Genomic DNA, 72,089 nt, shown 5'->3' with positions numbered 1-72,089 from the left:
AGATATCATTAAAATTTAGAGCAGCTCAGTGAACATTCATGGTGCCAGCAGGAGCTTGATCAGCCTCCTGTGATTGCTTCCAACTTGTCTTCCTATGGCTGCAAAAAGAGATGGGTAGTCAAGCATCTCAAAAGTCATAGTTCATAACCAATGAGACTGGTGGGCAATGTTTGGCTTGATGGGTAAAGTGCATTTCTTTTGTTATTAATTGCAATCATTACAAAAACAGGGTGTTTCATAATTATGGTAATCAATATGAAAATGAAACAAATTCCTTACCTAAACGGCCTGTAATGAAAGAAAATGACCTGTTTTGTTCAGGTCCTTTCATTTCTATCTTTGCTGTGTTTTCCTAAGTGTGTCTCCCCTTCTCTAAGGGAAGGGGAGCGAGAGCCTATGAATCTTCTGGATCGATTGCTGACTGTAGGCACTAAGATTGCATGTATGTGTGAGGCAGGCCAGTTCTGAAGCATATGTGATTCTGAATCAGATAAGAGTTGGTTTCCCATACTGCAGCTTGCCTGTTCGTAGGAAAGAGGGAAGAAACTCAAAGGGAGAGGAATGAGGGGTTTTGTTGTTGTTGTTGTTGTTGTTGTTGTTGTTGATTTCTTTGTTTCCACTTAGGGCTTACTCCTCCCCCTCTTCCTTGAATTATTCTTCAATTTATGGCTTACTTTCTGGCTTCCTTCTTGCAGTTCTGGCTCTTCGGGGCCCAATTTTTTATTTTATACTGCCTGAGTCTTATAACAACAACAACAACTGCACTTATATACTGTTCTTCTAGACAGATCAGTGCCTCACCCAGAGTGTTGAACAAGTTAGTGTTGTTATTATTCCCACATACAGCTGAGGAGCTGGGGTTGAGAGGAGTGGCTTACCCAAAGCCACCTGCTTCGCTCATGGCAGTAGTGGGATTTGAACCAGTAGAATGCTGATTTGCAGCCAAACCACTTAACCACTGTGCTACAGCATCTTCATTAGTTCTTTGTTTCAGTGTGTGACTTGCTGTGACTACTGGAAGCTCTCACTCTGAAATGCTTGTTGGTCTCTAAGATACCACTGGACTAAAATCTTGCTGAAACTGCAGCAATACTCTTGAAATTTCATGTTAACAGTAATCATGCCCTTTCTGAAATTCCAAAATGAAAGTTCACACCGCTAGCAGCAATTATCTTTAATGATAAACTTTGGGTGATTGGGTGATTTTAAACTTGGAAGTTAATGGTCTGATGGACACCTTTCTCCCGAAAGTACTGTATACTCCAAATGCAAAGCTATCTCCTCTTTGTGAGGGCCCTTGCTCAGACTATGAGCTGAGACCCTGGACTTCTGTCCCAAAGGCTGGCCCCCAAATCATCAAGGGATGGTCAGAATTCAGAAACTGAATTCCCTCCTCCTTCCTTTCATGTAATGTCTTATACCGATTGTGCTGGCTCTAAAGAAGAACTGCAGGAGCCAAATAGAGACTCTCCATGGAGAACGATGCTTCAGTTTATGTGGAATAGATTGTTTGGCCCAAATTCTTAGAAGCTGAAATGAATTTCAGCTCATCAGGGAGGAGAAGGATATTCCTCCAGAACTGTCTGTCTTTTGAAGTCAAGCCAGGTCTCATTACTAAAATTTCCACAATGCACAAAGTCATTTCAAGCAATTTCTTCCACATTCCTTCCTGGCATTTGGGGATAACTGTAACAACCCATCTTGTTATTAATTTCTTTTCTTTATTCCATTGGAGATGTACAGGGAAGATATCATAAGATTCAGAAAACTAGAGTCAGAGAAAGGTATCCCTTAAGTCATTTATGATAATTTTATTCTGTATTAAGAATGGACTTAAGTCTGATTTGGGATGGCACAGTTGTCCTTGATGCAAACTGAAATCTGATAAGATTTGTACATAAGTGATTTTTAAACCACATACTATATGAAGCAGAGATAAGCAAACATTTGATCTCCCCAGGGAGCGTATTTCACAAACTGGGAACTTGAATGGAGAAAACACAGGCTGTGATTGATGCCAGGTGGGCTACCTTAAGTGGGAGAATGGCCAGTAGGTGGCAGCCGGAGGATTGCAGTTAGCACACTTGAATATATGGGAATAGACAGTCTTTTAGCTATGTGCCTCTTAGACTGTGAAGGGCTTTAAAGGTCAAACAGCACTTTGAACTGGACTCAGAAAGAAGTTGCCAGACAATGCAACTGTTTAACAGTAGGCAAGATCTGTTTCCATTGGTTATCCCCTAACAATAATTGGGCTGCCACATTCTTAACCAGTTGAAGACCCCAGATTGTCTTCAAGGGCAGCCTAACATTATACTTGTCGGTCTGTGAAGTTACACAAGCATGGATTAGTGCAGACAGATCAGCTGAGTCTACAAAGGGAGAGAGATGGTGAACCAGATGCAGAGGCACTTCTAGCTACTACACCAGCTTGTTTTTCAAACAGTGATGTTGAGTCTGTGAGCACACACACACACACACCAAGCTCCTAACCTGATCTGCAAATGTCAACTCCACTCCATCTACTACAAGTGGATTCAGTCCATCTAAAACATCGGCCTTACTGACTAGCATCTCCCCTGTCTTGTCTAGATTCAGCTGTATCTAGCTTTGCTTTAGCTATTTATTTATTTATTTATTTATTTATTTATTTATTTATTTATTTATTTACTTTCTTCATTTATACCCCACCTTTTCCCCCAATGGGGGCTCAAGGTGGCTAACATTCTCCTCTCCTCCATTTTATGCTCACAACTCTGGGACAAAAGATAGGCTGAGTGTGTGTGACTGGCCCAAGGTAACCAGTGAGCTTCCATGGCAGAGCAGGGATTTGTACCTGGGTCTCCCAGATCCTAGTCTAGCACTCTAACCACTACACCACACTGGATTCAGCTGTCACTTGACCATGGTCTCAAAGCCTTCATTGGTCCTCATGTCAATTCAGCTATGTTTTTTTTCCTACTCGCTCTCCAGGGAGCTCATGGCAGCCTATGTAATTCCCCCCAAGAGTGGAGAGCCAAAGCTCAAGGAGGCACACAAAAAGGTTACAATCAAACAACTGTTAACAATAACCAGTTTTATGTTTCAGTGTATTAACCAGAATAGTCCAGTCCAATAACCAAGTCCCATACACCAAACTGTCATATATTTTCTTATTCCTTTGGTATCCAAGGTGCCTGTAGCGGAGCACACACAAATCTTTCAATCTGTAGTTAATGGAAGCCGCTTGTTCTCCTGCAGGGGAAGAGCAGAGGTGGCATTTCCACCCTGATGGCTATGAGCTTCGCCAGTCCCATCTCCTTAAACTTGTTTCGAGAACAGTCTTCTTCTGGCCAATAATTAGTTCTTTCCAATAAACAGTATTCCATCTTCAGTGTAGTCAATAACAAGATTGTTCTCCCAACTGTTAAAAGATTTTGCTTCTAGATTACCCAGCCGCTCACTCCTCACTGCCACCATCCTGAAGTCTCTGCTGGGTACACTGCGGCTACTGGAGGCAAGATCAATTTTAAGAACTTTCTCCTTTTCCCTTGGGACAAATTTGGGTAGCCTGCTACCACCAGAAGTTCCTTTTGAGTCATGAGAAATGCCCTTCCCCACCTATTTTTGCTCAATTGATTAATCTGGACTGAATATATGTGTACATGCATAAGGGAGTATTGAGGTCATACTTTGCCCATCCCCCTTTCTCTATGCTGGAGCTGTCCAATTCAGCACCTCTCCACTAATAATTGTAACATTTAAGCAGTCTGCCTCGGGCTGGTCTCTAATCAAAGAGGTTCATTCTCAGCAACACTGAGATCAGTTTTCTTTAAAGCTGTATTGACTAACCATATAATCTAGAAAGCACAGGTAGTAGTTGCTGCCTCACAATACTTGTAAGAGAGTTCCCTTCCATGGCCAATCAAAATTTGGGGTACAACTTCAAAATTTCCTTTCAAGACAACTTTGGACCAGTCTCTTCAAAAGCAGAGATTAAACGAGAGTTGTGCTCTGCACAGTTGTTGTTACGGGGAGGATATTTTCTTTTTCTGAAATTTACTTTTTTATATATAGCCATTGATTCCTTTTACTGCCCCCCCCCCTTTTTAAGGGCAGGATTTCTCTAGGATTTCTCTTAAAACAGAAATCAGGGTGCCCTTTTGTAACTTCATCCCTTGCAGTTGTTTTATATTATACACTTCAGGGTGGTGTTTTAACAGGAAGATAGTCTTTGCCTGCCACTGAACATCCACACAGTGAAATTGTGAAATTTATTAGAACTTCCTTTCCTGTCCCTTCTCTCTTCAAATTTCTCTTTTGCTCAAAACAGAATCAATTAGAAACTGACTCCAAATTCCTAAAAAGAAATGGATTGTTGAATTTCAGAGAGAAATGGGATAAATAAGAATTAAGAGGATTTCTCTTAGCAACCTTACTCTGCACCAAAATTACTCCCATGAGTAACTGGAGTACTGGGTGGAAAGAGGTGAAGGCTCGGAATAATTTGTCACAATTGACAGATCACTCTTCGGCCCATCCATCAGAATAAAAGTGCTTGCTTTCCTTCCAGGAATGTAGCTTGGGATGTTATTCACCACTTCAAATAGATAAGCCCGAGTTATTCTAAAATCATATTTGTCCATCCATAATAGCCCTGTGAGGTAGGTTATGATAAGAGAGAGTGAATTTCCCGAATTCATATCATGATTTTTATGTCTGAGTCAGGATTTGAAACCAGATCTTGCAGATCCAATCTATCACTCCAACCCTACATCCCATTGATATTTATGATGTCAAAGCACGATAGTATTTGCTCAAGATATAGAAAAAATATTCTTCTTAAATCCTGGATTTTCTATCCCCCCCCCCACACACACATTGGTTTTCATTTTAAATCAAATGTACACTTTTGAATGTCGACATTAATATTTAACATTGCAAACTGATTAGGAAATGAATGAACGAAGTGAAGTGCAAAAAAGATATTCCATTGCAAATGCTCACTTAGAACTGCTACTACATGTCTGTTGTCTAAGCTGATCAAACATTGACAGCTATTATCAAACTCATCAGATGCCAAATACTGATTCTGAATGGAAAATGTAGGCATCAAATTTACTATTTCCTTAAGAAGAGAAAATGTTATTGGCTGGTTGTTCAGGTTAGAAGGGGTTAGAGTGGGAGGTGGGTGTCTTGGCACCCTTTTCTTAAGGTCATGATAAGTTCCAGGTGCTGCTGTCACTTTTGTAACACATGAAGCTGTCTCCTACTGAGTCAGACGTTTGGTTTATCAAAGTCAGTATCATCTACTCTGAATGGCAGCGCCTCTCCAGATTTCCAGCCATGTTACCTGATCCTTTTAACTGGAGATTTCAAGGATGGAATCTGGCACTTTCTCAATATAATGCAGATGCTCTGCTATTGAGCCATGGCCCCATTCCAAGCTCCCTGCAACTCCTCTTTTCTCTTCCATCAATCAACCCCCCCTACTGGTTCAGTCCACCAGCATCTAATCCTTGTTCTTGGTACATTCCTAGTCTCTTCTTCCAAGAAACAAACTCATTTCAGCTCCAGTTGGAGTCCAAATTTCAAAAGCCAAGCTCTCCCAATAGTTAGCTCCCAAATTTGGTGAGCAAAGTCAGACTTCGGCCCTTATCAGCCCATTTCAGCAGGGCCAACTGTGAAAATGGTAATTTGAAACCTGCAGCCACGGCCAATTGCACCAAATTCACATTCACTTTGTTTTTAATGATGGGCATAATTCTTCATTTAATTTACAGCTCTTTTCATAGCTTTGAAAACATACAGGGAATTTATAAAGCTCCCTTTATGCCATCTGAGTGGGATGAAAAGCAGTTAATGTCAATACTAAGCAGGGGCTAAAAGTCTCTTCCATATGCTTAAATGTATCCTGGTGGGGGAAACTTTGTCCAGGAGGCTAGTTTGGAAGTGGAGGTGCTGGGAAAATCCATATGCTTCTTTAATTAAAAAAGTTAGAAGTAAACAATCCAGCACGTCTAATTATTTTACTGATTTATATGCTGTTCACATATTGGAGGTTATATCAAGGATACAAAATACATGGTAAATTGATGTGCATATTCTTATCATATAAATAGTGGCTACATCAACATTTTTGCATACATGCTGTTAGTGAGTCCTAATTGCACCCCCCCCCCATCAAAATAAAAGGCAGAGACCAGGCTTTGGGTATAAATTAGGGCCACTTTATTAATTAACGTATAACACAACCTGTCATTGCGGCAAGGGATTTAACTGCGGTACAGGTCAAGCTCTGGGGTCCCCTTGGACCTTCACCTTGACCTGTCTGGGTGAGCCCCCACTGCCCCGGGGGTGTTCCATCCAATGGATGGCTGGGACCCAGCAGCCAGGCAAGTGGTTCCCCTTTAAAGTTCCATCCCCCACAGCCATGGAGCCTGGGGGTGGCCTTGTCCAGGTTCCCCACCAGGCAGTCTGCCCTCACAGCTGGCAGCCATACAGCCTCACCAGCCGCTCCTGACAGACCCCAATTCCGCTAAAGGGAATCCACCAAGGGGGTCACCGGCCCGCACATTCTGATCCTATCCTACCAGTGGCCAAACTATTAACAACAACACCACACCTTAATTAACAAACAACCCCACAGTGTGAGGTAGGCAAAAAACAACTCCCCTTTAAAGCCAATTAAGGGAGAAGAAAAAAAATCCTACCTGGCCCTGATAAACAGCGACTGGCTAATCCTGCACTCCATAAAGGGAGAGGTGGGTGGACTGAGCTCAAGGTAACAACTGAATGGCCGGGAGAGCGGAGCCAGCAAATGCTCTAAGGCTCCGTCCCCTGGCAAGTTCCTGGATGCCCAGGAAGAGGCAGACTGCTTTCCCCCCATACGCAGTGGCAAATGCAGCCCCTGGCCCAAGCAGCCTGGTCTGCTGGCCGGGAGGGCCGTATTCTCTCCACAGTAGATGAAACAGTGAAACTGTTTTTGGACTGTACCAATTTAGACTGAGCTTTGCTGAACCATATACAAAGGAGGTGGTATAGCCAGCATTTCCTCTGTGATCTTTCATGGCTCTGTTTTTAAAATTTGTGGCCTACAAAGCCATAAAAATGGGGCAATTAAACCCATCCTGGTTCTCTGAGAGATATTTTAAAGTCTGGCGGAAATAATTTTGATACACACTTTTTTCATTTCTGAGACATTTGTTTAAGGGCAGGGACTGTGGCTTAAAACTATCTTCACTGCGCTTGGAATATTTTCACCCTAAGAAAAATAGAATGTGAGTCCTCAGCATTACAGGCGTCAGGTACACAGTGAGAACTTCCTTGTGCCACTGTTAAAAGTCTTGGGCTAGGAGACTAGATTCAAATCCCCCACAGCTTAATGGATGACCTTGGGCCAGGCACTCTCAGCCTAAGATATCTCACAGGGTTTTTATGAGGAGAAAATGGGGAAGAGAGAACTCTGTACACTGCTCTGAGCTCCTTGCAGGGTGGGTAGGATGAAAATGTAATAAACAGATGAGAGTATAATTGTTAAACTTGAAAAGTGTGTGACATGTAGATGCCTGGTTCACATCGAGCAGTTCTCTTTTAATCCCTATAGAAGTATGGAATCGGCCAGAGAAGGAGCTCTTTTTCAGTTTAAGATTTATGTCTTTGCTGAAATTATAAGAAGTATCCCAGGGACAAGCCATTGGTGGCCCTTGTCTCAAATGCAACTCTTGATGAAAATAGCTAATAACCTAAGATAGCTCAGGTGAGCCTGATCTCATCAGATCTCAGCAGCTAAGCAGGGTCCACTTTGGTTAGTAATCGGATGGGAGACCTCCAATGAAGGCCAGTGTTGCAGAGACAGGCAATGGCAAATCACCTCTGTTTCTTGCCATGAAAACCCTGCTAGGGGGTCTCCATAAATCAGCTATAACTTGAGGGTGCCACACACACACACACTCTCTCTCTCACTCACAAAAGAATTAAAAAAGGGACAGAGAGAGCCAGCATAGTATAGAGGTTACAGGTTGCACTACGATCCGGGGGAGTCTGGTTCAAATACTCCAGCCCCTTCCCTGCCATGCAATTTACTGAATGACCTTGGAGTACTCAATTTCTTGGCCAAATGAATCACACAGAGTTGTTGGGGATGAAATGGAGTTAAAATTCTCTATGCCCTTAAAATCCCCTGCACGTTCGAGAGAAGGCACATGAGGTAAAGAATCTCCCACTCTGTTTATTTAGGACATTTTAATCCACTCCCCCCCCTTCCTCCGAAGGACTTCAGGATGGCAGACATAGTTTTGTGCTTCTCCATTTTATCTTTGCAACACCCCTGTGTGGTAAGTTGGGCAGTGAAGAAAAAGTGACTGGCCTAAAGTTACCCAGCAAGCTTCATGGCTGAGCAGGAATTGAAATCTTTTCTTGACTGACTATACTGCAAAAACAGATGCTCTCTGCTCACACTGATAACACCTTTCTTTCTTCCCTTGATTCTCCACAGCTAGAAAGAGAAGCAAGTAATCAATATGGTTGAGAGAGCGTCTGTTAGCGCAGTCAGTCAGAAAACATGGAATTCTGGACTTCCAGGATCTAAAGAAGACATAATAAAAAGCTTGGGCATCCTCTGTCCTTCTGAATTTTCGACAGTGAAATGGCAGGACGCTTTCCATTTTGCTTCTGCCTGCTCAGGACTGATTAAATATGATTGAAAAAGGAATTACAGGAAATGTCTCGCTGATATCATTACAGCTCCGGCTCATCACATTCTGAAGGTTTCACCCTCCAAACTAGTAAGATCAGTGGGTACTCATACCCAAAGATTCTCTGTGGTGGCCTGCAGCTGGTGGAGCAGTCTACTTGAGGAGAAAGGAAGACTTCTATAAGAATGGCATGTCATTGTGCAGTCCAAAACAGTTATAACCTTCTGATCCCTCGGACTTCAACAGACTTAGAAGGATGTAACTCTGTTTAGGATTGTACTATAAGACAGAACTTATTAGAAGGGCTTTTCTATGAAGGGAGTGTACCATGCTGGTTTGAATGTGTGTCGATAGTTTATTAATGTTTTTATTCTATTTATCAATGATTTTTTAAAAAAAAAACATTCTACATCAATCAAGATTGATTTAAGATTTTTAACTATGCTCTGCACTTTTCAGGGACCAATATCCGGGAAAACTGTTTATCGATGCATGTAGACTCAGTATTATATGGCCGTATCGCACATTAATCCAGGTCATTGGTGACTGTATTTCAATGCATGCCTCCAGTATGCATGTCAAATACTCTCCATGCTAGGCATAAAATCTAAAATCTTCTGTGAACTGAGATGCTGGACAACAATTGAGGCATCAGTGCAGTGAGTGGCACAATGCCGGCTTCAGATAATCGCTTTCACCGCAATAGCAGGTAAATATATGTTAAAGATTTCTTCTTTTTAGACTGTATATAAAGAGCAAAACGTAACAATATTGTATCCTTTGCAGACCATGTCTAACATCTGGTTTCTGTATTAGACAAGTTTGGGTGCAATCCTAAGAACACTTTTCCAGAAGTAAATCCTATGTGAGTAAAATGTGACTTACTTCCAAGTTCACCTGTTTAGGATTGCTCCCTTACTGCTTGAATATTTTTAGTACTATGGCGTAAACATCAGTTCTTAATAAACTCCGATATTCTCTGCTGGCCACATTCAGAGGACGTATATATGGTTCAGAAAAAAAAATGTCAGATCTACATGGGAAGGAGCCTGGCCTACAGTTACCAGGTCCCCTTGCCCTCCCGGTGGGGGAGGGAGACCCAACACTCAGCTTTTTTGTCTTCTCGCACACATGCAAAGTGTGCACATGCTCCTGGTGCAGCATGGGGCCCAAATCTGCCCAGTGTGAAGTGTGGGAGTGCTCCTAGGGTGTGCGTGATGACATCACTCCCAGGAGTGATGTCATTGTGCTGCACCGGAAGTGAGCCCAGGAGGCTCTCCCCTGCCGGCCAGGTGAGTGGTGGTGGGGTGGGGATGGGGGGAGGCAAATGGTGGGAGTGGGTAGAGTGAGGATTTGAGCTGAGTCACCACAGTCTTAGTATAGCACCCTAACCACTGGACAAAATTGTCTATCAAATTCTACTATAAGAATTTCATGATAGGGAGCATTTCTAATTGTTGGAAGTCCAGTACCGATACAACATTCTTAATGGCCGTAGCTATATCTGCAGCTAGAGTCTAGGACAGAGGTCCTCAGTCTTTTTGAGCTTGAAAACACCATTGGAATTCTACCACAGGATGATGGGCACAACCACAAAATGGCTGCCTTCAGAAGCACAGCTAACCACAAAACGCTGCCCCCCAGAGGCGGTGTCGACCACAAAATGTCAGGGAGTGATGTTATGCATAACTTTTACAGTAATGGTCAACATTTCAGGCAGAAGCTCTGTTTAACAGGATGCTTTTTAAATGAACATATTGTTTAAAAGGGTTTTTTTACATACACACAACTTACCTCCAGTCATGCAGTCAATATTCTTGTGTTGTGGTGGCAGCTGCTGCAAAGCAAAGTTTTAAAACATCTGCACAGCCAATCAGATCTCCAATGACCAATCAGAAGCCCTGCTGTGCAAAAGTTTCTTTTGGCCCTGCCCACTTTCTGAAAACGCTTAGTGGGTGCCAGGAAAAGGTGTCAATGGGCACCATGATGCCGACAGTCACCCCGCTGGAAACCACTGGTCTAGTTTGAGTAAAATGTGGAAGCATATCTGTGGGAACAAATTAACTGGACTCCATTAGGTTTCACAACAGGGTAGGATAAAACTACATTGTTAAATAAAGTAGAAGTCTTCACTGCAATCAGCACTGCCCAAAAATATTTGCAGCTTGGTGAGAAAATTCTGAGGTCACATTTAAAATACTGTGAATGGGTTTCATCTTCATTATAATAAAAGCATTATGGAAATGGAGATATTGAAAAGGGCAATCAGAACTGAGACTTGGAGATCATAGCTATTCAAAGCCATTAGCATCTCCAGGTTCATAATCCATGGGAAGAAAAAGGAGAAGGGGAAGCTTGCCACAATGAAATATGCACGTCTCAGAAAGGAATAGAGCAGGATAATTGATAACAAGATCATTTGTGCGGGTGTCAAACTGAAGAGCAAGAGGGCACAGAGTTTGGCCAGGAAATGCTATTCGCTTAAAATATATATTGCAAGGTCTCTTTTACACACCAAGCAGTTCATAAATAAAACAGCACCATTTTAAGACAATGAATGGAAATTTAGATGAGTAAAAAAAAAATCTTAGGGAATAATAGCTTCATTGGAGTAATTTATTGCTTATTAAATAGCTTTACAGAAACTTCAGAGTTCTACAGAAGCTTATTGGGGGTTTCTCAGTGTGAAGCTTGGCAAGGAGGGAAAAATTTTCCCCAAAGACTGTTCACTATATAAAGTAGGCTGTGTCATAAGCTGGAGGAGGTAGTGGTCTCAGGCACCCCCTGGAAGCTGGACCACCTAATTCTCCTTCCATTCTCATTTAACATACATTTTTTAAACAAGTGTAGGTGTGTGGCAGTGTACAGATGACTGGGGAACATGCAGGGGAAAAGTATTATTGGCCTCAGCTCCTGTATGATTGGGAGGAGAGGGAGGCTGTGGCAAGGAGCAGCAATAATTGCTTCTTCTTTTTTCCCCTTCAGTTTTCATCTGCAGAGAGCATTGGGTTTGTTCCTGGTTGTTCTCTTTGTCCAAGCAACAGCAACCTTAACAGGCCAAGCTAGCACCTGAGCAAACTGAGTTGCGCCCAATATGCTTCTCAGTCCTTCAAGCTGGAGATTCGTGTTAGAAATGCAGAGGTTCCTTAGGAAATGGGCTGATGGTTCACTAGTGCAATTCATGTTGGGCTGGATGGAGGTAAGGTTGTCAACTCCAGATTGGGAAATTCTTGGAGAGTTTGGGAGGGCAGAATTTGGGGACGGACTTTAGTGGGGTGTAATGTTGTAGAAGCTATCCACCTTCAGAAGCTATTTTCTCCAGAGGAACTGATCTCTGCAGTCTGGAGATCAGTTGTAATTCCAGAAGACCTCCAGGCTACAAGTGGGAATGGACCAGAAAAAAACCAACAGACCATTGGTCTGTGGTCCATTGATTTTTATGGAACATGGACTGCGGATCACTGATGGACCCACCCCAGTTCGAGGACCAGTTTGTTGGTCCATGGTCTGTTACTTCTGGGGGAACTGGGACTGCCCCTTTAACACTCACAGATGCCAAACTTGCAGCAAGTCTTCAGCAGGCTGTCCTTCAGCCACCCTCCAAGTTTGGCCAAGTTTACATTTCAGATGTCTGAGTTACAGACCCCCAAAGTGGCCACCCCCAGGAAACTTCCAGTACATAAAATAGGAGCCTTAAACACCAATTGACTTGCATTGGCTTAGAGTACCAAAAAGTTGAAATGAAAATGTGGGATGGAATTGGAGTATCTTCCTCTGAGAAAAGAATGATGCCCACCCCCACCCCCCCACCGACTGGAATGATAGTTACTGGGAGCAGAAATCCTGCTCTGGGGCAGGAATGAAGAGGGAAAGAAGTATTCTTTGAGAGGACTGTCAAGGAGATGTTTTGGGGGAGACACCAGGAATATTCTTTTAAAGGACATGAGGAGAGAGACAATCTATGAGAGGAGGTTAAATTTGGAGGGAGGGAGTGGAGTTCTTTGGGGAGACAGGAATATCCCTGTACAGGAAAGGGAGGGAGAACAATCATCATGATGAGGTAGAGGAGAGACAAGAGTGATCCCTCAGCCGAGGAAACCCAATAAGCTTGCACCCAGATCCCGACTGCAACTCTGAGACTTGGTTGCAGCACAGCCCTAGGCTAGTCTACTGCCCGACAAGCAAATAAGAATTGAAAGAGGGGGAAGGAGAAACAAGAATGAGGAACTGTTGAGACAAGGTCTCAATCTAGACTGGTGGTCAAGAGCTCAAATTGAATCTAGATATCTTAAAGACAGAAAATCTGGTGACTTTTATTTAGAACAAACCACATTTGAAAAACTGTTATGTACCTCTAATGAAAAATTGATTAAGAAAATGTATGTATTTTTAATGCAAATGAAAATGGAAACTGAAGTGGTAAAAGAAAGTATGATTAAATGGTCAAAAAACTTGTTACAACATCGATTTAGTACAATGGAGTAAATTGTGGAAAGTGAATGTTAAAAGAACTAAATCGGTTACGTTCAAAGAGAACCTATACTAGATGTTTTATAGATGGTATTTAACACCAGATAGATTAGCTAAAATGTATAAGAACATGTCTAATAGTTGTTGGAAATGTAAAAAGCATACAGGGACATTTTATCACATGTGATGGACCTGTCAAACTATACACAAATTTTGGATAATATGGTACATACGTTGGTGCTGACAGTTCTACAGGTGTCAATACCTTTCAAACCAGAGTTGTTTTTGTTGAACTGTATTCCGGATGAAGTTAGCAAAGACCAGAAATATTTTATAATACACGTAGTAATGGCTGCTAGAATCCTATTAGCCTATTTTTGGAAGCATCAAATAATACCTACCCAAGAAGAACTAGTGGTGAAGATTATGGAGAGTGCAGAAATGGATAAATTGACTTCAATACTGAAAGGGCATATGGAAGAGGGCTTTGCTGGGCCTTGGGCCTTATTTTATGATTGGCTAAGAGATAAGCATCAAGACATGAATATGTTATCGATATAAAGGATTTGCCATATTTTTTCAAAATCATCACAGATTACCTGTACGTAATATCGAACGATATGTGGAGTAAGGTTGCAAACAGATTAAGTGATGCTTCTGCTGTATTCCCTTTTTTACCTCCCTCCTTCCTACCCCCCCTGTCCTAATCCTTCTTTAACCTAATAAAATATATACGATTCAAAAAGAATGAGCTCTCAGCCAAGGAAACCCAATAAGCTTGCTGCCACCCAGAGCCTTGCTGCAGCACAAGCCCCAAGCCCCCCTCTTGCAAAACACAATGCAAAAAAAAAAATCCCACAGCAAGCAGTTCCTCACTCGGCAACAGCAGGCTGGAAAGTGAAACCGCAGCTCTGCACTGTGTCTTATATACTAAACGCTCACATAGAGAATAATGGGAGCTCTCTGGTTGGCTGCCTATCAAGGTTTTCAGGGCTAAGATCGATGTTTTGAGGCCAGCAGAAGATCTGCAGGCAGCTTCTATGTTGCCTAGGGAACTGATTGCTCAGTGCCAGGATGTCTGGTTTCACAGACCAACGGACCGATGGACTGGCCAAAGTTCATCGCATCCATGAAAAAAGGTGCATCCCACGAGCTGCTGGCTCACGAACACTGAATTGGTCCAGTCTGTATAAAAATTTGGTCTGCTTTCCAATCCATGCCCACCTCTACTCCAAGCCCCACTTGGAGGTTAGCAGCCCTAGGGGGAGGAGTTATTTCTGCACATGGGCTGTTTCCACACAGCTTACCTTGTTCCGGAAAACAGCAAAATCTTGCACAAAATCGTGCGAGAAGACGCTGTTATCACGCGAAATCATGCAAGAAGACACTGTTATCACATTAGAAGATGCGATAACAGTGTCTTCTCACGCAATTTCGTGCAAGATTTTGCTGTTTTCTGGAACAAGGTAAGCCGTGTGGAAATGGCCATGATGGAAGCATCCATCTCCTGCTTATAGCAATCTTACAATGAACTGGAAGAGATATTTTCTTGCAGATTTAACTACATATGAAAGTTCTGTGTGCAAAAAAAAAATTAAGTTGCAGCAAGATATACCTTAACAATGAAGCAATGATGATTCTTCCTTTAAAAATATTAAAAAGAGCGGTTATTCAAACCTATCTGACACTAATTGGAGCTCACAGATCCCTTGACATTTACAGAGACAAAGTGAAGAAGAATCTGGTAGTCGTTAAATGAGCAGGTGGGTTTGGATTTTAGATGATATCTTAGATACAGAATCCTTAGAAACTGAGTCGGGTAGTATTACTTAGTGGTTGTGATGGCATATGTTTCCCCATATTAGACAGAGTCCCATCATTGTAGGTGGTGGAAAGCCTGGATGGCAGATTCTTGATTGTCTCAGAGGTTGATTAGCATTTCCAATTATCACATTTTTGAATGTCAACCTCTTTTTTTGAACCGAGAGTAACATTTTCTCCATCACACTTTTTATAGTGGTATTAAACCACGTGTAATTGAAAGTGTTGGCAGGTGGAACTCCAGGGAATTGCCTGGGGAACATTTGCAAGTCTGGGCTGTTACTTTCTTTATGACATCTTGCCTCAATGCAAAACAGCCTTCTGCCTTGAGGTAGCTTGCATTATCTCTTCCTGGTCTCATAAAAGGTAATGCCTTCTCCACTTCTGTGAAGTTGCCAGGGCAATGCTATTGGGTTTAGTTCCCTTGGGATGAGAGAGCACTGCAGGCTTATGGTACATTTGCTTAACTTACACATATTCAAATAAATAACACTCCTTCAGCAGGTCATCGATCCCCAGAGAGCAATTTGTGTGCCTCCTCAAAGGGTTATCCCCAGTTCTTTACCCACAGTTTCAACTAACATAAATGGAAAACTCTTGGCTTCCTGTGTCTCTTCCTCCTTTTCTCCAAGCTCTCACCACCAGGGGATCTTCTGTGGCCATTACCACTCATGGATGGAAATATCAGCAATGTAAACATCCTATGCTAATAACAAGCAATCAACTTAACAAATGGAGGTCTGTCAGCAGCAATAACACAATAAGTGTCACCAACAACTATACATTAAACATGTAGCAGAATGGATTGAGGAATCATACTGTATGGCCAAATACTGTTATTACATACTTAAGAGTTTATTTGTTTAGTATACTTTTATCCCCTCACTTCACCCCAAGAAGTGGTTGGGCTGCAAATCAGCACTCTGCTGGCTCAAATCCCACTATTGCCGTGAGTTCACTGGGTGGCTTTGGGTAAGACACTCCTCTCAGCCCCAGCTCCCCAGACTTATTGTAGGGGTAATAATAACCCTAACTTTGTTCATAGCTCTGAGTTGGGAATTTATCTGTCTAGAAGAACAATATATAAGTGCATTGTTGTTGTTATATACATATACAATGCGGGGGGGGAGTAAACTAGGCAACCTGTGTTGATGTCCACCAGGTAATCTATCTGACCAAGGCCACAGACAGTGATGCGCAAGCTAAGAGCCATGGGCCAAAAGCCCTTAGGCTGTTTATCAAAGGCTTGTACCCCTGGTAGGGAATCCCAGGTCCCTCCACCCATCGCCACCATTTACTTGACTGACAGGGTGGAAAGGTGCAGGAATGGGCCTCCTGAGCACACTTCCGGGGCTCCATGATGACATCACTTCCCAAGAGCTCTCCCATGCTTTGCAGTGGTGCGATTTAGGCCCCAAACGGGCTGAATTGGGCCCATTTGGGGCCCAAATCAGTCCACTGCAAAGCATGCACCCCATGTCTATGTGATGATGTCACTTCCAGGAAGAACACTCCCAGAGCAGCACAAAGGAGAGTGCCAGGTTTCCCCTCACCTTCAGTTGGGAGGGTAAGGGGACCTGGCAACCCTAGCCCCCCGTCATACCTAAATTGCAACAGGAGACAGAAAATACATTCCACCTACATTTCATACTGACAAGCATCTTCCCTTGGTTTCCTGACCTACTGAAAGAGCCCTCTGGCTGCAGCTATGTTATACATACCTGCTGCAGGAGAGGGAAAAAAACCATGCAGCCTAGGTGTTTGAAGCTGGCAGTCATCTGGCAGTTGGCATGCATATTTTACTGTACATTACACCTAGAAAAGAAGATCATCTTAGCATACAATTCATACTTTGTGATTTAATTCTCCAAAGGAATCATCCTGCTGTAATGAAATCCGATTTATGCTTTGGGCAGTGTTTTCCAGCTAGCCAACTGTTTACAATCAGAAATCAGTGGGAATAGCCAATGTGGCTAAGCCTGCTGCATGAAAAATATTTATGCTGCACTCCAAACTTCATGTCACATGGAGATAATGTCCAAGCAGAAAATTAGGAAGTGTAAAACGGTTCTTACTCAAATTATAGAGACTTCTAAAATAAATCCTGGAAATATTGGCTTAGAGGAGATTGTTAAATTTGATAAGCCATATAAATAGCTGAGATTTCATGAGAATTGGTAATATATATATATATAGAGAGAGAGAGAGATAGGTAATACACACACACATTAGTAGGTCAGTATTTGAGATGTCTTGATTGTTCCTGTAGGCAGGTAAAAGGGCAGAGGTAGAGCTGGTTTTATTTTGGAAATAAAACTTGAGGTCCTGAACATGTACATGAATTTTATTATCATCTTACTGTAGTCAAGGGATATGTCACATGTTGTGTTTTTATTCTGTGTTAGCATTTTCATCTTTTCTGATTTCTTGAAAATGGGTGCAGGGGTCAAGCTGGTATTGCTTCATGTTGTCCAGGAGGACACACCACATATTTCATTCCAGTTTCTCCCACCGCAAGGCAGTTATTGGAGTGTTTTCTTTTTGACATTTTCTTTCTCAGGGCCAAGCTACAAGTGACGAATTACACTTGAACGGCAAGTGTATTTCTCCCTGTTCACTTGCCCTCCACTAAATCCACTTGCTGTTCAAGTGTCATTCGTCACTTGTAGCTTGGCCCTCACTTGAAACATAGAATTGTGCCCCAAGCAGGTGTAACAGTTTTCATTCTGATGTCTGAGGGCCAAGCTACACATGATGAATGACACTTGAATGGCAAGTGTATTTCTCCCTGTTCACTTGCCCTCCACTCAATCCACTTGCCGTTCAAGTGTCATTCGTCATGTGTAGCTTGGCCCTCAGTGTTCACTGGAGTTACCTTAGTATGAGCAAAATGAGGGCCAAAATACACAATATGTCTGACATGAGTTCAGACATGGGTGCCTGACCCCACTTGTCACACATAGGATCAACATTTGGAAATGTGGTGTGTGCTCCACATGGCTCAAAACATTGTTTTGAGAGGAACGGCTTCAGGCTTCCCCCCTCCCACAATGGAGATGTGGCGCCCAAGGAAGGAAACAGGCCTTCCCTGTGGCCATTTCTACTGACAAAAATGGCAAGGGAGGGAAGTCTGCTGAATCCCTCCCCTTGCAGCATTTAGAGCCAGGTGGAGCAGCAAACTGTTCTCCAAGTGTGTTACACTGAGCCTACTTGTGATGAGTTGGAGCTCTGAAACAATGTTCTGACTCATGTCACACACATTTTGAACTTTGGCCCTTACTGACAGAATGACCAGGCCAGTTGTTAAACCAAAGGCTTCACTTTCCTTAAACCAAATAATCCTATTCAACACATCCCTCTCCTGACTCCACTGAACTCCCTGAGTATATGCACACAGCTAAATGGACATGTAAGCAAGAGGGCAGATAGCTTACAGACCCTCATGAAGCTGCCTGATACTGAGGAAGATCACAGGTGTGTCAGGGTCAGTATTGCCTACTTTGGCCAACAATAGTACTCCAGTTGAGGTCTTTCACATCAGTTACTACGTGATCTTTTAAACCAGTGATACCAGGGACTGAACCTGGTAACTTCTGCATGCAAGTCAAATCTTCTAGTACTGAGCCACAACCCACTCAGCTTCTACAGAGGTCCATTTCATTCTGAATAGTGCACAGCACAGACTCTTTCAAGTCTACTGTGTGTGCACCACCAACCATAAATGACCATATCCAGAATAACATGCCAATTTGTTGTTGTTGTTCAGAAGCAGAACTATTTAACCCCATCTAGCAGGCAGATCAAAGCCAGGCAGATATTATTATTTATTATTTATGTCATTTATAGCCTGCCTTTCTCACTGAGACTCAAGGCAGATTACACAGTATGAGGTTAATACAATCAGTATCAAGTAAGTACATTTCAATACAATACCATAAGGTAAACATATACAAATTTAAAAACATAGCATTAGCAAGGATCCAAGACATAGTAGAGATACTGAAGCAAAACATACTCAATTCTAGGACTAACATTAGACAGCATGGAGTGCTGGTTGTACATAGGAGTACACATTTAAAGCAGCAGATCATATATGAGGAAAAATGGTGATGAAATCTATGATCCCCAACTTGTTAGTGAAGCACCTGAGACCCCATTCCTACAATGCAGCCCTCCCATTTGAGTAAAAAGCCTTTTTGAATACTGATGGATTTCTTGAATCAAACTGGAAAAAACGAAAGCATGTCTCATTTTATATTTCTGTCTCTACCCTTTTTGGCACCCTGCAGCCAAACTCCATTCCGGACTTCAATGCTGTCTTTCATAGGTGGCATGCAAGTCAGTAGGCATGTGGACATAGGCATTTCCTCCTAAGAAACGACACACAACTCTTTTTGAAGAGCAAGATCCAGGTCCAGCAGATAGATTTTCAAGATACGAGCTTTCAAATGTCAAATCTCCCTTCATCATCTGACGAAAGCGGCTTTGACTCTTGAAAATTCATACCTTGGAAATTTTGATGGTCTTTAAGGTGCTATTGGATCTGGATCTTGTTCTTCGACTGCAGACCAACATGGCTACCCCCGAAACATAATATTTTGGTTGGTTTTGAGCTACAGTGCAGCAAAAAAAAAATGTGTCTGGTGGTGTATCGCTAACTTAAGCACTGGCCCTTGACTCGCAGCTCCTAGTATACAAGCTAGGAGCTGTCTACTTTTTCTGACTCCAGTTCTGTACATGACAGTTTGCTTAGAGCTGCCCCTGAATTACACCTAAAGCAAATCCCCCCATCACCAAAATAAAGATACTTTACTCAATAAATAGGTTCTGATAGGATTTATTTATTATTAGGCTAATTTGAGCCTTATTAAGACCCACCAGTCTAACTATTGGGCTGCTAGAGAAAAACCGGCATCAATGGGCAATGGCACCCTTGCTCCAAGCACACAATAGCCTTAAGCCACCCATAGTTTCTTCTCTGCATATCAAAGGCACGCCAAGAAAAGTTGTTACTTGCATCATTCTGCCCTCATTCCAAGAACCCTGAAGAAAAATTTCTTCCACTTTTAATAGGGAGCTCTGCCCCCTCCCCCCGTTGAGTTATTTGAACTTTCTCTTCTCCCTGAGGGATCTAGTTAAAGATCAATGGCTCCCAGTGAGCTAATGGCACCAATGAAACTGGGATTCTAAAATGTTCAGACAGGCATGCTTGACAGCTAGGGTTGCCAACAACCTGGAGAAAAAATGTCCTGTCTCTCTAATAGAAGCTTAATGTGTGGAAATGCGTGGTTGAAGATTGTCATGGCACAGAGATAAATAACACCGCCTGGTTAATAATATCCCATTAAAGCTCTGTTAAAGGGACAGGACATTTTTCTCCCGGCCGGTCTAATCACTAAAAGTGCTTTCTAGTCCTTGGTGCAGAACATTATTAGGCATGTTTTGGTCACTCTCCCTTTGCTGAGGTACACATTTAAGACAGAAATAAAACCCTGTCTGACTCCCTGAGCAAACCGGCAGCAGAAGCCGCCAGACAGGGAGGTCTTTGCCCATCTCCATGTCCAGCAGCAGCCTTCTCACTGTATTGCTTTCACAACCCAACACATCTTTTTGACAGGCTTTGGCTAGCAAACCAGCTTTTGATGTAAGAGAAAGTGTATTTTTTTCCCCAGCTTCGGTTCTCTGATTCCAACTGGTTTATGACAAAGACAGATTATGGGCAGGTAGCTTTTTTCATTGCTTCTGTGACGTTGGTCTCCCATCTATAAAATCTGTTGTAAAATGAGAGCTCTTGCAAGAGATAAAAATAGAAGTGTTTCCTGCCGAGTCTGCAGCCCTTTATGATTTTCCATACTGAAGAATGTGAGGTGCTTATTCCCAGTTCTAAATGATTTCTCAAGTGAGAGATGCTCTTTTTTGCAGTGAAGAGAAACAATCCATCCTTAGGTATGTGATACTTTTTTTTTTTGCTGAAAGGTGATTGTATCTGAAGAAGCAGTCATTCTTGTGAAATATTGTGAGGCCTGAATAAAACTTGAGTAACCAGTTGTGTGAACAGATTTACTGTATGTTCAGTTACAAAACACCTACGGCTTATCTTTGTTTTTACAGTGCAAATTACAGAAGGCCAGCCTATACAGATGACCAAATTCCAAGTCCTGTTTCATATCTGCATTGACAGGTACATTAAATTTTAAATGGTGGCTGGAAGCAAACATGCTGGGTACCTGTGATGGGTTCTCCAGAGCTGGACACAGGATCTTCTTGTTACAGTTTCCCACGTCCCATCGTAGTATGCTTTCCAATATAAATTTTAAAAGGTTTAAAGGGATAGAATCAGGGCCTAGGTATAAAATCATCCAAGCTGAACTCCTGTTCTTGTGGAACTTCTGCCTCAAAATCAGGATTCGGAGGGGCATTTGGGGCTGCTGTGGTAGGGGAGAGGCAGGAAAATCATGCTCGATGTATTGTCGAAGGCTTTCACGGCCGGAGAACGATGGTTGTTGTGGGTTTTCCGGGCTGTATTGCCGTGGTCTTGGCATTGTAGTTCCTGACGTTTCGCCAGCAGCTGTGGCTGGCATCTTCAGAGGTGTAGCACCAAAAGATAGAGATCTCTCAGTGTCATAGTGTGGAAAATCATGCTCCTTTAGTAAAAATCTTTGCATCCATTGAAAATTCTATTCCTGATCCAACATGTTGCTTCAGATCAAGTTGCTGTTTGGTTAGAAGACTCTTTTAAACATACACCTATCAGCGTGGTTGCAGCAGTTCCCATAGTTGCTCTAATGTCATTTAGAGTATGTCTAAACACATCTGCCCTTGTTGATAGTTAGTGTGTCCTGAATAGGAATTGTGTCGTTTCTAACCATGGCTAACAGGTGCTCAGTGTTGACTCTCATCCATAAGTGCATCTCAAAAAGAAGTCTAAAAGCACAGGAAAGAATTATTTGAAATGCAATAGTTTGCGTGGGCTACCAGAAGAAGTTGAATATATCAAAAATGTGAAATTTTAGATGTGAATTGGTCTTCCAGGTGAGAAGGAGATAAAAGTCATGCCTAAAAACTTCACTGGATGATGTGGGGATTGGTTTTATCTAAATATAAAAACATACATTGGGCTTTGCTGAACAACAGCCCAGCTTCACGACAGCCTAAAAGATCAACCTCTTGTACATATTTCTCCACAAAATGTTATCAACACAGAGTTAAGGCAATAATATCCGATTTAAATTCAAGACGGCTGATCTTAACATGAATATAATCTTGACTCTCTTCCCTGATGGGAAGTACAAAAACATAATTGGCTGTATGCAAAATGTCAGAATTACTGTTTATACTGTTTGTGTTGTGTATCAGACTTAGATGCAGTGTTCTATTTATGTTTTGTAGTGTTTTCTTGGAAAGCTCCTCTAGTCAGCGCCACAGGTAAGACAGCGGAGTCATTGATTTTGCTGTGTTGACTATTTAATATTATTTTCATATGAAGTGAAATATAGGCCCACAGATGCTGGGGATTTCAAAACAATGTGCCAGCTAATGCAGCTTACTAGCCACAAACTCCATGATTTTTAATGACACCGCAAAAAAACAAGGTAGAATCACCTAAGCAGGCCGCTATAATATGGCTGGTGCCCTGTGGAGGACACAGATTGTATAGGCCTGCCTTGAATAGGAGAATGGAAGAAACTCTTCTTCCTCCAGTACTCTCCAGCTGGAAGAAAAGGAATGTCAAAGGGATGTAGGCAATGTCAGTGTTAGGTTTACATAATAACTATTGATTCCGGTTCTGAAAGGAGATTGGAAGCATTAGATTGCAGATGATAAGAATTAGTTTCAGCTGAGATTCCATTTGCTTCATTTGGGAAGTTGATAAACATGGTAGTAATCCTGCTAGTGTGGTGTGAACATTGAGCAGGTGCATATATTTGATTGCCCTGAGTGACATTCCTCCAATCTCTCTCTCTCTCTCTCTCTCAATTATAGCTTAATTGACACTAACATAAATGTTCTCAGCAGAATACAAAATATTGCTGAGTGCACAAAAGCATTCACAATTGCTTTTTTCTGACACATAACACCTTCATGTAGAAAATGCTGTTTTAATGTAGCATAAAAATACCATTTTAATCTTTAAGCAGGTGTGACCGTAATGGAAAGAAAGGGGAGATACTTTCCCCCCATTTAACTGTCAACACTTCCAATTATTATTTTGCTCTGCCAGTGTACATTATTTTCCTTGTAACATTAGATCTAATTCACGTGAATGCAACTAGTGCAGGGTTTTTTTTTCATTTTATGCATATGTAATAGTGTCACGTTTCACATTAGCAGGGAAAATATATTAATGTCCACTGTGAAGCTGTTTTATTTCTGTACTGAAATGCTTGTTGTGCCGTAGACAGATGGTTAAGTGGATGGAATGCATAGCGATTGGACCCTGACAACGAGACCTTCCTTCAGGAGAAGAAAGTTCCCTCTTTAGTCATCTATTTAACATTAGTGCTATATTCCTCCGTATTGATCTTCAAGGAAACCTGACATCTGAACAGCTGAAGAACCAGAGTTGTGTTATGGACACAGTATCTGCCTAGCTCTAGGATCCAGTTTGGACTCTGCCAAAAAGGTTGAAAGCCTTGGCAAGTCATTGGAAAGGCCATGACTTAGTTGAAGAGCATCTGCTTTGCATGCAGAAGGTTCCAGATTCAATTCCAGATTCAATCAGATAGGAGATGATGTGAATGCGAAGGAACAGGCCTCTCTTGGCCTGAAATTGTCTTCAAAGTCTTTGACAAGAGTTGAAATGTATTATGTAACCTCATTTCCAGAGACATGTCAAGGCTTATTATCTCCAGGTGCAAGCCTGAAACTGTTACACTGGGAAGATGGACAAGACAAGACTAACATGTTCCATTCAGTTAGCTTCCATGAACCCAGTTTTTGATTATCAGGGAGGTTGGTACAGGGCTATCTAAGCATGACACAGCTGCCAAAGTCCATCCTCATAAGTCATTTCTGAGCCCTGAATGGTTAGTCAGATCAAACCATCTTGCTTGGCTAAAAATGGCCTGTTCAGTTAGGCCTTTTTCTTGAGTTTGGGACCCAGCTTGGATCCCTACTCTTGACCTCTTGGCTTACAACTGTATATTGAAAACTGGAAACTTTGGTGCTGAATGCCGTATTAAACTGGCTAGGGAAACTCTGTTAGGTATGTTTAGGAATGAGGTTATTTAGCTCTCTGTTATTTTATTTATCCTTTTTTGCAAGCTCTAATAATAATTAGTATTTCTGTTATTATTATCCCCACAATACAGCTGGGAAGCTGGAGGTGAGAGGAGTGGCTTATCCAAGGCATCTTGCACAGTTCATGGCAGTACTGGGAGTCGAACCAGCTGAGAGCTGATTCGCACACACACATACACACAAAAAAGTACAGAGCGGAACACTGTGTGGTAACACAGATAATGAATCAAAGGACCCACAACAGTCAGGACAAGCAACTTAACACAAAGTACAGCACACACTTATGGTTAAAATTACTAACCACTTTTATGAACAATATTAATCACAAAGGCCACTAGCCTGTTGCTTTTTAATACAAAATGAACACAAGGATTGCACAAACAAAGTCCACACTCCCCTATGGGAAGGACGTCCCAAAATTGTCTCTAGAGTCACTCTTTTAACTTAATCATGGTGGTCAAATGATAAACACATTCCAGTGACCAGCCCCAGTCGGGAGATTCCACAAAGCTGACACCAACCCTGCAGGGAGGACGGAAAGCCACCATGCGCTCAACAGGGCGCAAGCTGAACTCCTGTTTCGTCTCTTCTTTATCAAGAGCGCTATATACTGGTGGTTGTGCGGTTCCACACAGCATCTGCTTTGTACCCGCTTTGTAGCTGTACCCCCTTGACAGAGAGCTTGGGTATGTCAACCCAGTCTTCACAACCTCAGAGATGGTTTCCTACCCAGGTCTCGCCAAGTCATAAAGAGGCAAGCATCTGAATCAGGAATGTTTTTTCACAGCACGCAGATGCTTCAATGTGCTTCCCAAATGGTCTTCCATTTTCCCACCCCAACCATCAGCACTGAACCAGCTGCTCTCATTTAACTGAAAGTGGCAATTTGCCAGTCCAAGAATGTGACACTGCATATACAGGCTGGGATGAGGGGAGTTCCTAGCCAAATGACAGTCTAATCAGAGAATCAAAATTTATTTATTTATTTATCTATTTATTTATTTATTAGATTAGATTAGATTTTTAGTCCGCCCTCCCCACCAGGCAGGCTCAGGGCAGAGTACAACATTTCAATTTACATAAATACAGTTAAAAACAGATAAAACAATACAAATAACATTAAAACAACCTTATACAATACAGTTTCTCTTCAGATGGCGATGATAAAATACTGCTTTTCAAGCCCTGCTTGGATGCCTTTGACTTCTGCCGGATCCTCAAAGGGGTTGCTGCTGAAGATCCAAAGAGAGACTGCACCATGCTGAAATAGTCTTTCCATAGCCCTTCACACTTACTGGGACAAAACAGGTTGGTGTCAGTGCTGTCATGCATTGTCTTCCGGGGAGGGACATTTCATCCTCCAACCACTAGAAATTGGTGAGGAATGGCATGAACAAAGCAATAGTTCACTGTTCACAGTTCCTGTTGTAGTTCCCAGCATCCCTTGGGAGGAAGCCATGATAACACATCTGGTATAAATCTATATACATCAAGACACTCTCCTATTATACTGTTCCAAAGCTTAAGAACTTCCTTTATTCCAGGTTCTGGTAACTCTGAAGCTTCAATATTTTTCCAGAAGTAGTACTAGGTGTTTGGGACTTCAGTGGTTGGAAGACAGGTTCTTTTAATAGCTCATATGTTGTACATTCAAGGAGTTCAATTTCTTATTATGCTGAAATTTTGTTGCAACTCCTGAATCGTTACGATTAGAAACAACAAACTAATAAAAATGGCAATTCCTAGTTTTTAAATATAAATGTAAAAGAATTTCTCTTGCATTGAGGTAAGCTGTTCTGCATATGGGTGAATAACAAAATGCAGACATCGCTTTTTAATTCTTCCCTTGCTGGAGTTTGGTGTGTGTGTGTGTGTGTGTGTGAACATCCTTCAGCTTCAATATAAGCAGCGTAGGGATATGCGGCTGCTGACAGTGTCGTTGGGCCTTTCCAACCCCCTCAAAGTCACCATAAAAATGCAGAGCAAACTAGCATCCATTTATATGCTCTCTCTTTTCCATCTCATCAATATGAGCATTTCATTTCGACTGCTGCACAGAGGGCAAACTCAAAGGAGGAAAATGTTTTAACTTGCTAAGTCACAGCACCATCCATCACAGACAAGGTTTCCTGATGGTAGGGAGCAGCGTGGTCTTTCTTATGCGCCAGAGTGCCCCCAAATAATCTAAATCCCATTGACAGCATATTTTCTTGGCCACACGGGCAGCAAAATAGATAACTTTGCCTTCCTGGATTTTTTTTCTTTTTGCTGTGTCCATTTTTATGTTTTTGACAGAGCCACCTAAGATACCTAGGTGCTGCTTGAATGTGCCAGATGCAGCTTATTTTAAGCCAAGACTTGGACCTGGAAACTGCTCAGATAGAGATGGGCACAAACAGGAAAAAAAATTACCATGATGTTCATTGCCATCCACAAACAGGGATTCACGAACAACCATGAACATGGCCCTGTTCATGAACATGTTCATGGTTGGCTGTTTGTGGGGACCAGTAGGCTCTCCTCCAGCCATCATCCAAGTCAAGATCCCTACTGCACCACTCCCAGAAACCTGACCTGAGCAGGAACCAGGAAAGGTACCAATAATAAATAATAGCTTGGCCCCAGAGCCTGGCAGCAGCCCTGAAACTTGAAGGGATAGATCCCTACCACACCACTCCCAGAAACCTGACCTGAGCAGGCAGCAGGAAAGGTACCAATAATAAATAATGGAGTGGCCCAGAGCCTGGCAGCAGCACTGGAACTTGAAGGGGAAGAACCCTATCCCACCACACACAAAGAAAATTCAAGCTCCAATGCACTCCCTATCAAAATGCCAACAGCAACTGTCTCTCCCTCTCCACTGTCTGCAAACTAAGCTAGAGCTGGGAGCCCATCTCCCCCCTGGTCTTTGCTCCCTTGTAACAAATTTGGAGCTCCACACTTGAAAGGAAGACCTGCCTATCAAGCTAAATTGGGCTTAGATTGGGGTTTCCAGGGCAACAGCAGGAGTTCAGACAGAGTTCAGACAATCCCTGCCTCCGGTTGCCAAGGGAATTGATTGCAGGTGCCAGACTGTCTGGCTTGACGATTGGGGCAGTGGGGTTGTGGTTATGAATAAGGATATATATGTGAATGAGGTATACCGACAGTTGCAGGATACTACATGCTATTTACAGATTCCATCGGACCCCACTGACCATATCAAGGGTCTCATTAAGGTGGTCCTGGATGAGGCTAGGGAGATGGGTGAAATTGGAAACACTCTATACTATGCTTTACAGGCAAAATTACCCAGAATACTCTTGTTCTATGTCTTACCAAAAATACATTAAAAGATCACCCCCCACCCGGTAGACCTATTGTGTCCGGGTGTGGGTCTATTTTGGAACCATTAGCAATTCTTCTGGATTCTGTTCTCCAACCAACTGTGAGGAATATAGAGCATCTATTACATGACACTAGAGATTTCATCAAACAGGTTGAGGGTGTGAAGTTGGAAACGGACACAGTGTTCTTAACAATGGATGTGAATTCTCTCTATACTATCATCCCCCATGAAGCAGCTAGGGAGGTCGTGGAGGACGCTCTAAGGAATCAATCAGATGCTTCACTTCCATGTGCATTCCTATTACAACTCCTTGATTTGGTCTTGGAGAAGAATTATTTGCGTTTTGAAGACCATTTCTTTTTTCAAAAGAAAGGCGTTGCGATGGGATGCTCGGCAGCTCCGAGCATCGCCACCCTGTTCATGGCCCGTTGGGAAAAGCAATACATCAGGAGTGAATTTAATCCTTACAGAATGAGGGTTCGATTTTTCAGAAGATACGTTGATGACCTTTACTTTTTGTTCCACGGGACCAATCAAGTGGAGGCCTTTTGCAACTGGCTGAATAATAGAGATCTGAACGTCAGGTACATGTGGCGCTTTGATAAACAACAAATCAATTTTTTGGATGTGATCACCTATAGAGATTCCTCCAATACAGTGAAGATCAGAACGTACACTAAGGAAACTGACCGTAATTCATATTTAGAATATAGATCATTCCACCCCGACATCTGAAACAAAATATTCCTTATGGACAATTACTACGCATTAAGCAGAATTCCTCTGCAGCAAGGAACTTCACAAGAGACAGCAGGACGTTGTGCACGGATTTTGCCAACAGAAATTACCCACAAGGAGTTATCTCATCAGCTCTTGTCAGGGCACAAACTGTGGATCGTGATACATTATTTCAGATCAAAACCCGCCAACAGACCCAGAGGATTAAGTGGGCAGTGGATTACACCCCTCTAGCCTATCAGATTAAGAGAGTTATCGACCGACATTGGAATATCGTTGAGGATATTGAGGGATGTGAGCAGCGACTCCTTTGTGGGTTTCGCAAATCCAAAAGCATCCATGACGATTTGGTCCATGCTAAAATGGGTCCCTTCCAGGCGAAATCCACGTTGCCCCAGGGCAACTTTAAATGCGGCCATTGTGCTATGTGTAAACTTATGTGGGAAGGGAATGAGATTCAGCTTAGGATAAGAAAATTAGTCTTTCACCACTTTGCCACGTGCCAAACTTCGGGTATAGTTTACATGATTGAATGCCAGTGTATGTTACTCTATGTGGGCTGTACTATTAGACCCTTAAAAACTCGGGTTCTTGAACACATGTCCCGAATTAGAAACAGAATTCTCGAGGCACCTATGGTCCAACACTTTATGGACCAACAACATGGGGAAAACTCATTCCGAGTGGCCGTGCTTGAGGTTATACACAAAGAGAATTTGAATCAGACTGCATTGTTACGTAGGGAGGCTCACTGGATTCAATACTTGCAAACTGTTAAACCTCTGGGACTAAATAGCGAGCTTTCTTTAACTTGTTTTCTTTAATTTGTTTGCTTTAATTGTATGAATTTTTTGAAGGGGGAGCGGTCCCTTTAAGGCGCCGCAAGTGGCTAATTAGAGAGTTATTTAAAATTGCTGTAACAATGAGGGAATGGCGCACTTGAGAATTACCACCGCCCCCGTCCAGGGTTTGAAATGAATATATGTTGATGTGAAAATAGGTCAGTGTTTAAGATTTATTTCTCACATGTTTAAGCAAAAAGAAAAAAGAAAAACATATGTGTTATGTGTATGATTTGATTTTGTATTCTAGTGGAGAATCACGCCCTGATGAAGTGAGGGGATGAAATCTGTGTCTTCAGCAGGCCCCAGATTGGGCGTGGTCTTTGGGTGTATTGTCTTCTTCACCCTTTGATACTAAGAAGAATTCACGGAGACAAAACTTCGGAACACTGTTATTTTATTTTTGCAAAGAAAATACCATAGTACTGGACGTTGGTGCTTATTATTACAAAGAAAATACAAGGGCAGGCTGTGTCCTGCATTGTGGACTTTACGTTCGGTTAGGACATCCTATATTCTGAATAATATTGTAAAGAAATTATGTACCATTTGATTTGAATGTAATGAATTGTAACACTGTATGAGAATACTGTCTCTAGAATAGTTTTTCTTTATTATATTATTGCTGCACGCTCCCGTGGTTTTTTACCCCTTGTTCTGCTGCTACTTTACGGAGGCAGCCATCCTCTCCACATGGCTTGATGATTGGGCTGTTCATGGCTTTTTTTGGTTCATATTGCTGTTCATGCCCATCTCTAGATATAATTTAGCTGCACATGTCAGTGAGATTTCCTGCACAGTGAAAACAGGCAAATCAGTTTTCTAGGTTATTTTCTTCCTTTCATCTAGTTTTCTGCATGCGGGGCAACTTGGTATGAATAAGCATCCACATACCTGAGCTCTCACTGCATTCTGAACTCCAGGCACAGGTGTAAACTAGGCTGAAGCCAAAGACGTAACTAGAGAACCTCCAAATACAGAGGGAGTATTAGCTCTTGCACCCTGACCTGGATAGCCCAGGCTAGCTTGATCTTATCTGATACAGGAAGCTAAGTAGGTTTGGCCCAGGTTGGTGTTGGATGGGAGGTCATCAAGTTAGTCCAGGGTTGCTATGCAAAGGAAGACAATGGCAAACCACCTCTAAATGTCTTGTGCCTTGAAAACCCTACAGGGTCATCAAAAGTTGGCTGTGACTTGACAGCAACAACAAAAAATAGCTCTTGCTGCTCACTATCTGCTTCTGTGCATCCAGAAGTTGATGTTGAGGGCTTTATCCACCTTGATCTGGTCCATCAAGGCATGCATACATAAAGAGCACAGCATCTCTTAGCTAGGAATGCAATGAACTTCATGGTGATCCTTTCTGGTAGGCAAAGAGACTGTGTTCAACAGCCATGAGCCACACCTTGGGCGTCTTTGTCTTGCCACCATCCAAGATGACAAAACCACAAAATACAGTAGAGAGAGTAACGGTATAGACCGCAATATCACCAAGATAACCGTTACCGACTAACTAATCAGTTATGAAAGAATATTCAACACGTTATGTGCAAAATTACAAAATTTACTCACACAACATAAATATCAGAAAGTCATTCTAGCCACTTCTGTTTGAACGACTATAACAGTATGTATATTTCCAATCCAATAAGCAACCTCAAAGGGGCGATATAGCATTCAAACTAAGCCCCTGTTGTTTGCAGAAACATCCAAGCTTATCAAAGAGCTACAAGAGCCTCTGTACAATTTCATGCAGTTTCATACAGAATTCAATATGTACAAAGCACATATATGTTGCCAAGACAACTTTTAACACGAAATCAACTGCTAAATTCAAAAAGACATTTTTCAAAATTGTAACTGAACGGGTCAGCCAGCAAGAGGTCCCGTTTCCGGTATCCCCTTCTTCAGAGCAGTTACAAATACAGCACGTCAAACAATACTTCTATCATAATTACAGCTCGCTTGCTTTAGCCTCTCATACAGTGCCCCTACAGGCCATTAGTGGCCCGCCCTTGGCTGGGGGCCGGGAGCCCTGGTCTTTTTGTCTTTTCGGGCGGGGGGAATTTTTGCCTCCCCCCCCTTGGTTGAGCGGCGGCCATTTTGTGTCGTGGTCGGTGGCCATTTTGGGGATCCCTGGATGGGGTTGTGGCCTATCTGTTCTGGGAGCTGCTGTAGGGCGGTTACTGGGGTTTGGCATTTGTGCTGGTATTATGCCCCCTAAAAAGGGTGGTGGCCCTCCTAAGGGCAAGCAGCCTGCCAAACGGGCACCAGCCAAGCGAGCTGCTCCGGCAGCTAGCTCTTCTGAGGACGAAGGGGAGCAGGTTAATCAGCAGAACATTTTAGAGCGTCTGGCAGCTCTGGAACAGAGTAAAGGTGTATCTTCGGCAGCTGCGCCTGGTAAGGGTAGGGCTCGGCCCATCAGAGGGGCACCTAGAGATGCCACAAATAGGGAAATTCTCAGGCGTCTTTCTGTTTTGGAAGGTGTTGCAGGTCCTGCAGCGGGTAGTTCCAGTGGTGCTCAGCCAGCAGCAACGCATGCGGAGGTGGATCCGGAGTTGGACCTCGAGCAAGAGGTGGTCTTGGACCCTGCGCCCGTGGCAGTGGCAGTGGATCCTGTGGAGCCTGTGGGTAAGGAACCTACACCTCAGTATGGACTGTCATGGCCATGGGGGCCCTTTGGGCAGCCTCCTATGCAGGGTTCTTCAGGTGCGCCCCTTGGGGTGGTGCAGCAGCTTCCATCCGCTTGGCCTGTTCCTGGCCAGCATCCATGGCAACCTCAAGCTGTGGGGTTGGCTGGGGCTCACCAGGCAGCACCATCTCAGCCCTCGTGGGTGGGATTTGATGCCCCATGGGGACAGGGGCAGGCTGGGATGTGGCCTGGCGGTGCTGGTGGGCTTTGGGGTTATTACCCCTACTCAACCCTGGCCTACGGACAGGTGCCTCTTAGTGCCCTCCCCTTTGGAGACATGGCACTTCCCCTTGGTGATCATTTAACTCAGGCCACCCGTGATAAGATTCTAAAAGGGGAATATGTTGATCTCTTTACCCTTCTTTTTCGTGAATTGGAAAAGAAGGATAAAGATGAGTTGGATGACAGGGATAAGGAGCGTCTTAAGTGACGCCGTGTTGATAGGACCTGGGCTAACTGGCTGCCAGGTTTTCTGATATATGCAGGGGTGTTGGTTAGGGCTCAGCCTCATAGGGCTGCGTCCTTGCTGCAGTACCTTGACATCATTTATAAGGGCTATACTGGCTTCTCTGGTGCTGCTTGGATGCAGTACAATGAGGAGTTCAGGATGAGGGCTGCCCTTAATCCTAATCTTCCTTGGGATCAGATTCACCAACAGCTTTGGCTGCAGGTGATGTCTCCAGCGAAGCCTAGTGTGGGGGACCGCTCTGATAGTGGCCATCTGGTGCAGCATTCCACTACGGCCTCTTCAACTGCCACTACCCGCTCTTTGGCGGGGCAGCAGGTTCAACCCTGGCTGCTTTGCTGGGAGTTTGCGTTTAAGGGACAGTGTGGCCGTAAGCCTTGTAGGTTCCGGCACGAGTGCCCTTCCTGTGCCGGGTACCACTCGTACAATTCCTGCCCCAAGCTTAGACAGGGAGGTGGGGGGAGGAAGCCTGGAGGCGGGGGTGCTCCCAGCCAGCAGCCTTCTGGTAAAGGGTCCCAGCCCGGTAAGGCTGAAGGTCCTTGAGCGGCTGCTACGCAATTACCCCAAGAGGCAGGATGCCCTCTTTCTGTTTCAAGGTTTTAGTTTGGGTTTTAGGATCCCAGTTCAGGGTCCGCGTTCCCCGTTTATGTCAAATAATTTGCGTTCTGTACAGGGTATGGAGGAGGTAGTTAGATGTAAGATAGCCAAGGAGTGCTCTGAGGGCCGGGTTTTGGGTCCTTTTGACTCACCCCCGGTTCCCAATCTCCGGGTGTCCCCATTGGGCATAGTGCCCAAAAAGGCTGCAGGTGAGTTCCGCCTGATTCATCACCTTTCCTTTCCTAAAGGTGAGTCGGTAAACGATGCCATCCCTGAGCATTTATGCTCGGTTAGGTATACATCGTTTGACCAGGCTGTTAGGGTGGTGCGTCGCTGTGGGAGGGGAGCAGAATTGGCGAAATGCGATATTAAGTCGGCATTTCGTTTGCTCCCTGTCCATCCCGATGACTTTGAACTCTTGGGGTTTTCTTTTGAAGGGAAATTTTACATGGACCGGGCTCTTCCCATGGGCTGCTCTATTTTTTGTGCGGCATTCGAGCATTTCAGCTCATTTTTAGAATGGGAATTGCAGCGCAGGGCGCGTACTCGCGACTCCGTTCATTATTTGGATGATTTTTTGTTCGTTGGGATGGCGGGGTCAGGACAGTGTGCTCACCTGTTGAATACCTTTACCCATTTGACTGATGAGCTGGGCGTTCCTTTGGCGCATGAGAAAACAGAGGGGCCTTCTCAGGTGCTGATGTTTCTGGGTATAGAGCTGGATACGGTCAAGCAGTGCTTTCGACTCCCCTTGGAGAAGGGCGCTGACCTTAAGGGCAGGCTCCTGGAGTTCAAATCCAAACAGAAGGTGTCACTCTTAGAGTTGCAGCAGCTTGTGGGTCACCTGAATTTTGCCTGCAAGGCAATTGCCCCTGGTAGGGCCTTTCTGAGGAGGTTTTGTGATGCCATGTCATCACTTCGGGCCCCCCATCATCACCTTAAGGTTACTAGGGGGATGCGTGAGGATTTGGACGTTTGGTCCGACTTCCTCAGGGATTTCAATGGGGTTACTTTTTGGAGGGATGACCTGCTGCTCGAAGCCAAGCTACAGGTAACATCTGATGCATCTGGCTCTTTGGGCTTCGGTGTTTATTTCCGAAGGCATTGGTGTGCAGATCAATGGCCTCCTGACTGGCATGCCTGTAGATTAGACAAGGACCTGAACTTTTTGGAGTTTTTTCCCATTCTGGTGGCTGTCCACCTGTGGGGACGGGAATTGGCTAACCATGTTGTCCACTTCTGGTGTGACAACCTGGCGGTGGTTCACATAGTCAACTCCTTGACTTCGAAATCTTGCCGGGTCATGAGGCTGGTTAGAGCCTTTACGTTGTTGTGTCTCTGGTGGAACATTTTGTTTAAGTCCAAGCATGTTCCTGGGGTGAGTAATGGTGTGGCAGACGCTTTGTCTCACCAACAGATGGAGCGGTTTTGGCAGCTTGCCCCGGAGGCTGACAAGGTGCCAGCTCAGATGCCCCCGGAGTTATGGCAGCTTGGGAGACCGAGGTATCCAGGGCCGTAAGGCTGGCATTGGCTCCCAGTACTCGGCGTGCCTACGACAGAGCGGTAGGCCAATTTGGTGGGTTTAGGAAGGATGTGGGTTTGCATCAGCTGTGGCCTATTCCTGTGGAGCACTTGCTGCAATTTTGCGTGCACCAGAAGGGCCGAGGGTTAGCGGTTAAGTCTATTCATGGCCAGTTGGCGCCTTTGGCATTTATAAGTAAGGCATGGGGGTTTTCTGAGGCCACGGGAGACTTCTGTGTGCGCAAAATGCTAGAGGGCTGGTCACATGAAGCTGTGGTGTGTGCTGACCCTCGGGAGCCTATCTCTCCTACACTCCTGAAGGGGCTTATCAAGGCCTGGGGTGACATTTGCACCTCCGGTTTTGAGGCTAAGCTCTTTCATGCAGCTGCTTTAGTAGCATTTTTTGGTGCAATGAGAGTTAGTGAGCTGGTGGTGCAGTCGAAGACGGATACATCTGGCCGGGCCTTGATGGCCCAGGATGTACAGTTTAGGGGGGATGGAGTTGCCCTCACTATTCGTAGATCTAAGACTGATCAGAAGCAGAAAGGGGCTGTGATTAGCCTTGGAACCTGTGCGGACCCGGGTTTGTGTCCAGTAAGGGCTCTGCGCAAGTTCTTGAGGGTGCGGGGTACCAGCTGCGGGGTTTTGTTTCAGCATGAGGATGGTTCACCACTGACGTGCTACCAGTTTTGGGTGGTGACTGAAAAGGCACTGGCCAAATTGGGGTTAGCTGGTGTCAAATTCGGCACCCATTCTTTCAGGATTGGGGCTGCCTCTACGGCAGCGGCCATGGGGTATTCTGCACAGGCCATTCAGGGTGTTGGCAGGTGGAGGTCATCTGCCTACCGATCGTATGTTCGCCCTCTTTACCGGTTTTAAAGGTTTTACTAATGATGTTTTCTTAGGTGCTGTGTCCTGCTTGGAGAAACGTCGGATTTTGATCTGCGGGCACAGTATGGTGTTTTGGGCCGCTCATCAAGCTAGGAGGACACGAGTCGGGTCCCAGCTTGGTTTGTCTGAATGGGCTATGGTGGAGTGGCTGGGTCATCGCGGCCTTCGGTGGCCCGGTTTGTTGCCACTTTTATTTCGGGAACGGCGGGGCCCTGCTCCCCATATATTAGTCATTCATTTGGGCGGGAATGACCTGGGGTTTATTCATGGCAGGGCTCTCTCCCTGCAAGCGAAATGGGATTTGCAGGAGATACTCCAGCGTTGGCCGGGAGTGCTGGTCATGTAGTCCACCATGTTGCCTCGAAGGGTTTGGTGGGAAGCATTAAACCACCAAGCCATTGAGCGGGCTCGCATGAAGGCCAATAGGGCCATCCAGAAAGCCCTGGCTGAGGGTTTGGGGGTGTATTTGCCACACCCCAGGATCAGGGCCGAATTTGCCGACCTCTATCAGGGTGACGGGGTACACCTGTTGGAAACGGGCAATGAGATATTCCTCAACGACTTGCAGCTAGGGGTTAGGTTGGCGCTAGGCCATTAGTGGGGCGCTCGGGCCTAAGCAGAGGCTTGGCTCTTGCATTGGCGGGATGAAGTTTGGTTAGAAATAGCGGGCCGGTGAGCACCCTTGGCGTTTCCCTATTGGTAGGGAAGAAGGGTCTGCTAGGAGCGGCTGGTACTGCTTGTGACGGCTGCCAGCGCGCGTGGGCAGACTGCTTGGGGGAACCCCACGTGCAAGTCCTTACCTCACTGCTGTACGGCTGAGGATTAGGAGCTTGAAAGGGGGGAACCCATTTGCCTGGCTGGCCGGGTCTCCCAGCCATCCGCATGGAGGGCTTGCACCCGGGGCTTCGGGGCTCGCCCAGACAGGTCAAGGCGGAGGTCTAGGTAGGACCCCGTGGCTTGACCTGTACCGCTTTACCCTAGCTGCAGTTATGGTTATTGTTGTCGTTGAGGTTATTTAATAAAAGTGGCCCTTAGATCCAATACCTGTGTCTGTCTTTATTCCAACTGGGGGGGGCAATCTGTTTACATTGGAATTCGCTGCACAAGCAGAAACATATGTTATTGCTATTTTATGTATTAATTTTATTTACCTTTCTCAGAAACCTTTCCACAACTTTCCCACAAACATTCTCTAAAGTAGCGCCGTGCCATTATCCCCATACTGAAGGGGACGAGGACTGGGCTGTAGTTGAGAGAGATTGGTCCACCTGAGCTTGCTGACTATCTGCGACTAACAGGATTTAGAATGGCAGACTTCCTGGATCGTAACTCAGATTTTCGGCAATGATGGTACATCACCTCTCCCACAACACTTCTAACAACCTACTTGAAGCTCCAGTTGTTCGAATGTAGAGGTTATAAATTATCATTTGCGAATTCCTAAGCTTGGTGTTCCTCCTGACAAATCAGGTGATCAACATTCTCAGTGTGCACATTTCAGAAGCGAGAGTGTGCATTTGTCTAGAATTTTATTTAAATAAACAAATTGATAGAATGTGAAAAACCTTGTGTTTCACTTCTGTCTCAAATGAAAAAGAGTATCAGTTTTGCATGCCATCAGCAAGGCAATATAATAATCCTCCGCTTCACTCCCTTCATTCACAACAAATTTATCATCAGTCACCACTTTTCTTCCCTTCTGTCTCTGCTTGCTACTCCTTCAATAAGATTGTTTTTCAATTGCTGTTTTCATCTTAGGATCCTCTTGACATAGAACTTTTTCTAGCGGAAATGGAGCAGTGCCCTGTGGGTCAAAGTGACAAGTAAACCTAATGATAGGGTCAGGTCAGGCGGCAATCATCTCCAAAGCAAAACAAAATGGCAGTTTTTAAATTCACAGCAACTTACTTTGCCCATCCTCTGGAAAAAGCCCTCTGTATTGGTCTAGAATTGGTCCGAAACTTTCCTCATAAGTCATTCTTCCCAGTGCCTCTTTTGCCTGCACAGAGTCAACCATAATATGAACCCATTGCGATAAATTTTGCAAACCCATCTCTTGAGTGCTTAGTTTATTATAATCGTTTAATAGTACCATGGTATAGTCATTTTTATCCTGTACAACTTTATCATATTGCCATTTGCGAGAGTCATTCAGGGGCCCAAATTACCATTCCCCTTCCACAGTCATTCATCTCTTCTCTTTGTGTATACAAATGAATAGACAGAGCACCTCTGTAGCCTTTTCCATTATTCAGTAGCCAATACAGTTAGGAAGAGAGCAAGAGAGGCTGAAAAAAATGAATCTATGGTGCCGTCCCGCTGCTTCCCTGGAAGACTGGAATGTTTATTTTAGCAGCATCCTCATTGCTGGGCAAGTAATCATTCATCAGATATTTGTCATTCTGTTGTATAACAAAATGAGGAGGGGATGACTCATAAAGCTGCTGAAACTTTCATACTGGTATATATTGAAGGAAAGTGGGGGATGGTGACAAATTTAATGTAGATCCCACTAAGAGATCCGTATTCTTTCTTGCCTGTGCTTCTGCTGCCCTTGGAATGTTAGTGGCCTGCTTAACTCAAGAACAAGGAGACTGGAAAAAAGAGAGGCAAATTATGCACATTAAAGTCTCTTTGAGGAGATACAGTTTCCACCTGAAATGTTAATAGAGCAGAGAGAGAGAGAAACAGAGGAACAGAGAGGGAGAGAGCGCATTCAAGAGTGACAAACTTACCCAGCAATCAAAATATGCAATGGGGGGTGAGAGAGAGGAATATTATATATATATGTATAACAAAGAAGGCAGAAGTATAAACAGTACCTGCCCTCTATTTTTTTTGTCTTTCTTTCTCTGTGTATTTTCTCTTTCATGCCTCAGGGGGAAAATTCAATTTGTTTTTATGCTAATTGGTAAGAGGAATAGACAATAAAGGCAGTGCATGTTTGCATTCCCCCCCCCACCTCACTAGAAAATGGATGGTCTTATGCTAGGGTTGCACTCTGTGTGATTCCACCAGATGGTTTTGTTTGTAGGTTTAGTTTTGTTTAATGATATGGCTTTGTGAAGGTGTATGTCAAATAGAAATGAAGCTGGGCTAGCTACCAGGAAAGAGAATTGTTCAGGAGTAATCCTTGTAGACATCTCTTTTTCCACTGTTTAAAGTTTTAAGAAATGTAGATAGCTGCAACTCAGCCCTTTCAAGTGATATCAGAAATGCAACAACACTCATATCTTTTTTGATGCTTTTCATATCACACATGACTGCCATCTTATTGGTATTGCCAAAAGAAAAACTTGGAATGCATAAAGACACATGGTTACATCTGTTGTAGCCTGTTGTACAGGTAGCCTCTAGGGGACAGCTTTCTGCTTTGCGTGTCTTCAGTCTTGGCCCTTCAAGGCTCCTGTAGAAAATCAATGGCTACTGAGGCTTGACTGAGAGGCTGACTAACATGCAGGCTGAGCCTGAGTGAGAACTGAAGAAAACCCTGTTTATTGTATAAAAAGCTGATGTAGTGTGGTATTCAAGATTAGAGATGGGCACAAACGGGGAAAAAAACCCGAACACGATGTTAGTTGTTCGTTGCCATCCACGAACAGGGATTCACGAACATCGATGGAGATGACATGTTCACAAACATGTTCGTAGTTGGAGGTTCATGGGAGCCAGAATGGCCCCCTTGGGACTTAGCTGAACTTGAGCCTGAGAAAGGAGAGTCCATGGGCCTCCCCCTTTCATGTCATTTTCTCTTCACAGTGGCAAAAACTGGACTGTCTGCTGGAAGCTAATTGAGGAGTTACAAACTGACCTTCCCAACGTCCAACACCCACCAAATTTGCAGGGGAAATAGTCCTCACTGTCCTCTGAAGACGCCCCAAGTTTCAGAGGGATTGCACCCCAAGAAAGGCATGATCCATGGATCTCTCCCTTTCATGTCATTTTCTCTTCACAGTGGAAAAACTGGACTGTCTGCTGGAAGCTACTTTGAGGGGTTACAAACTGACCTTCCCAATGTTCAATCCCCACCAAATTTGCAGGGGATATAGTCCTCACTGTCCTCTGAAGACACCCCCCCCCCGCAAGTTTCAGAGATATTGGACCCTGGGAAAGCCATGATCCATGGGTCCCTCCCTTTCCTGTCATTTTCTTTTCACAGTGGAAAAAACTGGACTGTCTGCTGGAAGCTACTTTGAGGGGTTACAAGCCAGAAGGAAAGCTAGAAGGAGTTCAGACAGTTAATGCCTATGTTGCCAGGGGAATTGACTGAAATGCACCAGACTGTCTGGCTTTACGAACAGCTGATGAACGCCGCGAAGAGGGCTTGGAACAAACACATATTCACCGGGAACGGGGACTCACGAACAGCTTGCTCAAGTTGCAAACAGCAGATTGGGCTGTTCGTGGCTTTTTTTGTTCGTATTGCTGTTCGTGCCCATCTCTATTCAAGCTACAACAACATCAAAGCACCATTCTACCAGCATAATGGTATTTCCATTGACAGAGGAGTGGGAGCATGAAGGATAGGTCCACCAAATAAATCAGAACAACTTGGTGGAAACTCCACGTTGAGAAGCAGCATTCATCACCTGAGGACCAGGATCTTGGGACAAACAGGCCTACTGCTTTCAAGTCTTGTTAGAGTGCTTCCAAAGACATTGTGGGAGGGGACATCAGGAGTTCTCCTTGGTCATCATTAGTGTGGGTTTGAACCTTCTCCTCAGAAGATGAATTCTGCACAGGCCATATCACAGCTGGGGCTCCAGTCATCTCAAGACCCCCAGAGGGAAATCCAGAACTCACCATGCAGCAACAGGTTCTGTCAAGGAAGACAATGGAGGTTACACACCAGAAAATCTCCCAATTGTTGCATCTACCTCTGGAACTTCCACCATGCCCCCAAGATGCCCGGGATCCCCAAAAGGAAGTCCAGAATTCACCATGCAGCAGCAGATTCTATCCAGGGAACAAATGGAGGTTGTGTTCCAGGAATCTCCCACCCACCTTCAGAACATCCACCATACATCTAGGATGCCCAGAACAAAAGGCTTACAAGGGCAAGCAGAAGCCTGGGCCAGGATGCATGCCTGTTGGCTTAAAGGACCGTCACCACTTCAGAGGAATGTACAAAACAGAACCAGGTCTCCTACTCAAGCAACAGGAAGGGCAGGTCCATCAACTTCCATAAGACTCCTCAAACCTTTTCTGATTTGGTAGTCTGCTAGACTCTCTCTTCTTCAGCATGGACAGTTGAAATGCTGAGTGGGCTTTATCTCTGTAGCACCTTGCTGGTTTTCCATGGTTCTTGATTCCTGTTGACAGCTCAGCCCTGGTCAGTTTCCAGCTACCATCACTTACCCTGTGCCTCCCTTACCCAGGTTAGAACACTGGAAACGGAATATTGAACCAAGTGGATCTTCTAGACCTATCATAACTACTCTTATATTGGCTTGTAGAACTCCTGCTTCAATTTTTTTGTTGATCCATGAAACTCCCTTGGGTTGCCATGAAATGACCTCCATTGGCTCCTTGGACACAGTCTGCTATTACATGGTGCAAACCATTAATCTCAACAGGAAAGTTTGCAGGACAACCTGTTTTCATAGGTGACCTGAAAAAGTTCTCCATAGTCTTTTTCCTTCTAGTATGAAAAGTGTGAAACTATCATGAGATATTTTGCTGATCCTATAGACACTGTTTTTTTAAAACAAAAACAAAAAAAACCCTGCCATCTTCTTTCCAATATCTTTTATTTCTCTCAACTACCTGCATTATTGTAGGATCTGAACTACTTAATTAATGTTCTCTATCTTTACATTCAGAGCAGCTAAGCTAGACAGATAACTTCCACATGGGACACCTCTCTATGACACAAGAATAGCTCAGCCAATCACTGGCCATTTCCACATGCTCTTAAAGGGATGGCCCACTCGACGAACACTGGCAGCTTTTCCCCTGGAATCCAGATGTCTCCATTTGCAAAACAGTTGTGAGTTGTTGGGCTTCTGTTTTTTCAGCACCTTTTCTTGGAATGCACTTTCTGCAGTCACAAAAAAAAGCACCGAAAAAACAGAAGCCAAACAGCCCACAAACGTTTTGCAAATGGAGATGTCACCAGTGTTCCATGAGTGGGCCATCCCTTTAAGGGCATGTGGAAATGGCCACTATCAGGAGATCTTCCATCACAACCAAATTCATAGCATATTGCAAAGAACTGAAATTTGGGAAGCCAAAGGACAAACATAGGGAGGTGAAACTGTTTAGGGGAGTGCTATGCTGGCTGGATGCCATTCTGTAAACGGTATCTGACAAATATTAAATGCTCATTGTGGAGCACAGTCTTGAATCATCAGGCAAAGAAAGGGCTTCTTGATTAGTTCCCGTTTTCATTCATTTTCTTGATGAATCCCCCCCCCCTCTTCTCTGAAATTGCAATGCTTCATCATGGCTCTTTGACAAGGGATAATCTTCTGATTTCTCCTTTTGCTGTTGTTAGTAAGCAAGATGTATATAACAGTTTCCACATTTCAGGAGTGCAAACAGTGAATAATGAAAATGTCCACAATGAGACAATCAAAGCAATTGTATCCAATTGCAATTTGAGGTTCATGGACTAATTTGTTGTTACCTTGATTGTATCAAGCAGAAAAGGCAAATTAAGTACTGTATAATGATTAATTTAAAATGTGGTGCTGGAAGACACTGTGGACAGCCAAAAAGACAAATAAGTGGGTACTAGATCCAGGGCCAGGGCCTTTTCGACCAGGGCCAGGGCCTTTTCGGTCCTGGCCCCAACCGGTGGAACTCTCTGTCTGAGGCCACCCAGGCCCGTCAGGATCTTGTATCATTTCGGCAGGCCTGTAAGATGGAGCTGTTCTGCCAGGCATATGGTTGAGGCCAGCATGAGATCCTTACTGAGCCTCCCACCAGTCTCCCACCAAGTGTGTGGTTATACAGTGTTCACTGGCCCACTGCCTGACATATGGGTACAGCATGGGGCCATGTACTGCCTTTCATTAGCTGATCCACGTATGGGTTGCAGTATGCTATCTGTCTGCTTCCCTCTCCCTGTATGTTGATGGGTAGGAACCTGGACTTGACCCCGCCTTGGGACAGTTATTATCTGTGGATTTTATGATATCAACTGTTGTTTTTATGAACTGTTGTTTAATATTTGTATTGTATTTGATAACTGTTGTACCTCACCTTGAGCCTGCTTGCAGGAAGGGCGGGTTAGAAATGTAATTAATAACAATAACAATAACAATAACAATAACAATAACAATAACAATAACAATAACAATAACAATAACAATAACAATAACAATAACAATAACAATAACAATAACAATAACAATAACAATAACAATAACAATAACAATAACAATAACAATAACAATAACAATAAAATCAAGCCTGAATTCTCCTTAGATGCTAAAATGACAAGACTAAGGCTATCATATTTGGTCACATCATGAGAAGACAAGATTCTCTGGAAAAGTCTCCCACTGTGCAGGCCTTTCCTCTTGCACTGGGTGCTCTGGGGATCGCTGAAAAACACTCCGTTTGCCTAAATGACAGCCACTACTGCTGGAAGAACATACTGCACACTGGAGGGCCAACCCTTGTAATGAGAAAGGGTGTGAGCAGAAACCTGACTTAGGATCCAAGCCCAAGCTTTCAACCAGCATTTGGTTTTCATCTGATGATTTTATTTTTTTTCTTCTGAATTCACACTTCAGGTCCCCTTAAGAATGAGAAGGGGAAGAAGGACCTGAGAGGAGGGTTCATAGCTGGACTCATTCTCCATATTCTGGTGGCTGCCTTGTGGAATTCAGCCCCTTCCTGGCAAGCAGCTAAGCTGCTCATCAGGGGCCGCCCATTGCTCCACCGGAAGGATGGACGGCACCATCCCCCTCCTTCCTTATAAGGAGTGGCTGGGAGGGCTGAGCGTACATTAGCTACGCAGCTCGGCCCTCCCAGCTCAGTGCGGGTCAGTCGCTCGGCCCACCCGCCTCTCCCTAACTTTCTTGGTGTAGGATTAGCTGGTTGCCGTTTGAGGCCAGGTAGGAATTTTTTTCCCCCTTTCCAAATTGGCTTGGGTAAAGGGGGGGTTTTCGCCTACCTTACACCGACGGTTAGGGATTGAGGAATTTGGTTCGAGGTGTGGCCTGTTAGGAGAGTCCTGGCTGGTTTGTAGGTGTAGGGTGCGGGACGGTGAGCACCCTTGGCGCTTCCCTATGTGGGAAGAGGGGCCTGCCTAAAGGGCTGGTACTGCTGTGACGGCTGCCAGGCCCACAGGCAGGCTGCCTTCGGGAACCCCAGCCTGCGAGTCCTTTCCCTCACTGCTATACGGCTGAGGTGTCAGGGGCTTAAAGGGGGGTGACCAAATTTGCCTGGCCGGCTGGGTCCGCCCCATCCACTGGATGGGTCCCACCTGGGGCTTCGGGGCTCGCCCAGACAGGTCAAGGCGGTGGTCCAGATGGGACACCGTGGCTTGACCTGTACTGCTTTAGGTCCTTGCCGCTGTTTGGCTTGTTTTGTCTGTATAAAGTTAATAAAGTGGCCCTTAGATCCAACTTGGTGTCCGTCCTTTATTCCTGACTGGGGTGGCAATGGCTGCCTGAGGAGGCCAGGACAGCTTCCATACTTCTGTCATTGTCTAGATTGTACAAAATCGAATTGGTTAAGAGGACAATTTTATAATGGGAACAGAGCTGTACTATAATGAAATGGCTCAAGAGGACACTTCTTTATAAAGAGAAGAAAATTGTAGACCACCCCAATGTTTCTTGTATGTTTTAACCTGTTCTTGCTGCATTGGTTTGTACTTTTTAAATATTATTTTGCATTGTTTATGCCTGTGATATTATAACTTCTTTCTTTTGCAGTGTTTCTCTAACTTTGCAATCCTAGTCCTATTGTATTATTGGCTGTCTTATGCTGTTGGACTATTTACATAGTTTATACCATATCTTTCTCCCCAATGAGGACTCAATGTTCTATTAAATATTCTACCGAGTAATATTACAAAAGAACAAGGAGAACTTTTCAAGTATATGGTGACAGCTGCAAGAGTACTATGTGCAACAAAATGGAAGACAGAATCTTGCCCCAATATGTCTGAGTGGATAAAGTGTACAAATATACGATTCGGTTTCTTTTTCCCGGCCATGTCGGATGCTCCTCTCTGCAGGTCCGGAAGGAAGCGCCCAAGCAGCCTGACCAGGTGGTTGACCTGCGAGGGTTAACCCCCAGGACTCCCAGTGAGGGGGTCAGGGTCCGGAGCACTGTGGGAAGAGCCCCCTGAAGTCGATGCAGGGGGTAAATTGCCCATCTGCTCCTACAGAGGCCGGCAGACTTGCACAGCACATCGCGTGCTGCCGGGCCATGGAGAACAGCAACAAGCAGATTTAAGGTGAAAACCTGTAAGTAAGTGAATCCCTTCTGCTATTCCAAGCATATGCGAAGGATTGGTGAGAGTTGAAGCTAAGAAGGTCCAGATATCTCCCCCTTCACTGAGTTTCAGAACTTAGTTGGTGGTCTCCCCCCCCCTAAGATGGCGACAAAAAAGCAGAGCCATGCTGTGAGCAAATCGGTTTTGGCGACGCTACAGGGGAAGGGAGAAACTCTTGAAGAGGTGGTTAAACGGTCGGTTGTTGAAGCTATGAAGCCCTTTGTTGATAAGTTAAATGAAATCGGACAAAGGGTTGGCTCAGTTGAGAATGAAGTGAAAACCATTAAAGATGCAGCATCTGGGGCAGAGCAATCTGCTCGGGAAAATGCAGTACTCATGAAAGCAACAAACAAAGAAGTAAAGCTTTTGGAGAATCAATTGTTAGGACTACAAGTGGATCGTGCTCAGACGGTATTGCGTCTTCAGAATGTGAAGGAGGAGGAAAGTGAAAAGTTAAAGGATTTGGTGTTGGAACTTTTGGCGTCATCCGCAAAGGCAACTAAAGAAGAGTTAAAAAGCGATATTCTGGAAGTCCGTCGGACATCTTCAAAATATGCAACGAAGCGTCAGCTGCCTCGTGAGATTATTATTGATTTTTCATCTAAGAAGACTTGGGACACCATCTTATATAATTCGTACAATGTGGACTTGGACTTTCTGGGCAACAAGGTTAAGATATTGAAGGACGTTCCATTTTTAGCTCGGAAAAGAAGATTCAAATACAAAAGGTTTGCAGCTCTTCTGAGGAAGCGTGAAATAAAATACAAATGGTTATTTCCGGAAGGTATCTGGTTCAGATATAAAGACCAAGCCTACAAGATAATATCAGAAGTACAGCTGAGGGACTTTGTGTTTAATCATCAAGAGTTCCAGCAAGAAGAAGATTTAGAATCTGAAGGGGAGAGTGGGGAGGAGGGAGTGAGCACAGCTACTGTAGCTGTTCAGAGAGAACTGAGAACGAGACCCAGGGAGGGGGGAAGAAGAAGACCTGATTCTATAGTTTGTATTTTATAAGACCTACCAATCTAATAGCATATTAGAAAGTTTAACTTTAAATAATTGTATTATGAAGGGAATACAATACTTGTAGATGTAGTGTGTGTTTTTATATGTTGTTTTTTCCCTCTCCCCCTGTTCCCTTTTTCCCTTTCTTTTTTTTGTAGTTTTTGATGTTAGCAATTAAAAATAAAAAAAAATTATAAAAAAAAGTGTACAAATATACATCGATGGCCAAATTAATTTCTTATGTCCCAGAATTCCATAAAAAGTGGAAAGATTTCTTTGATTACATAGCCCGAAGCTAAGAAAATCAAGCATAGTTAAAATGAAAATAGAGTAATCGTAACATAAAGACCTTAAAATGCTGAGTACAAAACATGAAAGAAATGACTGATTAAAAACTATTGATATTAAATTTTAGGTATAAGAGGAGAGGCAACTAGTTGAGTTGCCATATATTTTGAATATACTTTTCGATTGTAGTTTAAATTTAGTTTTTTGTATTTTGTATAAGTTTCTATGCATTTTCTACTGCTATCTCTATTTTTCTTTCCAAGTAAAACTAAAAAATGTGGCATATATTGTTCTTATTTCCTCCATTTTATCCTCACAACAATCCTGTGAGGTAGGTTAGTTGGAGTGTGTGTGAATGGCCCAGGTCACCCAGCAAGCTTCCATAGCAGAGTGGGAATCTGAACTGGAAATAACTAGATTCTAGTCCAATGCTCTAACCACTATACAATACAGGTGTTTTATATTGTGTGATCCACCTTGACTCTCCATAAAAAAGGCAAGCTATAATAAATAAACAAATAAATAAAAATCCATTTCATCTTAATTCCTTTAACTAGGAATGAATTTGTAACAATAAACAAGGAGTATATATTTGAGGTTATTCTTGCAGTATACCCAGAACATTCTTTGAAACGTAACTGCAAAAAAGCAGTTGACATCTTGGCCTCAGTCTGATATAAATCGATCTTCCTCTAGAGCATAACTCAATAGTGTAAAGCCAGTTAATCACAGGGAAAAAATAACCTTTTTTCTTCTTACCAAGTTTTTTCTTTATTCAGTCCTCTGTAAAAATATGTAGGACGTACATTATACTGAAATGGTTATATCGTAAAGTGAGCAGTCCTATACGCTACTCTTGGCCATTTGGTCTCTTAATACTCTCAAGATGACTGGAGATTTTATTTACCATATTGCTTAATTTTAAGCACAGAAGTAGAGGTGGGCCTGAACAGGAAAAAAACACGAACACGATGTACGTTGTTCATTGCCACCCATGAACAGGGAATCACGAACAACCATGTACATAACCCTGTTCACAAACATGATCGTGGTTGGCTGTTCATGGGAGGGAGGGGTGAGACTTGGAAGGGAAGAACGTTTCCTCCGCCTTTGGCATGGGGAACCTCCTTCCCTTCAAAGTCTCCCTCCTTCCAGCAGGCTGGAGGGAGGGGGAGACTTTGTCAAGAAACCGCTGACAAGCAGCTGATTTGGGGGTGAAGTGCCCCTCTCCCTGCTGCTGTGCAGCAGCAGAGAGAAGGGCATTTCACCTTGGCAGGCTGCACTCAGCTGCTTGTCAGGGGTTTCCCTCACAAGCACCAGAGTGGGGGATTTAAATGTCCCTCTTCCTGCACTGCGCAGCAGCAGGGAGAGGGAAATTTAAACTGCGGCAGGCAGCACTCAGGTGCTTGTCAGGGAAACCTTTGACAAGCGGCTGAGTCGGGGGTGAGGTGCCCCTCTCCATGCTGCTGTGCAGCAGAAGGGAGAAGGGCATTTCACCCTGGTAGGCTGCACTCAGCCACTTGTCAGGTGTTTCTCCGACAAGCAGCTGAGTGGGGGATTTAAATGTCCCTCTTCCTGCACTGCACAGCCACAGGGAGAGGGAAATGTATACCCTGGCAGGCTGCAATCAGCCCTTGTCTGGGTTAGATTGGGGTTTCTCAATCCCTAGGGACCTGCTGTGGAAGAAACTCAGAACACTGGGGATGAAACCCCGCCTACTTTATCTAATTAAGAAATTACATGAAGCTACTTCGGGTGTCATTAAGATATCCCCCGATGGCCAACTTTTATCTAACTTCCGAATTACGAAGGGAGTTAAACAAGGCTGTGTTCTTGCCCCACACCTTTTAAATTTATTTTTGAATGTCTGTTACAATGTCTGTTGTAAATGGCCATCTGCCCTTTCTGGAGCAATTAGCAATACCTATATTGCTGTATGCTGATGACACAGTTATTATTTCCTGCACTAGAATTGGCCTTATAAGATATCTAGAAGCCTTCTATCAATATTGTAAATTGAATCGGCGGATAATCAACTATGAAAAATCCAAAATTCTAACTTTTTCTAAGAGCTGGCTCCTATTCAGGTGGCGCATCTGCGCTAAGGAAATTGAACAAGTGAAGGCCTTTAAATATCTTGGAATCACTTTCAGCTACAACCTTAGTTGGCCAACACATCGGAACAGAACTATAAACTTAGTGCAATGCTCACTGGCGCAAATCAAAAAGTTCTTCTTTTTAGGAGGCAACCAGTTTGTCCCAGCAGCTCTGAAAATTTATAATGCAAAAATCCTTCCCCAGCTGCTGTGGATCAAAGCCTTTAAGCCCTGTGTAGAGGGTGTACAATCAACTTTCTTCCGACAGATTTTGGGTGTCCCTAATTGTGTCCCTTATATATCTATATGTGCAGAGTTGGGTCTTCACCTCTTGGAAACTAAGGCCTGGATCATGGCTTTCAAGTACTGGATAAAAATTCACTTTAGATCTGAACATGATAGCTTGCTATCTCATTTGATGAGAGAGAGGCATAGTACCATATGGTTTTCTATGTTTACTCTCAAATTGCAAAAGCTTGGCATTGCATTGGACTCCCTACTCCTATGTGATGAATTACGTATCTTAAGAACAATTAAACTAAGGGCCAAGCTACACATGACAAATGACACTTGAATGGCAAGTGGATTGAGTGGAGGGCAAGTGAACAGGGAGAAATACACTTTCTGTTCAAGTGTCATTCGTCATGTGTAGCTTGGCCCTCAGACTTATGGAACATGAACTCCAAGAGATGTTCCCCCTGCATCCCCCTGTCTATTCTGCAGCCAACTTAGGCATATACCAAAGGCAAAGAATGAATCCACATTATCTCTCAGCTCTGGACATCCCATCTCAGCACCGAATATTTACCTTAGCACATTTAAACGCCTTTCCATCAATGGTGCTCTTTAGCAGATTCAGGCAAGTACCCCTTCAAAACAGGATATGTCTTTGCGAATTAGGAGTCCCCGACTTATTGTCCCACATTATTCTAGAATGCCCTCTTTTTGGTCTGTTACGCAAACAATTTTTAACTGAATACCTTTCTACTAAAGGAGGAATTTTAGTTTACCTTTTAGAAGTTCATAACCCTTGTGTTACTTTAAGTGTGTTGCAAAATTTCTAGCAGAAGTTTATAAAGTTAAATCCAAGCATATAGCCACACCTGATTGCTGAATGTTTATTAATTTATTATTAACTGTTACTAATTGCTTGTTTATGTTTATGCTTCTTCCTATCCCTGTCTCTGATTGTCCCTATCTCTGATTGGAGACTATTATTATTTCTAATGTCAATAAAGGTAATTGATTGCGATTGGGGTTTCCAGGTCAACAGGAGTTCAGACAGAGTTCAGAAAGTCTGTGCCTACTGTTGCCAAGGGAATTGATTGAAAGGTGCCGGACTGTCTGGCTTGACAAATGGCTGATGAACACCATGAACAAGGCTTGGAACGAACTCATGTTCGTCGGGAATGGGGCTTCACAAACAGCTTGCTTGCAAACAGCTGATCGGGCTGTTTGTGGCTTTTTTTTTTTTGTTCATATTGCTGTTTGTACCCACCTCTACACAGAAGTGCATTTGCAACATGGCAGATTTACACTACAATATTATGCACAGTTACTCCAGTTTAAGCCTTCAACGTACTTGCAAGGAGTAAGGCTTGCATTGATAGAAATCTTTTCTATTTTTTTTCTTTCAATCGAAAAGTGCACCTCAAAAGCAAAAAAAAATAATGTGAAAATGGCCTCTCGGAGAATGTTCTCACTAGGCAATGGGAAAAATTTGATTTGCATGGAATGAACTGCAGAAGAACAGGAAATACAAGGGGTGGGAGCCATCCAGTTTTTCAACTGTTGAAAAAGGAAGGCAGGCCCTTTGGCCTCCAAAGTAGTTTATGCTGCAATGGTGGGACCTGCATGGAACAAAGCCATGTATGATGGGGGTTGTAGAAAGGATGGGAATTAGGTGAGATTGAATGAAGCAGTTGCCTCATATTCTGATCCCTTTTGTGTCCATAAAATATCCAATGCAGCTCAGATTTGGATTAATGGAGAACAGCAGCACAACCTGTCTCTATGTGATATCAGGTATGTTTGGGAGAGAACTAAATTAATAATTATTGTAATAGCATCATCGTTTTTATTAACAATCATACTGTTCTGTGCTCTGGTTCCTCTAGTCATCTAAGAATATGGGTGGTTATTTGAGAAAGGTCACCCACCATAGCTGATAAATGTTAGACACATTCATCATTTTTAGATTCAATAAAAAAGTTTCTAGATATGTACTTATTAGTTAATAGAGAACCAATATTTCTGTCCCTTTCTTTTTGCTGGGATTTATCTAACCATCTGTGAGAACCAGCGATATAATTTATTCTTTGTCACTGTAAACCCAGAAGATGCTTTATCTTATTTAAAGCTCAGCAGGAATTGCAAAATTCCACATCTTTCTCCCTGAGAAGGGGAGAGGGACAGACATTGCAAAAAGATTGTTCATGACATTTACCTTGCTGGTAGGTGGGTCCTAAAGATTCTTAGTCCTAGCTGGAGATTTTTCATTAGATGGAAAGTAAGCCAGTGAAATTCTGGTTAGCTTTTACATCAGTGGCTGAAAATCTTGCATCAGTAAATAAAATACAGTTATATGTGGATGCTTGTTAATGAGTTTATGCTCTGTGCATATATGTTCAAAGCTGTGATCATTGCAGATTGTTCCCATCAAAGATTGATAACATTCCATGTTTAATTAAACCACTCAGTGCTTCAAAAATGTTGTCAGATGGTTAATGGCAGATCCTAGGAATTCCCAGGCATAGGCTTGCCAGGTACCAGCCAGTCGTGGGAAAACTCCCAGTGATTTCTCTCTCTGCTTGGTGATTGCTGGGGATGGGTGGAAGGAGGCAGGCCGCTTGGAGATCACCCACCATTGACAGACAGCTTTGAGAAATAGCTGTGCATGCACTCCCATGTGGGGTTCAATAATATCACTTCTGGGCTGCATACAGAAGTGATGTCATTGTGCCAGGGCTGAATCTAACCCCCCCCCCAATAGCAAAAGTGAGAAAGGGATAGAATCTGTGCCCCCCACATCCACCCACCCACAAACTTTCATCAGTTGCCAGGAGGGACCTAATAACCCCACCTCTGGATGAACTATTTGGAAAAGTAGTGATGTATCTGTTACAGAGGCAGGCAATGGCAAACCACCTCTGTTAATCCCCTTTGCCTTGAAAACCCCAGCAGGGGTTGCCATAAGTCAACTATGACTTGACAATACTTGCCACAACCTCATTTATGTTGTAGGTTTAGGCCTGAATTTCTGTTGCATTCTATTTGTTGATGAAAGACATAACATGTTAAGTGTGGATGAAGTGGTTTGTGTATGTACTAGTCATTGTTCTCTGATCACATACATTTTTCTATCGAGTAAGTTAGTAGATCTACCATCATCGTTTCCAGGCTTTCCCCACAAATAACATCATTACACTTGCGACAATGCCCCCCCACCATACCCTGCCCCCAACCATCTCACAAGTTTCCAGGCTCAGCCTAACACAGACTTATCTCATTCCTAAAGCAGCATCAATCCCTCAACAAGCCAGCACTTCCTGCCCCTCCAAGTTGCTTCTCAGGGTCAAACCACACGAAACAAAACACACTCGAATTACACTCAAATCACACTCGAATACACTTGAATTACAAAACATACTCGGATTACCCATGTAATTTGAGTGTATTTTGTCTCATGTGGTTTGACCCTCATTCTTGAAAATGATTGGAACATTTTTCACTTTCTTCAGCCAAATGCAACTTTTTCATTCTTTTGATACACACTCAAAACCTCCCATGTAGAATATCAAAAAGAGTCCAGTAGCACCTTTAAGACTAACCAATTTTATTGTAGCATAAGCTTTCGAGAATCAAGTTCTCTTCGTCAGATGCATGATCGGATCATGCATCTGATGAAGATAACTTGATTCTCGAAAGCTTATGCTACAATAAAATTGGTTAGTCTTAAAGGTGCTACTGGACTCTTTTCGATTTTGCTACTACAGACTAACACGGCTAACTCCTCTGGATCTATTCCCATGTAGAATGTTTGCTTTGGATCCCACCTGAATATTCTAGGCCTAACCCAACCATTACAATACAGGAAAATTTCCTCCAACTAAAATCTCCAATGAGAGCTTTTTTTCTCTTTGCTTAAAAAGTATGACCTCCATCCAACACAGAAATATGTGAGGGCAAGAAACTTCCCATATTACATTTTTTGTTCAACTAAGGAATTTGTTTGAGTAGAAAATTAAGAATGAATGTGTTAAAGATCAAAAATGGAGCCTGAAAAGAGTATTAACAAAGCACATAAAAAGATGGTATCAAAGACATACAAAGGCTGGTTACAGCATTTAATCATGCAGATACTGTAAGGCTTTGAATGGCAGATACCTGAGGAAATATGGAGATATTGGATGAGGGCAATGAAAGTATCACCATCTGTTAATCTGACATAAAACTATTTTAAATATATGCAAGATGTTATTTGACCCCCAAGAAGCATTTTAAAAAAGCAGGCACTGGCAATATATGTTGGAAAATGAAGATCTATAGCATATTTGACAACCCTGTTCACATGTAAAGGCATTTTGAAAACAGGAGGCAGAGGTTACATTTCAGATTATGATGGGAAATGTGTCCGTGGACCCATCAATGCTAGCGACTGCAATCTTCTACAAAAGGGGGAAATAGAAGCCCCTGCAAATTTTCCTCTTCCATGCCGAAACAGAAAAAGACAACACACAAATCAGTAGTTTTAAAAAGCCCCCCCCTGTTGTTATTGTGCCTAAATTGCAGTCCCTAGATGTGAGATCCCTCAATATCAGGTTCACAGAAATTTGTGCCCAGGATTTTTTTTTTAAGAAATCAATTGTAATAGAACCCTGAAGAGCTCCATAGACTTCAACAGATGCACACACTCGCTTTCTAATACCAGCTAACCAAGCAACAGAACCAAATCTCTTTAAGCTGCTTAGAGAATTGAAAGCTTATATCTAGGATTTGCTGGGTAGTGACCTTTTAGCCAACAAGAGAGAGAATGAAGACAGCCAATCACAAGGAGTAATGCAAACAGAATCTGAGCCAAGCAGCTGTGAATGACAGCTGGAAATAGGGGACTAGCCATTTCTACCTGTGCATTGTCTGGTAGGAAAGGAAAACATGTTCAGTAAAACTTAACAATGGCCGTTTCCACATGGCTTAACTTGTTTCGGAAAACAGCGAAATCTTGTGTGAAATTGTGCGAGAAGACACTGTTATCACATCTTCACGTGAGATTTCGCTGTTTTTTGCAACAAGGTAAGCTGTGTGGAAATGGCCAATGCATAGTTTCAGGTGGGTAGCTGTGTTGTAGAACAACAAGATTTGAATCCAGTAGCACCTTAAAGACCAACAAGATTTTCAAGGTATAAGCTTTTAAGAGTCAAAGCTCCATTGTATCTGAAGAAGGTAGCTTTGACACTTGAAAGCTTATACCCTGTAAATCTTGTTGATCTTTAAGGTGATACTGGTCTCAAATCTTGCTTAGCAATGGGCTCAGCTGATGGGAGCAACCCCAAGGTGAATGATTTTTTGTTGTTGTTGTTGTTCCATTCAGTTCGATTTTATCCACAAGACTCAAGAAGCAAGTGGTCACCAGGAAGTACATTAGCAAGCAACACGGCATCCCTGGGCATGAAACTGGGGGTCACTATCCATTTTCAGGTATTACAGTGAACACACGTACACACTGAGTGTAAGTGCATACATCTATATATAAGAAAGAGGCAGCACACATTCACTTTATAACTGATACCAGATACCAGAACATGTGGGGTCTAAGTCACATATTCAGCTCTAAATGCATTGAATGTAACATGAGAACCACTCAGCACATGTTCAAAGAAAAATCATGTGTACGCTGTGCTCAGATGGTATATACGTTCAGTGTAACTTATGAATAAGACTACTGAGTTAAGCTTAGAAAGCTTACAGCTTACAGCAGAAAGCACCCGGTGTACATGAAATTCCTTCACTATATACTAGTACAAGGCTCCATTTAAATTAAAACAAGGGCAGACTTTAGGCATACAGACAAAAGAAGTGGAAGATCACGGTATCTCATTTCTGCCTCCCTCACTTTTTTGTTCCCTTCTACGAGAACCTCCATTGCCTTTTTCCTGCTTTCTAGTCTCCTTCACTCCCACCAGCTAACCTAGATCTCACTCCCCCCCCAACCATGTCTTCAGCTTTCTCTCCACTCCCTCTGGCAGCCTCTTTCTGAGAAAACTAGGCCCAATTGCCTGGTGATGAACTTGCAAAGACCTGTGGGCGGCACCTCAGTTCTTCCTATATCCCTTCCCCACACTATTCCATTTTTCTCTCCTCCTGTCAGCCCCCATATCCATACCTTTCCCTACTTCCTTCTCTCCTTCCAACACACCATCCAACATATCTTTAGATCTGCTCCCCCATCTTCTATATATATTTATCATCTATTTACTTTATTTATATCCCACCATTCTCCACAATGAGGGCTCAAAGCAGCTTACATAATTCCCCTCGCCTCCATTTTATCCTCACAACAACTCTGTGAGGTAAGTTAGGCTGAAAATGTGTAACTGGCCCAAGGTCCTCTAGCAGACTTCCATGGCAGAGTAGTGAGTGAGTCTCCCAGATCCTAGCCTAAAACTCCAGCCACCACACCACACTGGCTTTCGTAGGGTGGCTGCTGTTGAATAGTAACAAACAATCAGTCCTGAGTGAGTCAGGCAAGTTGAGTGGTGGTATGTCGCCACCAGGCCAGGCCCAGAGAAATCCTCCCTTAAAGCCCAAAACAACCCTGAACACCCCCCCCCCCTTTATGGAAACCAAGGCTTGAAGGCTGGCAACACGTTGTGGTTGCCTAGCAAATGCCACCAAGGATATTTATTTTTCAAAGCTACAGGTGCTGTTTCTATTACTTTGGGAGGCTTAATCTCCCTAATGTTTTGTTTTTAGATTTTTCTGCAAACCTTGGGTGTTTTTTTAGATTTTTAGAAAGATCTCTCTTGACTGTTTGTGGCATCAAGTTCATGGCCATGACGATTAGCTATACTGATGGCAGACAATAACAGCTGGGGTTCATGACAATTCATATGTGTCCAGAATGTTGAGACTTGAGAATGTTCAGACATTACCCCTAAGCAAAGTTACATCCTTCTAAGCCCATTGACTTCAATGGATTTAGACAGTTATGACTCTTCCCAGAATTACTCTGTTAACATTCAAAGGTTTGCAACCCAAAGCAAAAAACTTTGCATTTGAACTTCACACCTACAACATTCTTTCAAATGAAGCCTGTTATTCTAGCTAACTGCAGCATATGCTGTCCTTATATCAGAATTTTCTAATGTAACTTCCAATAATTAGGAATAGCAGGGGTATGTGTATGAAAAGAGGGATTAGATTCACTTTGTTTACTATCTTTTGTGTATATCTTTTGTGTATATAAACATCATTACATAGAGCCTGTCTACATAAGACATCTTAGATTCTCTGAGATGTCTTGGTGCATGTTCATCAAGGGTAGGGAGCCCCAATGTTAAACAGGAAGCATAGTTTGAAAAGACGGAGCCGGCAGAGATCGCTCCTCAGAACGTTTGTTAATTTTATCTTCACTTCCTCAGAGGCTCTGTCAATTTCACTTCTCCAGTCTAAAACTGTGTGGGATCGCAACCAGACGGCAGCAAGGAATAGAAATGGGCTGGTGCTGCCTTCCAGAACTGTTTGGACCTGGAGAGGTTATAATTGGCTAAGTTTCTCTTCTGGCATTTCACAGCCCCTTAACACAGCCCCAGTGTATAGCAAAGCCTTTGCCCTGCCACTGGCTCTGTCTTTTTAAACTACCCTTCCCGGCAACCACTGCATCTCCCAACACATATTCTTCACATGTCAGATGTCTCATGTACATGACTCTTACACAGGGACGCTCAAGTGACTTACTTTCTGTGTGGTCTTATATTCAAGTGTACTCTGTCTCCCTAGCAGCACATGTGTATCCACAATGAGAGAACAAATGTAAGAGCTTTCACTTGATCCTACTCATGTAAGATGTGTAGAAAGACTCATAGACAGTAATAAGTTATTTGTATGTGTGTTTCCACTGTCTAGCTAATTGATTGCTGTTCTTTATAGTAAGGGGTTTGGAGGATTCTCTGATGTTGCTACTTCTTTGTATCTTGAGATTCAAGAGCCCTTTGGGAAAAAAACTGAAAATGAAATTAGCATGAATTATAAGGCAGTTGAATAAATCTTGCCATGAACTTCTGACCTACCAAGTCAAATACAGCCCGCAGCAATGTATTAGCTTGACAAATCTCCAGGTTTTGTAATACCAACAGCAGAAGATTTATTGAACCAATAGGAGGTCGGTGGATCCTGTCCGCTCTGTGGTTTTCAAGATGAGCACTCCTGTTTTGCGGTGTATCTGTATATGCAATACCACATGCAGTCAGGTGTGGCTTGTGCAAGGGTTTATTGGAAAGGTTCAAGCTACTGCCGCTGAATACTTCTGAAGGGAGATGAGGATTCAGTGCCTTTATTAGAAGGCATCAAGAAGTGGCATTGGAGGCATCAGGGCAGATGTGCAGTAGTAAGGATGTGAACAACATCTGTGTGGACAGCAGAACTGGAAGCCAGCAAGTGATGCCATCACCTGCACTCACCTTCAGTGGCTGTGTATTTGCACAGTGGTGCAGCTCATCTGGTAAAGACACTACATCTCCTCCACCCTTCTGCAGTGCTCAGTGATTTAAATCCAGCCAGCTTTTTCACGGTTTTGCCCACTCCTCCATACTACAGGTTATGTCTGTACAAGTTTCCTGATCCACAACAGAGGCTTTTTACGTGGTCTGGCCTTATTACCTCTGAGAGGGGGGGAGGACTTGATTCAACCCTCTAATGGTACCCAAAGACTCCTCTGTGAATTGTTGAATAAGGCATGTTTATATGCAGTTTTGGAAGCCCAGTCTCATAGAGTTGAAGAAGTTACCAAAAAAGACCAAATGAAATGACTGGATGGTGGGCATCTTTTCTATGAGGAAAGGCTTCACTGGGACATTCTGTTTTTCAAAATGGACTACATCAGGTTTTGTCAAGTAGGAGAGTGTTAATCATAGCTCTCTCACTGTTATCAATGAGTCCTAGAAATAGTTAACTTTGGCTGAATCATTCTCCTATTTTTTAAAAAAGGTAATAATAGCTAGAAACATGAAGGCTGCCTGAGACCACCAACATTTAATTGCATTTATATGCCATTGAAATCAATGGGACTTGAGTTAGCTGTGACTAACCTGATTTATAGATTTCTATGAGACTTAAGTGTGATTAGTTTTCAGTTTATTGAGCCCAGAATGTCTTCTGAAATCCAGTTGGAAAGCCTTCCTTTCTCACCTTTTATTATTTTTATTATTCTTAGTGCTTTAATGGTATCTTGAATCTTTCCTTCAGCACGTTTTCTCCTCAGATGTATCTGTTATGGGTATCCACAATATGTAAGATGGTGGGGGGGGGGGAGATGTGATTCAAATAATTTACAATGTTGCTCAAGCAGATCACTAGGAAGAAAACAGAGCTTTTACAGCATGAAGAACATACAGTTGAAGTATCTGTGGAATCCGTTAGAAAATATTCAGAACTGTGGAAGATGAGAATCTAGGATCCCCTTGGATTTTCTGTGAGGAAATGCACCTTCAAGGTAGTTCATAAAAACACTGGCTTAAGAAGAGAAGAGTCCTTTCTACCTCTAACAGCAAATCAAGCCATCTTCTCACAATCATGCGTTTTTCAAAGCCCTGGTGAGCCCCCGTTACAGCGCGCTGAGCCTCTAACTGCATTATCAGCTGAAGGACTTCAGAACGCTCATTTCCCTCATTGCTATTTGCTCTATTTTACTTACTTGATTGCATGTTTCCTAATCGTTGCTTGGCATAATGAGGAGACACGATGTGTCAAGGAAGCTTGAAACAAGCAGATTTTCAACTGATAATTGCCACTGTATCCTGAGAACCATGACAAACGTGGCCACAAGAATGCACCCTGTAAATTTCCCACAGCTACATTCAGTGAGATAAATAATAGAGAATGATTTCAAGTAATCCAAGATGTTGTCCAAAAGTGATTAAAACCATGTAGGATCATCTCCAGTTGATTGGCCTTCAGATTTTGTTAAATAACACAGTGATGTCATTGGCAACCTCATTTGGGAGAGTTTGTTTATTTTTAGTCCTCCTGTTTTGATTTTGATTTTCCTGTCAAGAACTCAAGTAATGATAATACATCCATTACATCCTCACAATAAACCAATAAGGTTAATTTGACTACAATTTGTCTATGGCTACTAATCTTCATGGCTAATTTGAATGCAAGTCTCCATGCCTGAATACATTATTCCTTCTAAGGATGAATGCATCCCACTTCTGAGGTAAGAACTCTAGGCTGCATACCAGTTTTAAAATGTTGGGTTTAAAGGGAAACACTTTGACACCAGCTTCAGATTTTCTACCTACAAAATAGTTTGCTACCATCTAATAGTCCTATGAAATTCTTTCATCTTACCTCAATACTGTTCACATATTTCACCTGAAGAGGATCCCCACAGAGTGATTAAAATCATGCTTTATCTATAGACCAAGTATCTTCCACCACCACCTTCCTCAAGGTGGTGTACATCATTTGGCCTTCCCCATTTTATCTTCCAAATAATCCTGTTACAGTTATGGACTAAGTTATTCTCCTCAAGGATGAAAATTGTAGGTTAGCTAGAACAATGAAAAATGTATCTTTGCAGATTTACGCAAAAACCTAAAAGCAGACTCTCTGGCCTACTGTCCATTATCCTGCAGAAATTCCAAACTGTTGCTTAAACTTAGAGCCAAGCTACAAGTGATGCCTTACACAGGTTGGACACTTGTCAGCTTCCCTCAAGGATTGATGGGAAATGTAGGCATCCTGGTCTTACAGCTGTAATGGAGGGCCAAGCTGTAAAACCAGGATGCCTACATTTCCCATGAAAACTTGAGGGAAGCTGACAAGTGTCCAACCTATGTAAGGCGTCACTTGTAGCTCGGCTCTTAGAGTCTCTCTACATGAGACGTCTTACAGGAGAATGCTCAAGTGTAGGGAGGCACAATGGAAGCCGGGAAGCATAGTTCAATACCCCTCTATAGAGCCAGCAAAGATTGCTCCTCAGAGGGTTTCTTAATTTCCTCTTTGCCTCTCCAAAGGTGCTGTCAATTTCACAAACAATTTCACGGGTTCTCTCCCCCTGCCCCCAGATTAATAGCTCTGACTCTAATTATTGGTTTGGTTCCAACCAGCCTTTTCACTGGTAGAAAAAGGAGGAAAGGGTACCTTTTGACTATGAAAAATGCTTTGCTTGATATAATAGGATGAGCATGGACAAAGGCCATGTGGGACAGGGCTTGTAGTAGGGAAGGGGGATGAGGTTAGATTGAATTAAAAAGCTGGCTGGATCCAACACACTACCCTTCCTCAGACACCTTTAATTTTCACAAAAGGATAAGCCAATTTCCTGTCAGTCTTTCCACTCTCAGTTTGATATTTTGTTCTCTCTTTACTTTTGCACTGTACTCTTGCTCTCGCAACAATTCACCCCCCCCCTTGTATCATATCTTTTACAGTGCAATCCTAGGGAGAGTTACTCCAGTCTAAGGCCATTGGCTTCAATGGGCTTAGATGGGAGTAACTCTGCATAGGATTGCACTGTTAGTCTGCACACACAGATTTTTCTTGGGCAGAGTCTCTGAAGAAGTAAGCTCAAATAATTCATTGGAACGTAGCTGGGAGTAATTTAGATAAATGATGCAGTTTGGGTGGGGGGGATCTGCAGAGACCAAAACAGTCTTCTTCACAATATCACCCAGCTGTGATCGAGCCTCCGGGCCAGAACGAGTGTTAAACATGTTTAATTGATGTGACTATAAGATCAGAAAGTTTTTTCCCCACAGCAACTGCTAAATCTTTTTCCATGAAGTATATCAGGGTGGTATTCACAATGTAAGACTATGTTCTGTTATGTTGGAGTATAGAATACCTAGCAATCTAAATTTAATGTGTAATGGTGACATTCATGTCTCTTGCTCTGACCAACCAAGATGCCCTGATGTCAGAGAGGGCTCGGGTAGGTAGAAAAGTCTGTCTGCCATTGGCTGAGCTGCTCTAACAGAAAAAGAATTCTGGCTCCCTTAGAAAGGGAGTAGCAAAGATTGGCTAGGAAAGCAAGAGCCAGCTACTAAAGCAGATTAAAGAGTTTGGGGAACGGGGATTGGGATTTGGGCAAAAGAAATGAAAGGAAGAGAAAAAAGGTCAGAAGGAGAGGTCAGGGAAGTGGGACAAATTAGGAGAGAGAACAGCCTTAGAAGAGAGGCCAAGAACTGCAGATGTGAGAAAGCACACATTGAATTTACATTTGTGCAAATGCTTGGTCATCTTATTTCATCAGTTCTAGTTTCTGTTTGCTTTCCCCCTAAAGAGGACATGTTTCCCACCTTTTATCTTCACAACTGATGTGAGAAAGGGCAGACTGAGTTTTGACGACCTAACTTTAGGGTTGCCAGGTCCTCTTACCTTCCCAGCTGGAGGGGGGGGCAACACTTTTCAGCAAGTTCTTCTCATGCTCTTGCAAAGTGTGCACAGTCCTAGTGATGATGCAATGATGTCATTTCTGGAAGTGACATCATCATGCTGGCTGCAGGAAGAATTGGTCTGTTTGGGACCCACTTCAGGCCCACATGAAGCATGGGAGCATTCCACTGCCAGCATGATGATGTCACTCCTGGAAGTGACGTTGCACCCCACTGGCAGTGCACACTCTGTAGGCTTGCCTTGGAGGTATTTTGCCTGCCAGGCCTATTCCCTGTGCCTTACTCCCCCACTAACCAGGTGAGAAGTGGCGGGGGGCAGTGGCTGGGAGCGGGGAATCCCCCACCCAAACCGGGGGACTGGCAGCTTTACCTAGCTTTCAGGACTCTTTGGCTCCCGGCTTTCATGAATTTCTGAAACAAACAAACATGTATTGTCATGATTATATCACTCTTCATAGAATTAATATCTCTAATACAATGAGTTCAATCTACTGTCTTAAGTATTTCAAGTAGTCCTATTTAAGATTGAACCAATTGTTCTCCAGCTTTGATTTGGGATCAAAACAGAAATATTTAAGTGAATAAAAATCTTTCATAGTTCAAAGATCCACCTTTTTACTCATCTAGTTTGACATTTTTTGCTGGCTAGAGTTAATCAAGAGTAATGTAACAAGTGAGATGATGACACTAAATAACCCATACGATTTAAATATACAGGTATATCACTTAGGACACTGGGGAGGTGGGAAGGGCAATCTAGAGTGAAAACTGTGCTTCCTGTATGGCCATCGAGTCACCATCTTGTCAATTTTTCTCTTTCCTGTCAGCAGAAACTATCTCTTCTCTGTCAGTTTGGGGGCATTTCTAATCCACAAACCAAGAGGCAAAACAGAAAGAGCAGAATTAATCCTGCATAATCTCATTGTTGCAGGTAACGTCAAGGGATTTGGAACGTCTGAACCAGCTAAATAATACCCGGTTAAGCATCTGCCCTTCCCCTTTATGCAGGTAACATTAAGCCTGAGTGTGGCGATAGGCCCAAGCCATTGTGGTGAGTGAAACAGAAAAGGCCAAAATACCCTTGACCCTGTGTTGACTGTTAGCCCATAGCTTCATGCTAGGGAAAATATATATATTACTGGATGAGTGGTGAGTTTTTTTAAAAAAAATATAGCCATTGAGATCAGATCCTGAAAGTTAGATATATACTATTGAAAATCAAGCATCCAGGAGGGAGAATCTATACATTAGTTACAATCTATGCACCAAACATTGCTAAAGAAAAATTCTATGGTAATTTTTTTGATAAACTGAGATTTTCAAGAAGGAGATATTATTTGTAGAGATACGAATGGAGTGTTGGACCCAAAGATGGACCAATCAAAAAGAACAAGAGGAGGGAAACTACCCAAAAATGTGATGAACTATATGAAAACATTACATTTGACGGATGCGTGGCAATCTTTAAATCCCAGAGTCAGGAACTGTACCTTCTTCTCAAATAGACATCAAACATACTCAAGGATAGATATGTATTGGATGTCCAAAAATGCATTAATGAATTTAAACAAAGTAGAGATGTGACTGAAAATTTATGCAGATCATAACTCCCTGCTGATAGAGTGGCAAGAAGAATATAAGAATAGAAGATGGAGGCTGAATGATAACATATTATTACAAGATGATATCGTTAAGAAGTGCAAGAAAGACTGAGGGCCAAGCTACACATGACGAATGACACTTGAACGGCAAGTGTATTTCTGCCTGTTCACTTGCCCTCCACTCAATCCACTTGCTGTTCAAGTGTCATTCGTCATGTGTAGCTTGGCCCTTAGAAGAGTTTTTTAGACTGAACGGTACTAATGATGTCTTCATTACTACAGTATGGGAAGCAAGTAAAGCTTTTATGAGAGGAAACCTGATAGCCTTGACATCAAGAAAAGGGAAGGAGAAAACAAAGCAGAAGAATGAAATTGTAGCTAAAATTCAACATTTGGAAGAACAGCATAAAAGATCACTTAAGAAGAAAATATGAACTGAAATTAAGTTGAAGGAATGTTGATAATAAAGAACATATAAATACTATACTTTGTTTTAAAGTCTATATTATTGGAAGAGGTCAGCTGACTGAATATAAAAGATATACATTTACTGGGGTCTTGTTGGGGTGTATATTTTTGTTTAAATGTGTATTGCTTGTATGCATTTTACTGCATAAACCACTTTGGGTCCCCAGTGTGGGATAAAAGTGGAATTTACATATTTAAATAAATAAATCACATTTGTTTTTCTGACTGTACATGGTAACACCATGTATGCATTATTCTAACCACTCAGGGAACCCATAATCGATTAAACAATGTCATTTCAGGCTACATGATGATGTCACAGGAAGTTATTCAAGAGTTAAAGTAAGTTAAGCCCATGGAAAAGGATAAGAAGCACTCTTCCACGAACATCAAAATAGATGTGAGTAGGTTCAGCTTTGCTCTTGTCCTACACCAAGAAAACTAGGGAAAGCAGTAAGAGACAAAACATCCTGCATTTATAGTGCTCAAGACATGGTTCAGCTGCTGTTGATTTTCTGGACAGTTTACAAATTCTAATAAATTACCACGAGGAAAGGGTGTGAAAGCAAGATAAACTGGAATTTCATTGCTGCTATATTTTATAGCAAGGCAGATGTTTTTAAAGCAATAAGAACAGGATAATCTCTCCAAATTATCACGTTTTGTCAGTCACCATTAAGATAACCCAGTCTTTACTGTGCTGCTCAGGGTGATTCCCCCACGCCCACCCCATTGCCACCCTAGTCGGAATGAAGAGGCAGACACCAAGTTTGGATCTAAGGGCCACTTTATTAACTATATACAGCAACAATAACAACAGCGGCAAGGGCCTAAGGTGGTACAGGTCAGGCCATGGAGTCCACTGTGGACCTCCCCATGACCTGTCTGGGCGAGCCCCGAAGCCCCAGGTGCAACCCATCTGCTGGATGGTGCGGACCCGGCCGGCCAGGCAAATTTGGTCACCCCCCTATTGAGCTCCTAACACCTCAGCCGTATAGCAGTGAGGGAAGGACTCTCCAGCGGGCGTTCCCGAAGGCAGCCTGCCCCTGCCACTGGTAGCCGTCAAAGCAGTACCAGGCCTTCGAGCAGGCTCCTCTTCCCACTAATAGGGAAGCACCAAGGGTGCTCACTGGCCCGCACCCTATCTGAAACCCAAACCTGCCATGGCACTACTAACAGACGCCACCCTGAGCCAATAACCTCAATCCCCAACATCGATGCAAGGTAGGCAAAAAACCTAGAACCAAATTGGAAAGAGGGGGAAAAAATTCCTACCTGGCTCTGGTAGCAGCAGCCGGCTAATCCTGCACCAATATAGGGTGAGGAGGGTGGGCTGAGCAACAAACAGCGACTGCGGCTGGGCAGGGCAGGGCAGAGCAGCCTCCTAAGGCTCTTGCTCCACCCAGCCCAGCCAACCCCATATATGGAAGGAGGGGGGAGGTGCTGCCTCCCTCCTTCCAGGGTGGCAATGAACGGCACCCAGCCCAAGCAGCATTGCTGCATGCTGGGTAAGTGCTGTATTCTCATTTGCTTTGAGGAATTAGATATTTTAGAGAGAAACTTTAAATGCACCAGAATGTATTGCCAGTGCCTTACTTTTCTCATCTCTTTATGCTCCTCACTAGGGGTGTGCAAGGAAAAAACTTTCGGCTTTCTTGTTTCGGGATTACCCGAAACAAGATTCTCTACTAGGGGTGTGCAAGGAAAAAACTTTCGGCTTTCTTGTTTCGGGATTACCCGAAACAAGATTCTCTACCGTCATTAGCCGAAAGCCGAAACAAGAATCTCTTTCGGGATTCGGGATTCGGCATTATTTCGGCATTCTTTCGGGATTCTTTCGGGTTTTTTTGTTGGGAAAATGCCTCCGTCTTTCAGGACGCCTGGAGGAGGCATTTTCCCACCAAATAAGCCCAAAATTGGTGGGGACCTTCCTCTAACCCTTCTCTAACAACTACCCAAGTTTCAGACAGATTGGACTTTGGGGGGCCATGTTATGGCCCCCCAAAGCAGGTCCCCCCATCCTCCCCATAAGAAAGCAAAGGAGCAGCATATTGTTAGCATGCTGCTGCTGATCTTTCTTCATTATTTCCTATGGGGAAAAAATGAAGAGGCAGGCTTCCTTTGCCAGGGGTGGCATTTTGCATGCAAAATGCCCCCCAGCCCTCAGGGGCCCTTCTCCCACCCCTCCTCCCACCCCCCACCAAGGCTCAGCCTGCTCCCACTTGGGGGGGCCATTTCATGGCCTCCCCAAGTAGGTGCTCTAATCTCTACCACTGACAGCTGGGGGAGGCTTGTGTTGCCAGGGGTGGCATTTTGCATGCAAAATGCCCCCCAACCCTCTGGGGCCCTTCTCCCACCCCTCCTCCCACCCCCCACCAAGGCTCAGCCTGCTCCCACTTGGGGGGGCCATTTCATGGCCTCCCCAAGTAGGTGCTCTCAGCCCCTAAAGTCCACCCCTCACAGCCCCACACAAACCCAGTTCCCCCACCCCAGCTGCCACACACAGACCCAAATCCCCCCAGTAGCCCCTCACAGACCCAAATCAACCCCCACCTGCCCCACACCCACCATAACCCCAGGAACAGGCTGGCCTGCCCTCCCCTTTTGGGAACCCCTAAACTCTCTTTCCCAGGGCAGTTCTGCACAGACAAGGGGTGCCACAATGGTGGCAGTGCCAAATCGTCCCTGGGAAAGAGCACCTGCCCTGGCACACAGACAACCACCCCCCTGACCCCCCCACCACCCGCAGAGAAGGCTGGCCAGCCTGCCCCATTGTTCCCTATGCTGGGAACCAACCTCCCATCAAAGAAGGGAACACAGACACACAATCATTAAGTTTAAAAAACCTTTATTTTCTCATTTTCAAATTACAAGTGGTCAACAAATCACAACATATTACACTTATTGTCCCTCATAGCACAACACAACACAATTAACTACACATCAGAGAATCTTAAACACAATTTTTCTTTTGAAATGGACAAACAGTAAAGTTTTGAACATTACAACAGGTCACATAGTGAGCGGGCACAACAGGGCATGGAAACAGAAGATGATCATAATAACTACCAGCCTAATACAACTCTCCCTCCATAACATGACTTAATGGGGGGGAACCACTGCAACAAAATCCCCCCCCCAACCCTCTGGGGCCCTTCTCCCACCCTTCCTCCCATCCCCCCACCAAGGCTCAGCCTGCTCCCACTTGGGGGGGGCCATTTCATGGCCTCCCCAAGTGGGTGCTCTGCTCTCATCTCTACCACTGACAGCTGGGAGAGGCTTGTCTTGCCAGGGGTGGCATTTTGCATGCCAAATGCCACCCTCACCCTCAGGTGCCCTTCTCCCACCCTTCCCCCCACCCCCCACCACATGCATTCCTTGACAATTAAGAAATCTGGAGTTAAATATAATGTGCATGTAAGTCCCTCAAAGACAGAAGCAATATGGAGGTAATGACCCATTTGATTTCCACAACCTCAGACACAATTAGGGATCCGTTTCCCCTTGGTGGGGGATCCCCCACTCTCACCTATCACCCCGAAGGGGGAAAGTCAGTGAATGAGCCTTCAAGGTACGCTCCAGGGGCTGCTGCCGTGATGTCACTGATGTCATCTGGCTGCCCTGAGAGTATGCCTGTGCTTTGCAGTGGGCTGATTTGGGCCCTACAGGCCAAAGCAGGATCCCTTGTGGCCCAAATCTGCCTGCTGTGAATTGTGCGTGCTCCCCAGCCTTGTGTGATGATCACATCACTTCCTAGAACAGACATCATCATGCCAGAGCATTGCCATTAAATGATCATGCGTGTGTGAACAGACCCTAAGTATCCTGTAGGCTTCAGTGATGGTATAGTAATGTTTTCACTCACATTATAGAGAGAGAGAGAGACAGAGAAGGGGGGGAGGCACTGAAACTAGATTATTTCTTCTATTTTACTGTCCCCTTCCAAAGCCAGGGTGGCATTGGCACAATGCCCCCCTCCCCCCGGCCAGAGCCTTAGTACCAGTATGCATTGACAGGCCCATGCATCATAGTCCTTTTTGAGACCCAGCCAAGTTGTGTGCCTTTTGGAGAAAAATGTTCAAGTTGCTGGTGGGGGTATGAACAATTTTTAGATATCCACTGTAGTGCAATGGCTAGAGAGTTGGTCTAGAATCTGGCAGACTCTGATTCTGTGCCTTGTAGGCTTGATGGATGTTCTTGGCTCAGCCTAAGTAAACAATTGTGTTGTGTTTTCCAGAGGCAGTCTAGGTGATTTTGGGGCCCTGGACAAATGTTCTGGACGGGGCCCCAGAACCAGTGCCGCCCCACCACTGGCTCCTTGCCAAGGCCAAGCAATTTGGTCACCTAGGCCCCAGATAGAGTGGGCAGGAGTGCGTTGTTTCCTTCCTCCCCCCCCTCCACCCCCTCATACAACTAAGAAGGCCATCGGTGGAGTCACTCCAATGTGAGGCATGGAGCAGCTGTCTATTGTTAGCCTGGTTGTGATGAGGGTGAAACAAATCAAGGGAGAACAGCAATGTGTAAACCACTCTAGGTTCCCATGGGGGAGAAAACCGGGGCATAAGATAAACCTTTAATTTGGTGGGGAGGGGGTATATACATTTCATGTGTATGTGTCTGTATGTTTTATGCATTCAAATCACTTGTGGTGTACTTTAGAATTATATTGAGCTCCACAGTATCCCAAAAACCTTGTCCATGTATTGCAAACCGAAGTCAATCTACCACATCTAGGGTATTCTTCTTTTCCCTACTGCCTTCAATTCTTCTTAGCATTATTGTCTTTTCTAGTGAACCTTGTCTTCTCATGATGTGACATAAGCACTATCATCAATTGATATCTTCAAGGGAGAAAGCAGGCCTGATTTGGTCTGGATGCCACTTACATGTCTTTTTCGGAGTCCATGGTACATGTAAATTGAAACTTTCTTCCCACTTCACAGTGTGAATGCTTTTTCCTCCTATGAGCTTTGTCTAAATTTTACTGTACTGATACTGCTCATTTGGCCAAAAGGCCTGCCCTTGATCAATGCCACATTAAATACTTCATAATAAAAATATGTTTTTAGAACCATTTAAAAGTGTCCTTAAGTGCCATACGCTGATTTAAAAAAACATAAGCTAAATGTTTGGGAACACAACCAGATATGTGAATGACTGAAATGCAGCCCAATCCCACTGCTACTTAAAATCCATTTTTGATGGAGGTCTGGATTGTCTTACATTGGTGTCATTGGGCTTGGAATCAGGAACCTGGAAGCGTTCCATGGGGGCTACAGCTTTCATGCCAAGGCTAAGAGGGTGGGAACAGGATCTCTCTGGGGTGGCAAACTCTGGCCTTGGAAGTTACTGGCAATTTGGGGGTGGGACTTGTGGAAAGGAAAATCTGAGTAGGGATCTCCCCCAGAATCCATGGTCCGCATTTGCCCTCTAAAGAGATTGCCCTTGGAAGCAGCCAGTTTCTCTGTAGGGAACTACTCTCTCTAACCTGAACTCAAGCCCAACCAGGAGTTTGGCAGCCCTAGGAAAATTTCAGAAAAAGATGGCAAAGGAGGGCCAGCAACTGATAGAGGCATGGAAGCCCACACCAGGACAGTAGCAGGGGCCTACTTGGGCACAAGGGACAACCAGTGCTCTCATCCCCCATAGTCCACTCCTTACAGCCCCACACAAACCCAGTTCCCCCACCCCAGCTGCCACACACAGACCCAAATCCTCCACTCAGCCCCTCTCAGAACCAAAACCACCCTCAGCTGCCCCACACCCAGTACCCCAGGAACAGGCTGGCCAGCCTGCCCCATTGTTCCCTATGCTGGGAACCAACCTCCCATCAAAGAAGGGAACACAGACACACAATCATTAAGTTTAAAAAACCTTTATTTTCTCATTTTCAAATTACAAGTGGTCAACAAATCACAACATATTACACTTATTGTCCCTCATAGCACAACACAACACAATTAACTACACATCAGAGAATCTTAAACACAATTTTTCTTTTGAAATGGACAAACAGTAAAGTTTTGAACATTACAGCAGGTTACATAGTGAGCGGGCACAACAGGGCATGGAAACAGAAGATGATCATAACTACCAGCCTAATACAACTCTCCCTCCATAACATGACTAAATGGGGGGGAACCACTGCAACAGGGTCCAGCAGAACCTATGTCATTTCCTGTGGCTGTGCTTTCAGTTCAGACACACAAAGCTGAACTGGGCACTTCCAAGGCACTGGACAATGGTATTTCTGGAGCAGTTCTGCAGAGGTCTCCCCCCACCCCCACACCAGCCTCAGAATTTACCTGGGAACATCTGTGAGAGATCATCATTGGCCGGTGCCCATCCACCACTCTACCCGCATCCCCCAACCATGCAAACCCAACATTAACATCAAATTTTTTTTTTTTTAAACATGAACATTCAATCAACTTTTAAAAAACATAATCACAACATTTTTTTTTGGTTTTTTTTCCTTTTTTTTACATGAACAGAACATCAACTTTTAAAAAACATAATCACAACATTTTTTTGGGTTTTTTTTTTTTTACATGAACATTCAATCAACTTTTAAAAAACATAATCACAACATTTTTTTTTGGTTTTTTTCCCTTTTTTTTACATGAACAGAACATCAACTTTCAAAAAACAGTACAACAATTCTTCTACAATTTTTTTTTACAAGGATTTCATCTGATAAAAACACCTAAGCAATCCCTATCTAACCTGTTTCTCCCTCCAGTAGCAATCCATGTTTCTGGGGCATTATTTTTCATAATAAATTTGGTCCCACAGGGTATGTCTCAGTGATGGGAGATGTTTTGAATACCCTGGGGGGGGGGCTTTCAAATTGCTGGGTGTTTTCCCTTTGCCACTGGTTCCTAACCACCCTCCCTCTACTGGCCGGTTTTAACTGTATATACAGGGTTTTATACAGGGGAGAGCGCGATTCCAAAGGATTGGACTCATAGAGGATGCAGGCCACAAGTTGGGCTCACCTCAGTCACTCTCGAAGTCCAGTCCTGAGAAATCGAAGAGGCGAGAGTTGACCTTCAGGAAGGTCAACTGCTCGACTCTCCATGGGAGAAGGCGAGTGCGATGTGGGCCGACAATGTCGCCCGCATGTGAAAAGACGCGCTCGCTCTCCACGCTCGTCGGAGGGCATGAGAGCAGCCGCTGCGCCTCGAGGGAGAGGTCCGGCCAGACCGACTCCTTCCTGGCCCAGTAGCTGAGCGGATCGGTGGAGAGCGACTCGCAGGGCTCCGCGAGGTAGTCCCTGACCATCGCCTCCGCCGGATCCTCTCTCACGGTCCTCACGACCCCAGAGGGGACGAGGGCCCACCGGAGCATCTCCATCTCCATCGGCACTCCGGTGGTGGCCTCGGGGGTGGCCTGCGCAGAGGGGGCGTCAGAGGGACCCGCACGGCAGGGCCCCTCTTGCGTCCCCCCTGTCGACAGGCGTCCCCTCTTGGCCTGCCTGCGCCTCACCCAAGAGCAGAGCCCGTCTCTGGCTTGGGTGAGGTTCCCGTCCCGCTCGGCGAAAGTGCCCTTTATGCGCGGGTCACACATGGTCGCCAACATGTATGACTCTTCCTTAGTGAGAGGAGTTAGCCTGGCAGCTATGCCCTGCTGCAGCCTTCTCACTAATGCGCGCACCGCTGGAACAAGGTCAGCACGGGGCGCGACCCGGTCTGCAAGGGTGGCCAGATTCCTCTGGAGCGTGTGCACCAGGGGAATGACCAGACCGAGGGTCGCCGTGTCTGACGAGACCGCCACAGTGAAGTCCTTGAAGGGCTTCAGGACCTCCACTGTCTGGGTGATGGTGAGCCAATCCTCCCGGTTGAACTCACCCACCTGACTCGCACCGCGGTGCTCGGAGAGCCACGCGTGGAGTGCGGCCTGCTGCTCCACCAAGCGCTCAAGCATGGCGCAGGTGGAGTTCCAGCGAGTGCTGACGTCAGTGATCAGAGCGTGCTCTGGCACACCTGTCCTGACCTGTGTCTGGCGCAGTTCGTGCGTGGCCTTCACGCTGCGCGAGAAGTGACCCGTGAGCCTCCGACATTTCTGGACAAGTAACTGGAGTTCACGGGTCCGGGTATCCACGGGTTCCTTCGAGGAGCCCAACCCCAGCGCATCTCTCACCACTAGGTGAAGCTTGTGAGCGGCACAGTAGACGCTCTCTCGGCTCACTAGATGCGCCGCTGCCCTCATGTTCTTGCCACCGTCCGTCACCATGCATCCCACGGTGGCGGGTCCCTGGCCTATCCACTCGTCCAACTGTCTCCTTAAGGTGGCAGCGATGTTCTCCGCCGTGTGGGACACGTCGAGCACCTCGGCGTGAAGCAAGGCCTTGCAGTAGCCGGCCTGGCGGTCTCGCATCCTTCCCTGTCTAGCTGTGCTAGGCACCTCCCCCCGGCCCCCACCCAGAACTGACTCGGGTTCCCACCAGTGAGCAGTAAGCGAGAGGTACGCTTGCTGCACACTTGGGCAGGTCCAGATGTCCGATGTGAAGTGCACAGTTCTCCCGGCAACCCGGGACAGCTGTGCCTTCACATGATCCCTGGCAGCCCTGTAAAACGAGGGCACCACCGATCTGCTCAACGACGTGCGAGCAGGGACGGCGTACCAGGGAAAGCAATCTTGGAGCAGCCCTGAGAAGCCGAAGTCTTCAACTACGGAATACGGTTGCCCATCCACTGCTATCATGTTGACGATGTGGCGCGTGATGCGCCTGCTCGCCCTCCGGATCCCCTCTCTGGGCACACTAGCGCCCTGCATACCAAGCATCTCCGGGAGAGAGGCTTGGCGTCCCTTTCCTGCAGGTACCCTTGGGGGGAGAGCACCAGAGGAGCCTGCCTCCTTCTGGCTAGCTGGCGGCCGTGCGGCGCCACTCGAACCCTCCTCCCGAAGAAGCACCGCCTGGTGGTGCCTCTTCATATGGTACCTCATCCCAGACGTGGAGAGATGCCACACATCTTTGCCACGGCTGACGCGCTGCCTACAATGCAGGCACAGGGCTGCTCGGGGATCCTCCGTTGCCTGGAAGTGCTTCCAGATTTCGGAGGAAAAGGGCATCCCACGCTTCCCAGGAGAAGCGCGTTCGGGACCACCCTGCGGCACCTCCTGTGAGGTGCTCTGGCCGGACACACCGTGTCCCACTCTCGGCCGGGCAGGTGGGGATGGACGAGGCTGAAGGGGCAGAGATGTGGGCTCTTCCACCACAGTCTCTGCCTCTTCCTCCCGCGTCCTCTCCTCCTGCACAGCCGCGAGAGGCCT

This window comes from Eublepharis macularius, chromosome 7 (assembly GCF_028583425.1).
Source record: "Eublepharis macularius isolate TG4126 chromosome 7, MPM_Emac_v1.0, whole genome shotgun sequence".
Taxonomy (NCBI): Eukaryota; Metazoa; Chordata; class Lepidosauria; order Squamata; family Eublepharidae; genus Eublepharis; species Eublepharis macularius.
The sequence above is the reverse complement of the archived record's forward strand: the minus strand, read 5'-3'. Positions refer to the sequence as shown.